Source organism: Balaenoptera musculus, chromosome 7 (genome assembly GCF_009873245.2).
Source record: "Balaenoptera musculus isolate JJ_BM4_2016_0621 chromosome 7, mBalMus1.pri.v3, whole genome shotgun sequence".
Classification (NCBI taxonomy): Eukaryota; Metazoa; Chordata; class Mammalia; order Artiodactyla; family Balaenopteridae; genus Balaenoptera; species Balaenoptera musculus.
In genome coordinates, this window is record NC_045791.1 from 81,044,823 (window position 1) to 81,116,911 (window position 72,089).

General features: G+C 39.1%; 2 protein-coding genes across 2 annotated transcripts; one reads left to right on the plus strand and one right to left on the minus strand.

Annotated features, from left to right (window-relative positions):
* Positions 1 to 1,441: 1,441 nt before the first annotated feature.
* Positions 1,442 to 28,428, plus strand: CD28 (CD28 molecule). Its single transcript, XM_036858322.1, has 4 exons — positions 1,442 to 1,652; positions 21,892 to 22,245; positions 22,497 to 22,621; positions 28,071 to 28,428. The coding sequence occupies exons 1-4, from the start codon at positions 1,502 to 1,504 to the stop codon at positions 28,197 to 28,199; spliced, it is 759 nt and encodes a 252-aa protein (XP_036714217.1). The 5' UTR covers positions 1,442 to 1,501; the 3' UTR covers positions 28,200 to 28,428.
* Positions 28,429 to 40,368: 11,940 nt separating this feature from the next.
* On the minus strand, positions 40,369 to 42,092 carry LOC118898568 (tetraspanin-3-like). Its single transcript, XM_036859086.1, has one exon. The coding sequence runs from the start codon at positions 41,954 to 41,956 to the stop codon at positions 41,195 to 41,197; it is 762 nt and encodes a 253-aa protein (XP_036714981.1). The 5' UTR covers positions 41,957 to 42,092; the 3' UTR covers positions 40,369 to 41,194.
* Between the last annotated feature and the right edge of the window lie 29,997 nt (positions 42,093 to 72,089).

Here is a 72,089-nt window from a genome sequence, read left to right on the forward strand (position 1 = left end):
AACATTGAAATATGGACAAAGAGGGTCTATTAGGAGGGGAAATACTTTTGATCCGTCATTTATCAGACAAAGAGGGAGGGACATGAAGCCTTCTTTCACTTCAGCTAAATCATGATAGATGTTCAATGTAGCATTTGAAAACAGCAAAAATTTGGTGACAACACCAGGGGATTGTTAGACAACTTATGAGGTGATTATAGGATGAAATATTATGCATCAATTTCAAATGATGTTTATAAAGAATACTTACAGGTCATGGAAAAATATTCAAGGTATAACAGATAATAGTATAGATCAGTTGAAAATGATACATAAAACCTCATATTAAATATGTAAAAATCTTAATAGGAAAACACATGGAAGGTAATGGACCAGAAGGTTAACAGTGTTTATATCAGAGCAATAAGATCATGGGTAAGTTTTGTTTTATTGATTATTTTTGACATTTAAAAAAGTAAAATGTATCTTTTTTCTAAATTTTCTATATGTAATATGTCCTACTTTTATAGTCAGAATAAAAATCAATACAAATTGTGTTTTTAAAAAAAAATTACATACACAAACGCCAAACTAGGATAATCATATAAAGCTTAGGTTTTTCAGGAAAGCAGAAAAAAGTTACTGGAAAGTTTTTGAGAAAGTCATCGAGTACAAGATCCTGACCCAGGTGCCAGAAGAGGAGAGTGGAGCTGGCCACACCAGGGGGATGACCCTAAATGCGGAAGTCTTGGCCAGAGGGCAAGGTCACCAGCCTTGGGGAGGCTGATACGGAGCCTCCTTTCACGCCTGTCACTTAGCCTTGAATGCTTCCTTGAGGGACGTGGATACCATGAGGTACCGATGGGCTTTTGCTTACCTTACTGTCCTCCTAAGGACATGTGATACTTTTGACTCTCCCTTTGCTTAGGGGACCTCCTCCAGATAGTCAGTAGGCGGGGTGCTTGCAAATGTGTTTCTCAAAGTTCCTAGAAGTGAGATGGGAAAGGCTTGGCATAAACTAAGCAGTGTGTGTGCTAAATGCTCCATGGGGCCGCTTACATCCAACACAAACATTCAATTCCTAATGTTCATAACTCCTTTCAACACTGATAAATATTTCTCAAATCCTCAATATAATTCTTATTGGTGCCTTTTGGACACAGTCTATCCCCATCCTGTGAAAATCTCTCCCCTTTTAGAACACCTTGTTTTTCTACCCTTACATTCCTGCTGGATTTCAAGCACCCGTTTCTCACAGCCCTGACACCCGTCCACTGAGAATGATTTCCATGAGCCCATCATAGAGTGACTGACATTGTCTCTCAGTGACAAGAAAAGACTTGCCTTGAAAAGAAGAGGAAAAGTCAAAAGTCATCAAAACAATGCCATATCCTGTGTGAAATGTTGCAGTCACAAAAGTTTGAGGTTTGAGTCCCTTGATCATGTGCCCCGAGGGAAGTAAGTGGTTTGAGTGCCTTAATCATGTGCCCTGAGAGAAGTAAGTCGGTGGTGGTGGCTGCGGATGACGAGTCAGGTTGCTCAGGTGCGTCTCCAGCTCACCTCACACTTGGGCTTCTCAGGGAGGAGGGGGCGGGAGCCCTGGCCCACCGTTAGCACGATGATCCTCAGGCTGGTCCTGGCTCTCAACTTCTTCCCCTCAATTCAAGTAGCAGGTAAACAATTTTGATTTCTTTCCTCCCCCAACGTTTTCTTTTGCGGTCTTTGGTTCATTTTCAAATTTCAAAGAACTCATGAAATTTGGACATTTGAAGTGTAGTTTTTGCTATGAATGGCAACCTGTTATTTAGAAACTCACTGATTCTCAGACTACAGCCAGCAAAATATTTTAACGAACTGCCTTGGGAATGAAATCAGATTTATTTAGCTATCAGTTGATAGTGTCCCAAGAATTGTTAGCTTTTGTCTATACATATATATTTTGAAATGTAAGAAAATTGCTGTAAGCAGGTTGGTTCTGAAAGCTCTGGACTTGGACTGCCTGGATTCACAGCGCAGATCCATTTCTTGCTAGCTGAGCTTAGGCTAGTGTTTAAACTCTCTAAGCCTCAGTTTCCTTGCCTGTAAAATGGGGATGATAATAACCTCATCTCAAGGTCATTGTGAGGATAAAAAGGAAACAATCCATGTGAAATGTTTAGCACAGTCAGTGCTTGGCTAGCAAGATAAATGTTGGTTGTAATTACCATGTCTACCTGAACTGAATGAGTGCCAGAATGAATTCTGGAGTTGTCACAGAAGCCGGTACAATACAGATGCTAATAAATTAGTTTTTTTTTTTTTTTTTAACAGTTGGCTGAAATCTGTTTTCTTAGGTTGAAATTCTTTTACGTTTCCAGTGGTGATGGGGTGAGACTAAAAAACTTGACACTATCACAGTTAACCGCATTTCAGATGAAGAGATGGGGGTAGGAATGTTAATTTGGCTAAGGATATACATATAGGAGTTATTGGAACCAGGGTCTGAACTACTTTAGTCTGACTCTAGAGCCTGTGCTACTCCACCTAACATGATGTGCTTTATAATTTCTTAGCTCCAGATATGTCCAAGGTTAAATCATCTTTGGAAAATTACAATTTCAAAAGGAAAGAGTTTGTTGCTTATGTGGGCTGGAGTCAGATGTTTGTTCAACTTGTTCTCAGAGTTAGAAAAGTGTCCCACTTGGCTCAAAAATTGGACTGATATGGGTTAATCGGCATATTGAAATAAGGATAGTTATTTTTGCCTTGAAGATACGTTGAAAAGCCAGTATCTTCCATTTTCTTTCTCACTTATTTTGGTAGTGTGGGGACTGCATGATTTTTTGTTGTTCTTAAATATCATGTACATGACCTCCAAAGAATATAATTACCCAACCAGCACAAGTACGCTAGTTACATATATACCCATCCATTTTGTTGTCTGAGGTGCCAGTAAGCACGTTTACAAATTGAGTATATTTATAAAAGGTGTTGATATAATAAAAGACATGAACAGGTGATGAGATAGGTTATGCTCCAATAGCTGGTACCCAGCATTGAGAATTACCAAGTAGAGTTTAAAAGAATCTTCAACATCGATTTAAAAAAACTTTGTTTTTAAGGGATCTCTAAAACTTATTTTTAGAGAGTATTTAAAATTTCTTAATTTATTAGGCAGTAAAGAATGGGCAGAAAAGAGAGAGAAGCCTCACTCTGACAGAAAATTTTAAAATTGGTAATTGTACACAAAATATTTTTCTTTGTGGAGAGCCATTCATCATCATTTCATTCACACTCCTTTGAAGATATTTTTTGTAAGACTCAAAGCTTTATAGTCTTCCTTTAGAACGTTTATTAAAAGGGGATAGCTAGAAAAGCAGTGAAGAGTTCATACACATGGAAACTGTTTTTGACTCTGAGGTACTTCTACTTTTCAAATGCCAACTCACCCCCATAAAAACTTTTAAGATTTGACGCTGAGTGTCCATCTAATGAAGTAGGAAAGAGGTAGAGAAGGCACTTTCAAAATGTCTCTTCCAGTAAGAAAACTTATGAGAAAAAATAATTACAACGTACAAAAATGTCTAATGATCCATTCTAATCAGTGGTGCAAAATCTTCCATGTGTTTTTTGTTTCTGTCTTTACCCTACATGAAGAAGTTACAGTTAAGGAAATTTGCTGGTCAAAGTGTACTTGTCCTCCCTAAGATTGTGAGAGACTACTTCAATGTCTGTGTTGAGATATGTGTGTGTCTGTCTGTGTGTGTGTGTGTGTGTGTGTGTGTATGAAGAAGAGTTTTCCCCCGACTAATTTAATAATTCCAACTCATTGCCTCACAGCATAGCTTAAAATACTTATTCTATGAAGTATTTTAAACCTAACCTGATGCTCCATGATTAATAACACTATAGAAAGATCTTTATGGCTAAATTAAAGAAGTATGACTTAGGAAGCATGAGAAAACCTTAACTTACACAGTTTCTTTACTAACATGATGTGTTTTCTACCAGATAATTGTGCAATTGAGATCCACAATAGAGGATTTTGTTGGATTTTGGAAAATGAATCCAGCTTAGAACTTCAGGCCTTTGAAAGGGAATCAATTCGTGGTTGATGATAGAAGTGTGCCTATAATATATAGCATTGTTCATAGGTTTTTCAGCCAATATTGGTTATTTTTCAGCAAGCTAATCATCCATGATGAAGGCAAAAATCAGGACAACACAATTTTTTGTTTTTCACGAGAGCATTTCTTTTCATTTCTTCCCAAACCCTAGCAAAGAAACTGTCAAAAGCGGCCAATTCGAACACGACTGGTTTCTCCAGTGCTGCTGCATTCCCCCCCAGCACTTCTTTTTCTGAGAGAGGCACAGAAGGCAGGAAAATGATTGGTATTTAATAAAAAACCGTCAGCAAAGCAAGGTAATTAAAGACCTTATTTTTAGTTCAGCAAATGACCCCTCTGAGGTAGTTGTACACAAAAAGAACCATTTACCTCTCTCAGGAAAGTGCTGCTCCAAGGCGGGGCTTGGGGAAGTAAGGTAGAAAGATGGACATAGAAAATGCAATGTAACCAGCAGCTTGCTGTCTCTACATGACACCCCACACACAGTAGCCAGTTCTTCTGACTGTTAAAAAATTGACTGGGTGTTTTGTCAGTTCCAGTAAACTTGATGGACATTTCAAAAGTGTAGCCATTGCTTAAGAATTGGTTTTACTCTACTTTCACACCCTAAGATACTTTTTTTTTTAAAAGGCAACCATCCAGAAAGAACTTTTACAGCAAGGAATGTAAAATTAATACCAATATATCAATACCAGGAAATAGAATGAGTCATTTTCACAGATAGATTAGAAAAAGAAATGAATCTGTGATCATTACTCTGAATCTCTCACGTTCAAACCTTTACTATGGGGGGTGGGGGAGGATCTCGCTGCCTTTCCTTTAAACATAAACCATCCTCCTTTTTAATACCCTTACTCTATTTTCATGAGTATCAAAATGCCATGTGACTACCATTCACCTTTTATCATGGGTGGCTATCTTCCTCCAAGTATTTCCTGCATGCAGTGTGTTGACATTTACAAAATGAAAATTATTAGGCCACCAACATCCCAGAAGAAAATTCCGTTTGTGGTTTATCATCTCTAAAACAATAGCTCTTTATTAACGCATATAGGCATTGATAAGGATACACGGTTCATTGCAGACTTTCTTGTCTGAAAATCAGAGGGCAGGCCCTCCTTCAGAGCACAGTTATTTATCCTTTTTCCTTTTCATCTTGGTTAAAGTTTTGTTTGCCTTTTTCTTCAAGACATTTCTTATTTATAAAGCTTCACAGAGGCTGGGACTTTTCTTCTCAGTAGATAGTTTAGCTGAACTTCAGGAAAAAAATGATATCTGGGTGGCTTTGTGACAGACTGAAGGGGTATCTGGTTTTCTAAGACTTGTTGAGGAATCTATATCTCTTTTATGTTAATTTCTTTGACCCTTTTTGGTCAATGACATGATGTTGTCATCAAAAAATGTACCCAGAACTTTCGGTCTGAGAATGGTTGCATGAGAATTGGTCCCAGAAGCCGGAGGGAAGGTAACCCAAGCCCTACGGAAAGTAGGTGTCTGATTTCTTGCTTATTACTCTCATTTTAATGACTCTCAACACTAGAAGAGAGGTGTCCTGGATGGGTTCGAGGGCTACTCAGCCCTTTATTAGAGGATGTGAAAAAGAGAGTTTAGACTTCTTGGGCCTTAGGATTTCAATGCTGATTTAATAGGCATCTTAATTTAGTCTGTGTGTGACCATTCAGGTTATGTGAGTTTATATTTTCACTGTTGGAAGACAAACGCATGGTGGTGGTGAATTTCTTACTTAACTCTGAGCTGCAACTTTATCTCTGCATCACCATTACCGTCATCTTTTTCATTTGTCATCATCTTTATTATCTTGGGGACTCTGGTTGCCAAGGTAACCAGGTTAATGGTTCCTGATGGTGTCATAAGAGTCACCCACTCACAGTTCACTCTGACCTCTAATCTACTTGTGAGCCCCTTTCTGCAGTATCTGAGTCACCTCTCTGGCTCACAATCCACCACTTAACGTATTGATTATAACAGTAACTCCTGGTCATTACCCATTCTCTCACACAAGAATCTAAATTATTGACATGTCTTACATTTTTAACAATGACATGGATTCCCCTGTTAAGGACTTAGGTGGGTGTTTCTTTTTTTTAAACTTGAGAAGATAGAGGGCTGTGCCTTTCATTTCTTAGGGTTACTTGACATGTGATAAAGTGTCAGAACATCACTGTGGCTGTGTTTGCAGCTTCCATGTGACCTGAGGACTTGTGTTGAAATTCAACAGTACTAATAATAAGCGTACATAATTTAAGACCAGCTTCAGCAATGTTGAGTCCAGGAGCGTTCCATTTCCAATTAACAGACTCTATCCCATAGAAGGTGGATGAGAATGGGCACATAGGAGGAGAAGAATGTCTCCTCCCACCGTGAGGCTCCTGTGGGGACTAAAACAGGGTGTTAGTAAGTTACTGTTCTCTAAAGTTCCTGCTCCTTCTTATGCTTTGGGAAGACAGATCTTCTTTCATGTGCTCATTCCATAGGTATTTATTAACATCTTGTACGTGCTATTTTAGGTTCTGTGACTGATACAAAAACCCAGTTTGAGCTACAATGAAGTTAAAAATGAGAACTATGAAACCTTTCCAGAATTTTTTTTCTCTTTCAATTTAGGACCACTGTGAATGATTTCCTATCCATGCTAATTTATTTTATGGAAAACAATGATAAGCCAAAGCATCCACAGAACTGTTGAATTCAACCACAGACATTTTTTAGAGATGGGAGGGAACTTAGACATCTCTCAATTTATAGAAGAGGAAGTTGTGTTGATGGTTCCTCGAAGATGCTAATAGAAAGATGACATTGCAATGTTTCCTGGCATTTTGGGATGCTTTTAGTCTGGACCCATTTTACTTATCCGATATATCTCCTTTTATACCCTAATACAAGATCCTTAACCTCAATACTGAGGGTTTCTTCAATGTCTCACACACCTGCACTCCATGTTTATGACCTTTCTGATGCTGTTTCCCTTTTGGAATTCCCTCTCCCTTTCCACACATCCAAATCCTACTTGACTTTCACTTTATGTCTTTAGTGCAAGATCCATCTCCCTGAGGAAGCTTTCCCTGGGTATTCAGCCTTTATTACGGTTTTATAAGAGGAGCCCCAATGGGAGTGTAACACAATCTAACAAATATTTATTAAACCTCTGTTATATTTTAGTCTCTATTGGGATCTGAAGGAATATAAAAAGAGGAAAAGAAATATAAAGACTTCATTAGCACACAAGAACTGCTTGTGTAATTAATCAAGTTCTCTGTGCTTTTACGGACTTCAGATCTAGTTGAGAAGACTATATGTGACAGGATATAACAGCTGGAAACAGATAAATGAAACTTGGCAGTTTCCTACCTCATCATGCTATTTGATGCCTTAATGGCTTTGCATATATTATTCTTGTAATCTGTTATGTCCCCTAGTCCTCTCATCTGAAGAAGTCTTCTCTGAGACCCTACATGGCAAAGTGAGGGACTTCTTTCCTCATCAGGGTTCCTAAAATTATTATTGTGTGTTGATACATCTGTTTTTTCCCCCTAGACTGTGAGCTCCTTGCAGGCAGGATCATGTCATATCCATCCTTATAACCTCGGTACTATGTACAGTGCAAGAATCATTGTAGGTGTTGGACAAATATTTGTTGAAGGAAATGAATGAATTAGTACTAAAATGAGGCAGCATAAAATAAATAGTAAGCTTTTACGGAAAGCTGGGAATTAAGCTGGACTTTAAAGCTAGATAGGATGTGAATGCATAATGTTATTAATAATAATTGCCAGCTAATATTTATTTTGCTCTTATAATGTGCCAGACACTGTTCTATGTGGCTTTCCCTGTATTAAATCATTTATTCTTTCCTTAAATCCTTTGAGGTAGTTACTATGATTATCTTGTCTATAAGATGGGAAAACTGAGGCATGAAGCAGATAGAACAACTTGCCTGTGGTCACACAGTAAGTGAGCCAATCCATACATGCTTGCTCCAGGGTTCATCTTCTTACCAAAGCCATGTTGCCACAGGAAGGAGAAGAAATGCAAATGAAGAAATTAAACCAGGAATATCATTGCATGTTCTTGGAACAGTTGACCAGTCTGAATGTATAGAGGCTTGGAGAGGCAGGGTAGAGTCAGGTCCAACAAAGGATTGAAAACTGATAATAGAAATTCAAACTTCATTTTCAAGATATTGGGAAACAGCTGAAAGTTCGTGGAAGCAGGATGGTCTAGAGTGTATGGAGACTAGGGACCAGGAGATCATGTTAGAACACTTTGTCACTTTGTCAGGAAGAGGGTCATAGGATTTGGGTGGCAAAGGTGGGAATAGAAAGGAGTGACTATTCTGAGAGATGTTTTGAAAGTAGAAACGTCAGGACTTAGTGCCTGGTTTGTGAAAGAGAGGGAGGGATAAAGAATGATGCCAAGATTTTTGGCTTAAGAGGAATGGTGGTGTCTCTGCCTGAAATCAAGATGTTGTATAACTGAGTTCTGGAGGAAACTAGTGTTTAACTTTAGACACACTGAGTCTGAAGTAAGGACTTGAGGTATCAGAAAGATGTCTGGTACAAAGCTGAAGACATGGGAACTGGGTAAGAATAAAATATTTAGGCATCCTCAACTTTGGAATAAAATTGAAGCCATGGATATGAATAGCTAATAGAAAGGAGCGGGTATAACTGTAGAAAAGCAGAGTGTTGAACGGAGTCTGGAAAATAGGCCTGGTTTGGAGTCAGCTGAAGAGCAGGATGAGCTAGTGAAGGAGACAGAGAACGTGTTTGGGGAGGGAAAAGGGGAATGAGGCTCGTGGAATGTCACTAGAGCCAGAAGCGGAAAGAGTTTCCAAAGAGACAGTGGTCAATGGCATTGACTGCATAAGGGAAGGAGAAGTGAGTAATGACTTGGAAAGGCCATTGGTTTCGGCTAAAAGGAGGCCATTTGGGGCTTCGGAGTTTAGGCAAGTGATGGGGAAGGAAGATAACACTTCAAAGGTTTAAGAAAAGGTGGAGGGGGACAAAATTGAGAGAGTGAAAAGGAGAGGAAATTGCCAGATAAAGTGAAGACAATCAGGAACTTATAACACTTATAATGTTTACCACGGTATTTTGTACATAGTAGGTGTGTAATGAATGTTTGCAACTGAGTGACTTAATTATATTCGACAGGTGGAAGGAGCCTAGTGTTGGTTTTGAGTGTGTTGCATGGGTGGAGGAGAGAGAGGGCTATTAGGAAAGACAAGAGGAAGAGGGAGAGAAAAACAAGAGGACGGAGGCAGTTTTCTTGAGGAGATGGGGATGGAGATTTGGAGAATGGGAGTATTAGCGAGAGGAGGACAAATGTCTAAGAAGAACAGGAGGAAGGGAAGAGATTTATAGGGGTAGAGATGTGTTAGGATGAAGCCAGCGTAAATGAGTGGTTCCATACTGGCAAATATATATATATATATGTTTGATTCTCTCAAGACAGGTCATAGTGTTAAACCTGTCTCAACAAGGGCCACTGGGATAGTATATACCTCGACTTTGAAGAGTTAACCTGTTTGTATTGTAAATTTGCTTGAGTCTTCAAAACTGCACACTGTGGCTGGGCTTGGCCTCAGCTCATGGCTGTGATAACAGGGTCACAAGGTTCAGACCAAGCCTGCCCAGCATCACAGGCAGGGCTCCAGTTTCCAGTCAGGGATGTTAATCTTAGCGACTCTCTGTGCTTTTCAGAGAAAAGACATGGTGGCTTGCCCTTGACTTTAGGGAGGCCACGTCTGTTATTCTTTTTCCAAACTCAAAATCCAAAACCCCTGATTTATCAAGGTAAGGGGATGTAATGAAGAGTTTTAGTTTGTTACACTCTGACTTAACTTTTCTAGGCCTTCATTTCCTCATCTGGTATACGAGGGGGTTGGACGAAAAGGCATCTCAGGTCTATTTCTGGCTCAAAAATGCTTCGTAAGTGGGATAAAAGCTCTAGCTTTTATCAGCTCTAGCAAGGCAACTCAACTACCCCACCCCTTTGTGGATGCTCTTATGATATGATAGAGAAAATATGAGAACTGCACCCAGCCATCTTGGAAATTGTTTGGAGAGATTGTGAACCAGGATCTTAGACGCTAATGTGCTTAGAAATGACTGCAGAGTTTTGGGGGACAATATTGCCTTTGTTCTCCCCTATCTTCTGACATAATGTTAAAGTTTAACACAGTAATTATTTTCAAACTTCCAGGCCATGACTCTTATGTAGAAGAATCTGAATGTGCTAAGGTGGCCCTAAGCAGACTTTGCAAAGGTATAAGATTTAGGGAGAACGAAACAGACAGGAAAAATGTACTGTCGTCTTCTTTACAGAGTTGTTTTGAATGAGGGTTTAGAATGATGGTGGCTCAGGAGGAAAATATGGTTCCCAAATTTGGTTACCAGATTAAAATATGTATTTAGGATATAATATATTAATACATGAGGTCTCTAGATACCTGTGGGTATCTGTTAACTGGATTACTGTCATAATATTTATGTAGAAAGCTATAAAGCCCTGATTACCTGCTATCTGAACTATAGGTAACCTTTTAAGGTAATAAAATTTGATTTTTGGAATGGTCTGGTGGCTTTTCGTATAGGTAGCTCTTTCATGTAAATTAAGGTGCTCTGTCATGTTGTCCTCTCAGATGGTTCTTCCAGCATTAGGAGCTGAGAGGACAACACAAACCCTTGAGTGGTAGGGCCTGGGTCACATCACACCCAAGTTTATGTTGCCTTGTGTTTAGGAAGTTTTGGTCCTAGAGTGCTCATACCCTGCATAGCTGGGTAGTGTCTCTGAGTGGTAGGGATGGGTTGTAGTACAGGTAGTGGTTTTTTAGCAGGTTTAATAATAACTGTCACCCTAATACAGATGACATCGCAATGTACATGTCTATCTCTGACTTTCTTGAGCTCTAGTCCGACTCATCAAACTCCTGGACCTTTCCTCCAGGATGCCTTACCTACCCCTCAGACCCAACATATCTAAAACCCAACAGCTTTTTTTCCAAACAGATTTCCTCTCTTCACGTAGCTAATTTTGTTAATAGTCCCTTAGCCAGTCCATGAACTCCACGTCATTTTCATTCCTGTTCACCATCACCAAGCATAACCCAGCACCAACACCTTGTCCATCCTTTCTATCCCAGCTGCTACCTCTGCAGCTCAGGCCCTAGGAGCTCACACTGATGTTACTGGCTCAGCCTCCTGACCGGTCTCTGCCTCAGCCCTGCCCTCGCTCCAAGCAAATGCACGTGCCCCTCTGTGTTCATCTTGCCAAAGTGGTACTTACCATCCCAGTCTCAGCTCAGGTGTTTTCAATGTCTCCCATTGCCTTTCTAGTAAAATCCATGTGCTTTTTTCTTGGCATTATAAAGGTTCTCCATGTTTGGTATCAGCCATCTTCACTTACGTCCCCCCTATGTAAATGGAATGCTCACCTTGTTCCCAATAAGCCCTTACACTAAAGGGCATTTCCTTTACCTTAGCCTGTCTAAATTTACTCGAAAGTTCACGGCCCAGTTAAAGGTCAGTCTGTACAGAAGAAGACTCATCTTGTCTGGAAACAAGGGCTCTTCCGTGTGACTGTCAGTGACCCTCTACAGGGTTCACACACCAAACCTGGTTTTGGAGTGTAGCTAACTGTGAACCTGCTTTAGGACTTCTCCTAGAAGGAAGAGGCTGCAGCTTCTTTTACATCTTCCCATCTCCCAAGAACCTAGTACTATAGGCCCCATTATTTATTTGCTGAGTGAATGCTTGACTTTGTCAAGGCAGAAGTCAGCATACCAGAACAATTTTCTGACACATTGAAATTTCTTTTCAGAAAGAATTCATTGATTGTATTGATAATTTTTCTCTCTCAAAGTTAGTGTCTTAGGTCTAGGTGCTTGGATGGGACTTTTTGCTACTATCTGACCTCTGAGTTATTTTCTGACAGTTGCTTGGAGCACAACAATTTTTTAAAAGGCCAAGGATGATGGTCCTCTACATGACAGTGTTTGCCTGTCTGGAAACACAGATCAAGGCTAAAGGTGGTGCTTAGACTGGTGCTGGCCAATAGCAACTTCTATTTCTATTATCATCTGTAATCGTATGTACTTGTTTGAACTAAGGTCTCTTTAGATTTTGTTTGAAAGTCACACTTGCTCTTGGTAAGAGTTAATGTGCTTGATATAACTTTCAGGTTGTGCATATGCAATCTTGGGCAGGGCTGGTTGCTTGGCCTGACTGTTTTTCCCTACAGAAGTCATTGCTTCTGACTGTCTTTCCCTACAGAAGTCATTGCTTCTGACTGTTTTTCCCTACAGAAGTCATTGCTTCTGGTGGCCTCCTCAACACAATTCTCTTTTCCTTCTGATTCTGGAACCTCTTCCTCCCCTTGCCCCTTTAGATCTGAGCATGGTTATAACTCTGCTGCTATGAGCTACAGGTTCTAGTACTATCCCCTGTGGTTCCAAACCACTGCCAAGAGTCTTATTATAAATAAACCCACCTCCTATTGCCCAGTTTTGAGAGTGCCATTTGTTTTCTGCTAAGATCCTGAATGAGACCATGTATACGTATATGGACCATGCTTTTTCAAAGACTTTTTTTTTTTTTTTTGGAGAGGCTTTCCTTAAATCTCTATTCCTTGTGAAAATGAGGAGAGTTTCAAGATGACAGTCAACAGGAAACTAGATGAAATGACCACAAAGTTATTTTGAAAACATAATCTGAATAATTTTTTTTCTTTTTTCCCATTTTGACATGGATTTCAGAGAGTCTGGAGCCATTCAAAGTTTGATAGCTTTGTTTTTCTCTTTGTTTTCACTGAGGAGGATGGTGAAAGATGCTGTAGTCTGAGTGTCTTGTGTTCCTCTTTCTCGCATCTCTATGAATCCAAGCCACAAGCTAGAGTTACCAGAGCCCAGATGGTTGAGCATGCCTCTCCTCCCAGAAAGCACAGTTCGCCTTACAAGTTCCTGAGCAAACACTGCCTTGGCCTATGGTCAGCCTGTCCCTTATGGAGTCTGCAAAAGGAGGAAGTGCTCAGATGGCCATGTGTTGAAATGTATCCTGGGCCTGAACAGGAAACGTGCTCAGAGGAAAGTTACGGTAACTTCACCAGTTCTGTGGTCAGGAGGGAGGTGTTCTGTGCCAGGGAAACCAGTGTCACCTTCACAATGTGTTCACAAACATCACAGGGCAAGATGGTTGAAAAGAGAAAGCTTCATTTTCTTTGGTTCCCGCCTAACATGCTAAATTCTGTTCAGTCAGAATTTTAAAAAGGAAGCAACGTGATTAGGATCTTTACAACCTGATGGTTAAACTGCAGAAGAAACTCTGATCATGGTGTGCAGAGATGGAACCCAATAAAGTTCTTAAGAGGTCAATGGACATTGACAAGGTCAAGAGGTCAAAGGGCAACGACATTGCTAAAGAAACGTGTACTCTATCTTTTTTAGGGCTTCCACTCTCTGGTTCACCAGCCTCTGTGTGACATTTGATTTCTCTATGGTGCTATGATAAGGAAAAGGAAAGATGGAATATCGTAAATTAATCATGACAAATAAATGTATTTCACAAAGGCCCTGAAGTTAAGGGTTTGCCCAATGAGGTTTAGACTGAAAGTGATTTTTATGCATTGACTAATGTTTGTGTTCAAACTCTTTTGGACACATGGGCAAGCTGAAATGGAATTGCTGCAATGGTGTAATTATTGCGTGTGGATCTGAAATAATTTATAAGAGGCATTTCATGGGACCATATCGTCTGTAGGCTTTATCTGGAATCCATCTATGACCTTCAGGAAGTCTCTGCAGTTGTAAAAAAATCTTTTGTGTAGAGACAAAGCAAGTTTGGTAACAGACTTTTTCTAAATATGAAAAAGTCAAGATTGACATGAAATCAAGTCAAACTTGCTGAATGTACAAAATTGGTTTTCTATTCATTCATGATTTAAAATATTACTCCTAGAATCATAAATAAATAATATCTTAGTTCTTCCACAATTTCTGTGACCTTGTTTAGAAAGCCATTTACTTCTTTGGTTTTCAGTTGCCTCTTGTGTAAAATAAGGGATTGGCTGAAATCATCTCCAACTTCCCTTCCAGCTGAGCACTTTTTGCGGGATGGTATTCCAGCAAAACGGGGTAGAAAATGAAATTTATCTTGGTCCTGTCCTCTTCCCACTCCATTTACTCCCCTGCTCAATGTTATTCTCCTCCCTAAGTCTCACTTCTGTGCCATCCAACTATCAAGTCCAACTTTGAGAAGGTCTAGAAACAATCACCAAAATTGATTGAAAATTTGATGCAACCTGGCAGAGGGAAAAGAACACTAGATTAGAAGTGATGAGGCTTGAGCCAAGTCCTAAGGGTCATGTACTTGTCCTGTAACCTTGAGCAAGAAGTAGACCTTTTTGACCTCAGTTTCCTCATCTATAAAATGGGCATAAAGATGACTGTCCTGCTTATTTATTTCACAGGTTAATGTGGAGTTTATATGAGATAAAATAGGAGAAAGCACTTTGTAGCCCTATGAATATAGACCATAGTTACTAATTTGTCAATGTATTTCCCACATTGCATTTTAGGCTTCACCGTATTTTGAAATCAAAACATTAACTGAGCTGGTGGGGAGTGTCCTTTTAGGGTCAGGGTTCCTTCTCTGGTGTTTGGAGCCACACCTTAGAGATGGTTATCCACTCCACCTGTGCAGAGAGTTGTTTATTATTATAGTAATTGACCTATTTACCATAGGCAAAAAGGGAAAGTTTTGTTTTGTTTTTGGTAACCAAGCTCCCTTCCCCCCTTTCTCATGGAAGCACAAGCAACTTTCAATTTTCCAGAAGTCAACTATATCACAAAATTCACAGATTATCTGTGGGAAATCTTTCAGCTCTCACTGCCTTGCTCATAAGTAGCAGATAAGTACCTTCTCACCTCCAATCTTACTCTTCATGTTGCCTGTTGTCAAGGAGTTGTGAGGGAAAGAGGTTTGAGGTTACTGCTTCCTGTCTCCACACCTTTAGCTAGTTTAGCTGCTAGGAAAGGCTTTGAAAAGCAAAGCACTAAATTCATCATCAAAACAACTTGCCAGTTCAATTAGAGACATGTCAGTCAAGCCAATCTTTTGACACCAGAAGCGAATACAACTGATAGATTGACAATGTCTGTCTTTTAACCTAGTAGGTTTGACCCCGGCAGACCATGCCTAACTACTCACAAGAGGGAAAACCGAATATTTACAGGGAAAGGGGTAGGTCTGCTAAGAAAAAATTAACATGAGAAGGATGCTTCCCACTCCTAGCACTAACTGGAAAGCAAAAAGGAATCAAACAGAAGTTAGTATGGGGAAGCTAAATATTTCTCTTATTTCTTCTTCTGAGTCTAGATATGTCCTTAAATTTTACAGTGTGTCCTTAAATCATCTGAAGTACTGTAGATTCCCTGAAACTCAGAGAACCAAAATACATATCAAAGCCAAATGTCATTTGGTGTTCTGGTTATTTGTTGCTTTGACTGATGCATGTTATTACTTTACTCTCACAGAGTAAGAGGTGTGCATTTCCACACATGCTCCATTTTTAAGAAAAAATAAGAGCAATCAGGATTACTGTGTCTATGGGAAGTCATAATGATCACAAATATTCAATATCACTTAGAGCAATTGATTATCTTTTCCTACCACCCAAAGTGAATTTCCTTCCTTTAGTGTCTCTCCAAAGCAGATGTAGATTTTGAAGTCCTATGAGGTGGCTTCTCACTTAGGTTTCTCTGAATGATTGACATGAATCAAGGTGGAAGCAAGTACTATAAGGAGATACATGTTAAAAAACAAGACGTTCTATCAGTCAAACTTGAATTCAAGTTGCACCCTCAGCTAGGAGGCTGTTGTCACACACTAGCACATATTAAGAGAACTATTGATACTTCAAGCATAGTACCTAATTTTAAAATGATCTGTGCTGACATAGAAGAGGGAGGAAAGTAAACCTTGACAGATAAATTGGACATCTCTTTTCCCTCAAATGACCATGTAACCAATATTTTTCAAGCTCTTTCCCAACAAAATATTAGTACATAGGGTCACACAAGAAGTGACTTTTCCTTCCCTTGCTCAACTGTTGGATAGGCCATCAACCAGGGGAATATTGAATAAGTAACAGCCAGCCTAAATCCTAGGACCTCAGATTGTCCTTCCCTAAGAAGTTTCTCACTTTGTAGCGCTGAGGGAGAATGGGCTCAGGAGAAATGTGATCAGTTTTAACAATGCTGAGGTTTGAATTTGGAGGCCCCATCATGAACAGAAGGGAAATCTATCTTCCAGTTATCTCATTATATCATGCTCTGTGAAGGAAAGCAGAGGAAGACCACTGCTTCTCCTTCTTCTGAAAAAGAGCAAACACTGACTAAGCTCCAGGGAGTCAACTATGTGCCCAGGAACCTTTGAGGTAATTTCCTTTTTCTTTGCAATAATCCCCTAGGCTGGGAGAATGTCTTCTTCACAGCCCAGATGTCCAAAGTTCACCTCAGTTTCTGAGCTGTCTGCTCCGGTCATGGAATGAATGAAGAAAAGACATAGGCAAAAGGAAAACAGTGTTACTTACTGGTTGGTCGGTGTGGCCTGAGGACAGCATTTTTAACTCCCTCACTCATCACATCTAAACCCATGCTGAGTTCTGCCAACTTCAGCCTGGAAATATTTCTTGAGTTCATCCACCTCTTTCTAACCATAGTTCAGACCCTTATCACCTCTTGCCTAGACTACTACAATTGCATCCTAACTGGTCTCCACGTTTTCACTCTTGTTCTCTTCAAATTCACCTTCCACCTTCGTGCTAAAGGGATCTATATAAAATGAAAAGTTGTACGTATGACTCTTCTGTTTGAAATCCTTCAAAAGGTCCTCATTACCTGCAGGAGAGAGTCCAACCTATGAACTATGCTTACCTTGCCAGTCTTGTCTTTTACAACTCAGGTGCAGCAAATTCAGGTAGGTGCAATTCCCAACACCTGCCATACTCTTTCTCCCCTCCTCATCTGCTCTGCCTAGACTATTCTTTTTTTACTCTTTGTCTTTGTCTTCCCCACAGTCCCCTACCTCACGCCTACCCCAACACACATTCTCCTACCTCCCCCGCGTCCCCGAACACAAAGACTCATCTTAGCTAGGATAACTTTTACTTCATAAAAACCTGTTGAATCAATGTGTGCATAAGCCTTATAAGACTCAGGTCAGCAGTCACCTCCTCCAGAAATCCTTAGTTGGTTCCCCAGTTGCCCTCACAAACACTCGCACATCACTCTGCCACTCTTTTTAAAGTTGCTGTCTGTTTTTGTATCTTTCTTCCCGCACCAGTTTGTGAGCTGCCCAAGGATAGACACTGAGCCCTGCTTACCTTTGGGAAATCAATTTCTCTCTCCCAGTGCCTCTTGGGAAGGTGTCTCACCCTGAGTTATGCAAGAGGCACTAAGCAAACTACTGGAGTGTAGATGCTTGAGCTTCTCTGGCCCCCCCCACCTCTCCAGCTTGCTGTGGGTGCTGGGAGAAGGAGGCCAAACTGAGCAACCGTCCAGGATTTCTCTTCAGCCTTACTCAGTTTCCTTGCCCATGCTTCCCCTCCCCGCTTTTTAAAAATCCCTGCAAAGGAGTCCTATTCTCATCTTTTTTCTCACATCAGCTCTCAAAGGAAGATCAGGAAGAATTTGAATGCCCATTAGAACAGAATTCAAGTAATTAATAACAGAAACACACTTCCTGGAGTCCTCAATAGGCAGAAACACAGATACCTAAGCTGAAAAGGAGCAGAGATGTTGGCATTTCTTGCTGGGGTTGGCTCTTCCAATCAGAACCGGCCCGGTGATTCTTGCTAAGTAAGCAAAGAAAAAGGCCAAGCAAGATACAACAAAACAGAAAATGAGTTGGATTTTCCTATCAAGACAGGCTGAACTTTTTGAGTCTTTACGTGTTTACTTTTCAGTGCTTTTAGAGAGTATTTGTTATAATGAATAATAAATGAAGCTAAAGTTGTTGTTGAGACAGATTTTGAATGAGGACTTAATGAGATGCTAGGCAGAGCTAGCTGCTGATAAGAATGGTACAGTCTGATCACCATCTTTCACTTATTATTTAATGAGATGCTATTGTTTGCACAGTATCATGCAAAGAAACATAACCTCTTGTCCTTGCTCAAAAGGGACTTGGAAACTAGGGGTGTAGAGGAAATACACACAAATCAAAAGTTAAACAAATGGAAGCCTATGAAACAAGAGGTGTTCAAAATGTAGAACAGAGAGTAATCATTTTGAGACCTGAGAAGGGAGAGACATTGTAGGCCATGGAGTCGGTGAACAAAGTACAGAGAGATGAGTACCCACAGTGTCCCTAAATGATCTGGCTAACTGGGAGGGTTTTGGTTCAAGGAAATGAGATTGGAAATGCTAGTGGAAGCCTATGAATTGAGGACTAAAAATGAGTGTCAACTGTTAAGCCACTGCTTCACAAACTTGACTGCAAATTAGAATCTCCTGAGAAACTTTAAAAATATTGACATCTGGGTCCTACACCCAAAGATTCTGATTTAATTGGCCTGGGAATCAAGGGTTTTTAAAGTTCCCAGATGACTCTAATATGCTGTCAGCTTGAGAACTCTGTTAGGCTATAGTGGTTTTCAACCCTGACTGAATATCAGAATCAACCGGGGGAATTGTTAAACCAATGCCAAACGTGACATATAAAATAGGAGAAAATATTTGCAAATCACATATCTTGATAAGGAACTTGTATCAAAAATATGTAAAGAACTCTGATAACTCAAGACTAACAAGACAACCCAGGTAAGTGGGCAAATGATCTAAATAGACATTTCTCTAAAAAGGATATACAAATGGCTAATAAGTACACGAAAAAAATGCTCAAATCATTAGTCATTAGGGAAATGCAAATCAAACCACAATGAGCTACCACTTCATAACTCTAGGATGGCTATAGTAAAAAAGGTGGACAACAGCAAGTGTTGGCAAGGATGTGGAGAAACTGGAACCCTTATACACTGCTGGTGGGGATGTAAAATGGTGCAGTTGTTTTAGGAAGCAGTTTGGCAGTTCCTTAACAAGTTAAGTACAAAGTTACCATAATGACCCAGCAATGCCACTCCAGGTGTACACCCAAGAGAATTGAGAACATTCATCCACACAAAAACTTGTACATGAATGTTCATAGCAGCATTGTTCACAATAGCCAACAAGTGGAAGCAACTAATGAATGAAGAAACAAAATGTGGTATATCTGTACAATGGGATATTATTTGGCCATGAAAAGGAATGAAGTTCTGATACATTTACAACATAGATGAACCTTGACATCATTCTGCTAAGTGAAAGAAGCTAGATACAAAAGGCAACAAAAAACTAAAAATAGAACTACCATACGACCCAGCCATCCCACTACTGGGCATACACCCTGAGAAAACCATAATTCTAAGAGTCATGTACCACAATGTTCATTGCAGCTCTATTTACAATAGCCAGGACATGGAAGCAACCTAAGTGTCCACCGACAGATGAATGGATAAAGAAGATGTGGCACATATATACAATAGAATATTACTCAGCCATAAAAAGAAACGAAATTGAGTTATTTTTAGTGAGGTGGGTGGACCTAGAGTCTGTCATAGAGAGTGAAGTAAGTCAGAAAGAGAAAAATACCGTATGCTAACGCATATATATGGAATCTAAAAAAAAAAAAAATGGTCATGAAGAACCTAGGGGCAGGACGGGAATAAAGACTCAGACCTACTAGAGAAAGGACCTGAGGACACGGGGAGGGGGAAGGGTAAGCTGGGACAAAGTGAGAGAGTGGCATGGACATATATACACTACCAAATGTAAAATAGCTAGCTAGTGGGAAGCAGCCGCATAGCACAGGGAGATCAGCTCGGTGCTTTGTGACCACCTAGAGGGTTGGGATAGGGAGGGTGGGAGGGAGGGAGATGCAAGAGGGAGGAGATATGGGGATATATGTATATGTATAGCTGATTCACTTTGTTATAAAGCAGAAACTAGCACACCATTGTAGAGCAATTATACTCCAAAAAAGATGTTAAAAAAAAAAAAAGGCAACATATTGATGATCCCATTTATATGAAATGTCCAGAATAGGCAAATCCATAGAGGTAGAAAATAGATTAGTGATTGTCAGGGGCTGGAAAAAGGAAAGAATGGGGAGGGGGCTGCTAATGGGTATGGGATTTCTTTTGGGGGGTAATGAAATATTCTGGAATCGGAGAGTGGTGATCCATTCACAGCTTTGTGAATATAATAAAAAGCCACTGAACTTTTAAAGTTTACTTTAAAAGGGTGAACTTTAAAAAAAGGGTGAGCTTTATGGTACATGAATTATATCTTAATCAGTTGTTATAAAAGAATGAAAAGAATCGATCCCTCTCTCCACCAGCATAGACCAGTTAAATCAGAATTTTTGGGAATGGGACCCAGGCACAGGTTCTTGATGTACAGCTAGCATTGAGAACTATGTAAGAGATGAAAAGCTATTAGAGATTTAGTTCTATGCAGCTCCGTTTTCTCCAAAGCAAAAACAAAATACTTGAGTACATGGATTCAAATCCAGGTTAGATTGTAAATTTCATTTTAATAGATTATTTGACCCTTTAGTATGGGTTTGGGGGGTATTGCTTCAAATAACCCTTTTAAAAAAATGTGAACAGGCAGACAATTGTTAGTATACCTAAAAACAGTAGCAAAAATGTTTTTTTGTTTGTATTGAATTTTGAATAAAAGACACAAAGCGATTTATTGTTTTAAAGAAATTTTGTAGAGTGTTGGTTGCAAAGTCGATTCTCAGTGCTTAAGTGGCCCATTGCTCAGGTGGTTGTAGTTTGTTTGGGTTTTAGCCCTTGCTTTGCTCACCATCTGCTCAGTGATATAAGACGGATCATCCAATGTTTCTAGACCTCATACAGTCACTACAAGAAAAGGGAATATATTGTCATGTGCTAGGGAATGGGGTATAGTGGGAAAAAAACAAGATAGAATAGGTATGTTCTCTTCCATCATGCAGATTTCAGGTTCTTTGCTTTAGAAGTGAAGAGATTGAACGAGGTGGTCTCCAGATTCTTTGATCGTTTACTAGGAGAGCATAAATGTAGAAGAGGGACTAGAGAAAGAACTCTCGTGGGCCTCTTGGGCCTCTTCCATCTTCTGTGATTTAAAGAAACAAATACGCAAACTTCCTGACAAGGCTGTTTTCAGAATTTGCTATGGAGGATAAATTAAATTCTTTGGGTTACATTTTTCTTACCTCTTTATCCTACTCTTGGAACAGCCAATAAAAAAAAGTCAAAATGTTTCAAAACATTTAAATTCCTCCACAAAATGCTGAATCGCAACTTAAAATACAAATCTATTTGTTTATGTCAGGTGTTAAAAGCCATTTCCAAGTAAAACACTCAATTAGAAAATTAATTGAGCATGATTAACATGTTAGGAACCTCAGCACAGATTCAAAAATGCCAAATGCATAGCTGTGATGTTCAGTGCCAACGGAAGGCCACGTTCTGCCTTCCAAGTGAAAACATGCTCCACTGTTCCATTCAAAGGAGGATGAAAATAATATCAAAATGTAAACTCGCAGAATAATTATCTTCCAAAGAGCTCCTGCGTCTTCATCTGCCAAGAGAAATCCTTTGCTGGATATCTGTTTATTTTGTTAATTAACATATCTTGACTTCAGAAAAAAAAGTCCTTATATTCTTGTTCTAAGCAAATGATTTTTTCCCCATCCAGAAAACAAGATTTTGGTGAATCAGTCGCCCATGCTTGTGGTAAACAACAATGAGGTCAACCTCAGCTGCAAGTATACCTACAACCTCTTCTCGAAGGAGTTCCGGGCATCCCTTTATAAGGGAGTAGATAGTGCTGTGGAGGTCTGTGCTGTGAATGGAAATCACTCCAAGTCACTTCAGTCTACAAATAAGGAATTCAACTGCACTGTGAACTTGGGCAACGAAACAGTGACATTCTACCTCCAGGATTTGTACGTTAACCAAACGGATATTTATTTCTGCAAAATCGAGGTTCTGTATCCTCCTCCTTACATAGACAATGAGAAGAGTAATGGGACCATTATCCATGTGAAAGGTAACGCACGGCTCGACCAATGTCCACTCTCAAGTAATGGTTTTCAACCGCAGTCTTGAAAACTAGGTCATGATCAGTGGTGGGGTTGGCTAACTCCCAAAGAGGACAGACCAATGAGGAAGTCTACACCTCTTAAGCCAGTGATATTTTGCATATTTTGATTCCTCTCACATTCTCCTCTAGGAAGAAGGAAGGAAATGTACTCAAGTGCCATTCCCATATCATTTAATCTAATCTATTCTATTTTTCAGAGAAACATCTTTGTCCAGCTCCCCAGTCTCCTGAGTCCTCTAAGCCATTTTGGGCACTTGTGGTGGTAAATGGAGTCCTAGCTTTCTATAGCTTGCTAGCAACAGTGGCTCTTTCTAACTGCTGGGTAAGAGAAGCAGCCTTGTTTTCATGTAACTTTTCTACTGCATATGCAATTGGACATATTCAAGAATTTTGCCTATGTGGCTTATTTTCTGTTGAACATGTGATTATTTTCTTTTTCCCTGCTAGGTTTCAGTAGGTTCTCTTTTAGCCTATCCAACTTTATCTGAGATAAAAATCTGATGTGAGTTTATGCTCCAGAAGGCACTGATTAAGTGGCCAGGCAGAGTAAGAAGCTAAACAGGTAAATAAGTGTGGGAGATAAATTAGGGTAGAAAATTACCTTTCTTCTCCCCACTTTGCAATGTCATTATGACATATAAAATAGCTCTAATATATACATATGTATAAAAATCTAAGCGACTTGGGAATCTAAGAAACTGAAGCCAATGAATAACTTTGGTTCAGGGTCAAAAATCATGAGAAATTTGTCTACTGAAATTATGCATTCAAACCTAGCAAGGAAACTAGGTCTGTTTATCTGAGTCATATTTTTATCTCCTCTGAAGCAGTTGAATTTTGTGAGGCCAAGTATGGTGCTGTCATTATGAAACTATAATGGGAGTTAGACTTTTCTGAGCTCTTACCACTGAATTGGAGTTTACGAACTTTTGCAAATGTTCACGCGATAAACTTGGTGTGTTTTTCTCTACCTTCTTCAACGTTGAAGTTTTGGCCTAGATTTGAATGCGTATTGATAACCATATCTACTGTGAGGCAGGGACCTCCTGATTTTCTTTCCTTTCTCTTACTCAGAAACTTCCAGCTCTTATGTACACAGTGTGACACTGATTCCATATTGTCTTTGAATTTTTTTCTAGAAGTTAGATTCATGTATGAATCATTTCTTCAACAGGATATGTATGCTTCTCAAGGATATAGGACTATTTCTCTTGACATTCACCATCCATCTGGTATTAAGTACATTTACCTTAGTGCTTAAAGAATGCTTATGAACTGATGAATTGATAACCCCCATAGAGGCCAAACTAAGGACTTAAATGAGTATGCCTGAAGTATCATACTTATCTTTAAGGCATATTCCATACATCTAACTAATTCATACATGGGTCAGTGATTTCTGGAAGCCATGCCATGTTGAAGCCATCCTATTTACTACAGCCTGGGTGCTGGGCAGGGTCGGGGTGGTGGAGGAGTAGGGCAGCCCTGGGTTCACAGTCATGCCAAGGATAGATTCAGCCTGGGATCCTTTTAAACTCTTGTCGGCCTATTGCCAAAGTTTGCCTCTCCCTTGTTCCCCAAATGCTTCTCTCGTTTTGGGAGACTAGGGGGCAGATAGATGCTTGTCAGGCTGTCTGTTGCCTAATCTGTACCTCCAACTAAATCTGTAACCACCAAAGTGGCTGCTTGTTCCTGGAAATCCTTTATATCAGATCATGAGAATTTGCCTATCTTGCCTTCTTCAAGTTGCCCAACCCTGATGGGGGCTTTTTATGTAGTGAAATATTGCCTAAGTTCTTCCTTTGATGTCAGTTGAGTCTGGATCTTGGTGTCTTCATCCTAGTTATCTTTCATCTTTGAACCTCTGTGGAGTTTGCCAGTAACATTAGAATTTAGAATCTCAGTTCTTGTTTTTATCTTGATCCCCTTGAAATATCAACTTCTTAATCTAAAAGCCAGGTGCAGTGCCTTTTGGGGTACCTTTCCAGGACAGGTGCTCCCCTGTAGTATGCTGACCTAGGTCAATGTACTTTACTAGCTTTGTGAGAAGTAGTTTTGGAAAACTGTTTTAACTTTCAGTGGCCAGAAGGGTACTGCTCACCATTTAAAACTTATTGTCAATATACACTAGAATATCAGTTACTATAAGCAGGGACTAATTTGCTAAGTGACTCGAATTACCCAAGGGACAAAAGTATCATCTATTTTTAATGAGTTTAAAAAGTTTACTTTTAAATTGGAAACATCCTAAATGCAATATGTTTTTCTGTGGCAGCACTACTAATTCCTAGTGAGGTTCATCTTGCTTTGTCTTGAGAAAACTTATTTTGGTCTTATTCTGTCTCATGAGCTCCCTGAAAATTGGGAAGTCCCAGTGCTTGGCATACCTTATCTTCTTCTGTGGCCTCTTGTGGTTAATTAGGTTACGCAATAAGAAGTACTCTTTATTTGTATCTCAAACATAGGTCTTTGTACTCTCTGACCAAAAGGGTGTGAAATAAATATATATGTATATTTCATAGAATAACAGAGCATTTTTACCCAGGGCTCATCTTTTCCGGATACTGTTTAAGCAACCGGCACCTTGTTGAGATAGGCAGCCAGGTCATCAGGGATCCCTAGAGTTTAGCCATTTCCAGGGTACTTTTCTGGGATCCTATTTTTGGCTGGTCTGCATTGTGCCTTGGTGTAAGCTGCTGTTTTCCGGAACTTCCTGAGGGTCTGTGATGTACTGCCGTAGGCAGTTCTAGGCTGAGTGGGTTTCTGGGAACAGCTGCAGATTCTATCTCAGTTCTTGACCTGCTGCTGACATTTGAATAAATAAAGAGCTCCCCTCTGCCAGGCAGCCATAGACCAGCACCTGTTACTCTCACTCAATCCTCCATGCACTCCGTTGAGCTGGTAAACCCATTCTCCTTCTTAGTCTAAAGGAGCCTTTAAAAAACACAGTTTTCTCCACTATAAATCACACTGTGGGGAATGTGAATAGTGTGTGTACAGGTAGTATCTGCCTTTAAATCCAGTGGGTTCTTGAAGACCATGTCTTTTAAATGAATTGCCCTGTGTATGCCTGTGTCTTTCTGCTGCTTCCGAGAAACAAGTTGGTAAGGATGGGAGTAGAAGGAAGAGGAAGGGAGGAGTGGTCCTGAAATCACACATCTTTAGCAGACAGTGAATGTTGAAGGGCTAAATGACTTAGTAACACAGACATGTAAGGTGAGTACTCTGCACACGTATACGCATATGCTAGATGAACATGGACACTGTGGGTTCTGTATACTGTTCCCAGCATGTCTCATTTCCATCCCACTGTTGTGTTTACAGTTAGGGTGAAAATGACTAAATCTGCTATCTGATAACAGCATGAGGGTAAGCATGGGAGCGGATTGCAACAGATCATTCATAATTTTGGTGCAATCCAGAGAACCTCAGAGCCAAGACATCTTCATTATGGGGGGCCCCTCTAACGAGCTATAGTTTAATTTGAGTGTCCAGAAGCAAAGTCTGTCTCTTGGGAGCCTGGCAAGGGAAGTCATCAGAGTTAGAGTAGGTACTCTAATGCCCCCCGGGATATCAGCAGTAGCCTTCCACATTTATCTGGGGGCAGACAATTCCTTGCCTTACTCCTGCCCTGCCATAACCCTGTGCCCAAGAGAACTCTAGTCCTTTATTTATAGAAAGGATGTAGAACCAAGATGTTTGAAGGGCAACTTCCCTCACCCCCTTGGTTTCCACAGCTACCTCTCCCTGAATGCATCCCCCAATTATGTCTGTTTAATGCCGTCCTCTTCTTACCTTCAGCTAGATAACCCCATCCATCATCTCAAATCCCAAATGACCAAAGCTGAATTGATAGTCTCTTTCAAATCCACTTTTCCTGTCATCTTGCCTTATACTTATGGATGGACCATCAACCTCCTGATCACCCAGGCTCAAATCATCAGTCATCTTTTAGTATGAGCAAGAAGGAGGACTCAGGCAGTCTGACAATATTCATTCTACCTTGGTGATATATCTTGTATCCATTGTTTCATTTTCATTCCTTTCTTTTTCATGATCAGACTCTTCAGATCAGGATTTCTCGGTCTTGGCACTACTGACATTTGAGCTGGATAATACCTTGTTGTCAGGGGCTGCCCTGTGCATTGTAGGGTGTTTAGCAGCATCTCTGGCCTCTGCCCACTAGATGCCAGTAGCATTCATCCCAGTGTGACAACCCAAAGTGTCTTCAGATGTTGTAATATGTCCTCTGGGACAGAGGATAAGGGAGTTGGAGGTGTCAAGGATGAGGCTTGGGAGGCCTGGTATGGGCAACTGTGTATATGGTAGTGTCACTCACTGGGATGAGAAACACTGGAAAAGACCAGATTTTAGGGGAAGATCTTGAGTTTCTTTTTGGACATGTTGAGTTTAAAGTACCTTTGAGGTCTAGTCCAGAGATATAAATTTGGGTGAATAGGCGGCAATTGAAACTGTGAATGTGGATGAGGTTGCCTAGGGAGAGAGGACGGCATGAGTAGAGGAGAAGGCTTTGGACCAAACTGTGAGGAACTCTAACGCTGAACGGCTAGTTAGAGAAGAATGAGCTTGCAGAGGAGGCAAGGAGGGAGTGGCCACAGAGCGGCAGGATGAGAACTGGGATGGCAGCACCTCGCAGAAGGCAAAACAGAAGCATTTCAGAAGGGAACGGATAATCTAGAATGCTGCTGAGAGCTCAAAAGATGAGGTCTGAAAACATGTTAGTTTTATTTAGTGATATGGAGGTCCATTTTTTACCAACCTTTAACACTTACTCCTGCCTCTTTGATAAGGAAGGTGGGAAGGGCTCAGGTAGGAGTGCATGGAAATAAGGCCGGTCTTTGGTTTATTTATTCTGGTGTTCATGACATTCATGTCCAACGTATCAATATTTACTTATGCATCAGACCAGGCCTATGTGCCAAGAAATAGACTATTTTTTTCATTCTAGAGAATTCTGAATCCAGAAATCTGGATGGCTTTCTACTTTTAGAATTTTTATGCGAGTTTTATCAAATATGTAAATTTTACCATCACACTGATTGAGAAAATATGTTCCTAACCCTCAGTCAAAACTTTGCTAAGATTCGTGGTGAGTATAACTCTTATTCTAGGGTTAGTATCACCCCTCATTCCTGGTAGAAATTCATCCAGAGAGAGCTGTGTCTGAGGGATGGAGATGAATGATGCTATTGTCTTTATGGAAATACACATACGTATAAAGGAATAGGACTGTATCTAGTTGTCTAGAACTGTAACATCCAATTAATTTGGACTCCACTGCTATGAAATTGTGACTATTCCAGACTCTGGAGGGCTGAAGGTCCTCTTTGGTTAATCATGAAAAAAAATGGCTTCTTGAGCAAATGACTAATACAAGAAGATTGCAATGGGGATGCTTAACCTTTTCAAAGGAGGAAGGGCCTTCAAGAATATTCACATATCAGCAGCAGATATGTTAATTAGACATGCTTTTGGAATTCAGTTCAAATGGCTGCATTGAGAGTAACAAGGGTGCATTTCTCTAAAATACTTTCTTTGATTCAGATTTTTCAGGTTAATTTGGAAGAGTCCAAAGTAGTTGGGTTTGATTGGTCATTATGCAAGTCCAAGGTGCTCAATGAATTCTGGTTTGTTCAGCTTCCTTTGACTGTCTGTGTTCTGAAGAGTTGCCCCCAAATCTTAGCACTCCTCCCAGATATCTCCCTCTGTGTCCCTGGCCCCCTTCACAGTGACATTTCTCTTTTCTGCAGATGAAGAGTAAGAGAAACAGGATGCTTCAGAGTGACTACATGAACATGACACCTCGCAGGCCGGGGCCCACCCGAAAGCACTACCAGCCCTACGTGCCAGCACGGGACTTTGCAGCCTACCGTTCCTGACACGGACGCCTATCCAGATGCAAGCCGGCTGGCCCCTCTTCACCTGCTCAACACCATTGCTCTGGATAGGAAAGGACTGCCTCGTCTTCAGCCAGCCACCTTGGCCTCCTGTTAGGCCACCAATGCCAATTTTTCTTGAACAACTATACCGAATAACATCATTTTGAGACTCTGAAATGAAGTTAAAGAATATTACTGTGGCAGACTCTTGTAGTGCCATGGCCCAAATTCAAACTCACCATGTATTTATTGACTTGACTGAGCGGTTAGGGTAGAAAACTGAAAGTGAGCGGATTCTGTTAGCCCTGACATCGGCTTCCAGTTCCACTCCTTTCTAACTCACCTGCATATTGCGGCCAAGTGAAGTGTGATATCGAAAGACTTTTTAGATGGAGAAGAAAAGGTTAGGAAATCATTCCCTTTGATTAAATGGGGGTTTAGGGTGGAGATAAGTTGGAATGGGGGAGGGAGTGGTGAGACATAAACATTTAAAAAACCCTTAAAACACTGTCTCTCACTCATGAAATGAGTCACTTAGTTCCTATTTAATGCTGTTTTATTTTAGTTTGTAAAGATGTAGACATTCTTTTTGATGAATTCTGGTCCTATTTAGTCATTTTGACCAATGGAATCCCTTCAAAGCAATGGGAGGTAAACCAACTTGCTTTCCTTACTCCTTGTGATGGGAATTCAAGGTAGTCTTCACAATATGGTTTCAAAAGAATAAAGTAGTCCTCCCACACCAAGGAAGAATGTGTCAGGAAATAAGGTCACTTGATGTCAAAATTATTTGAATACTATGAAGGGTTATTTGTTTAGCAGCTCATTTCAGTCGAATCATACAGGGGACTTTTCTGTTCCATGTATTTTAGGTTTGCTCAGTTGGTTTCTTTATTGTCTGCATGGAGATCTACAGCGGGATGCTGAGAGTGCATCTACTGGAGAAGTGATGATACTGTGAAAAAGGGATGTTAGTATCCATTAGAGTATGAGGGATGGGTCTCGAGAAACTTCTGAAGGGAACGACACAATTCTTGCCACGTGCCGCAGGGGTGGCCGGCATCTGGTAGGAGTTTTCTAGAAGACAGAAGGCAGAAGGAGAAATGGCGAGAGCTTCTTTCTGGGACTTTCTGTGCTTTAGGGCTCAGAGCTCCAGAACTCTGTGGTTCAGTTGCCTGTTTACCCTGGAGGTCCATCGACATGGAAAAGTGTTTGATGCTTTTGAGATAGCATCAAAGTTCTCAAGATACCAGGCAAGGCCAGACCCTGGAAACACCATGAATATTTTTCTGGCTCCAGTTTGGGTCAACTGGAGTATGTCTGGGGACCTTGAAGAATGGTTTTACTGCTGCCCTTATAATTTGTTCAGTGCTTTGATTCATTCAGACGTTGGAGAAGTCTAGGTTTTAGAGGCAGATAGGCGTGGCTCAAGTACTATTGCTAGTTGGCCTCAGGCAAGTCACTGCCTTTCTAAGACTCTGATTCTTCAACTATAAAATGAAGATAATGATCACAAAGGTCTGTTCCTATACTATCATTTCCATGAGGGCATGTCTCAAGTTTGTCTTTTTTTTTTCTGCTTGTCCCTGGCACATAGTACCATGACTGACATATGTTAGCTATTATTATTATTGTCATATAGATAAACTATGTATAAAAATTAAACTGGGCAATGACCTGAGAAGGAAGAGACTATTATAACACAAATTTAAATTCACTACCCAGGGACGAGGTGCTACAAAATTTGAAATCCTCTAAACTCCCTCCCATTTCCTGTTTCAAAATATTTTAGCTTGTAATAAAATGTACAGCATTCTGCCTCTCACTTTTATGTATACAAAGAGGTCTTCTCTAATTTTTTTTTTTTTTGTAACATGCGGAGGGGTAGAAATCTTATAATTCCATTCAGGGGATATTGAACTTTGGTTGATTTTTAAATGGGCTTCCATTCCATGAATTAAATTATTTCAAAGAAGGTCAAACTTAGCAGTACTTGGGTGATGAAAACTGTTGAATTTATACCGACACATGTGCCAAATTGCCAGCCTCTTGGCACACAGAGTTCCTTAATCCAAGTTATCAGATTGAATTTGAAAAGGACAAAGCTGGAGAATTTTTAGAAAGGGCAATGACAAAAAATAAATTAAAAAATGGAAAGATTTGCTCTTTGGTAATAAATGGTTTTATTTTCTGATGGGAAAAATAGGTTTACTGAAGATGAATCATACTTTAGATTTTTCTTACTCACTCTGAACAGAACCAAAGTAGAAATGTTAACAGGGAAGTCCGTTTTCACTATTACTGTGAACCAAGAAATGGTTAAAGAACAGTGGTTGGAGCAATGCTTTTACAGTTTCAGATATGGCAATTATGAAGAAAACAATGCCATTTGCTGCTATTATTGTAAGAGTCTTATAATTAATAGTGGTTCTATAATTTTTGATTGTGAGCTCACTTATTTGGGGATGAGCATACCAATTTAAAGAGACCAAGTATACATTATGTTCTGTGTTCAGTGATAAAATTACTGAACTACCATGTGCCTGTTTTTAAATTTGTGCTTTAATACTGTTTTTCAGAGCAGGTATGCTTCACTTTTGGTGATGAATCTGGAGAAAACTTGTTATTTAAAAAAGGTATGGGATAAACCCTTTTTATAAATCTCTAGTTTAGCCTTGAAAAAAAAATCCAGACTTTTAAATATTAGTTTCATTTCAAAGCAAAGTACACTTCTGGTTTGTTTGCTTGGCTTTAGTCGCAACTTCTCATCAGACCAATGGATTATATCTCTGAGATGTCAGGCTGGGCTTACCTGTGCATTCTGTGTGATGTAAATGTTCTCTCAGAGAGATCAAACTTCAGCCTTGACTCCATCAATCCCTCAGGTTAACTAACTGAGCCACTAGTTCTCATGGCTAATTTAATGGGGATGTTGGTGGTTAAATGGATATCAGATCCCTCATCCTGGCCTTTTGTACTGCTGCACAGGAGCAACAGCAGGCCTGGGGATTGATCCCGAATTGTTAAATTTAACTACATGCTGGAGGTTGGAGATGGTGGCAATGATGAACCTAGAACCAAAATCATCACTGCTATAGACCTGTTACTACCCAGGTTTTGGTATCTGCAAGGGCACTTGAGGCTCAGTAAATCTCTTTCTTATAAGTATATACATACTTTCTGATATATTCCTCCTCAAATATCACAGGCATGTTCCAACCTCAGGGCCTTTACACATACTGTTTCCACTGTCTGGAATGCTCTTCCCCAGATATCTACCTGGCTTGCTCCTTCATTTCCTTCATGTCCCTGCTCAAGTGTCACCTTCTACCCTAGTAAAATCTCCCCAAGCCCCACCTACTTTCCTTGCTTGTTTGTTTTTCCATAACATTTCACCATTTCTTATACCTGACTTTTAAACTTATTTATTTGTTCACTGTCTAATTCCCCAAACTAGAATGTAAGCTCTAGGAGGGATTGAACTTTGTTTTGTTTATTGCCATATCTCCAGTGCCCAGAACAGTGCCTGGCATGTGACAAATATTTATCGACTGGATGAGTGAATTTCACATGCCTTTATGAATTAATGGTCAGTCTAAATGTACTAATCAGACTCTGAGAAGGAGAGAGTCAGTTCTGTTTTCCACTTTCCTATTAATAAGCTCAAAAATCCATTTTATTAGTGAGACAGGATGTAAAACATACACACAGCCAAGCCTGGTGAAAGAAAACCTGGTAGCTATAAGTTCATTTACATTTTAGAAATGTTTGTGCAGGGACGAAAACCAATACTGTTAGAGTCATCTTAAAAAGTCACACTAAATAAGCCACAGTTGAAATTAAGTTGATTTCCCATTGAAGTCCCTAACTTCCCTCTTAATGGAGTATTGACTATGTTTTAAACATGCCTTTAATCTAAGACTTCTGAAAATGTTGCCTTTGTTGTTCAAATCCCATCCGACTACTAAACTGCTGCTCTTTCTTTTTATTTTTTCTCCCCTGGCCCCCAACAAATTCTATAAATGCTTTGCCTGGCTGTGATTCATAAAGAGCTCAAGGATGGGAATGCTGGGGACAGACAATTTCAGATTCTTCACCTGTCATGCTCTTGTCATAACTGAACACGCTAATGGCTTGCAATAGTTTAAAAATAAAAGAACAACGACAAACAAAATTGTGGCATTTGGAGCAAGTTGAAAATTCAAATCAGGCATATCAATCATCACACTCACACACACACATACACACACACACACACTGCTATCCTCTTGTGGGTAGGGAAAGGCCCTTGAACAAGAGACACAAGAGCTGGTCTGATACTTCACGTAATAACTCCTATTACTTCATTGCAAATTGTGCTTTGAGTGTGGCCTGAAGTCACATAGGTGTGTTATGAGTTCATCTCCAAACGGACTATTTTCTTCGTTGAAATGGAGCTCATTGAACTTAATAAAGATAACCAAAACCTGTTACTCCAAGAAAGACTTAGCTCATGAGTATGATTGGACAAACCAAATCAACTGGAGAAGGATAAGTTGGTAAAAACTCCGGCATTAAACGTATCGGCTCAATAAGCACTCCTTTATTGGGCTAATATAAATAGTGTAACCTAGTTCTGTGAGAAGGTTCTAGCACCTTGAAACTCAAATGCAAAATGAAATAAAATGCAAACTTCGCGACTTCACCTAACAGACCTCCCACCACGTTCTAACTTCATAACTAGGTGAAGAGTGTAATTTGCTGCAGCCCTGAATTCACTTTTTTAAATCCAGTCTGATAAAAGAGATTGATTCCTTTTAAAGCAGTACACTTTCTCCTCTCTCCCCTTGTCTGGAACAGAGATAATGGATGAGTGAGAAAAATCAAAGAAAATTCTGGATCCATCATAATGGGGGTCCTGACCACCACCCTAAGCAGCAGCAAATGGGATGGTCTGGGAGTCACACCAGAAACTTGTTTGTTACCTTATCTGTATCTCTTTAGCTGAGGCACTAACTCTTGGCTTTTCAATAGTGGTGCTCAGAAGAAGTCTGGTTCTTCTGGAATGAATCTGAGTGGGTGGACCTCCCAACTTTCTCTAATTTGGCATCCCAAAGGAATGAGCGCTTTCCGCTTGAAGATTCCCAGGCTCTCAGCACTTAGAGACCCAGGCCACTGTCCAGGGAAGAATGGAGCACACTTCCTCAGTGTGCCTTTTGTTCTTTTCAGGGTATGGACACTGGGTTCCACGCTTGAAAAACACTAAGGATTAAATATGGATGACCCAAGAATATTTCATCTGTTCTGAGCTGACCTCATTATTGAGGCCACTCTAAAGGCCAGAATGTGTACTTCCCAAGCCCATTTCCTTATCTTATTTGCCTGTGTAAACTCAGTGAAAAGTTTTGGAATACTGGGAATTCTAGGGGACAAAAAGTCACAGAAAGGTGAATTTATCTTCGAGTAGGGGTGGATCGGATTCTACTTACACTTCAACTGGCATAGCTATCTCAATGACAGATTGAAACACTCCTCTGGCTCCAAAGAACAAATTGTGAGAGCTGGGTGGAAATGTCAGTTGAGACAGAAGAGCAACAAACAGCTTTGTTTTCCTATAGTTGTGGTTTTGCTTGGTGATGATGACACACGACGATGAAAATGTGCAGCATGAACTCCAGTTGTTATCTGAGTGAGCATCTCTGCCAACACTGAAGGATATGTGTGGGTGTCACCTGCAAGCACACACAGAGAGAGAGAGAGAGAGAGGCCCTGGTTCGGAAAAAAGAGCCAGTTAATCAAAGATCAACAGTGACAAGTGGTGCTGTTTATTTCGTGAGGTTCAGATTTGATTTCCTTCCCCTCATTAATCTCCAAGTCTGAAGTTAGTCTCTGGACTCAATAGACGAGTGTCTGGTGACTGAGGAAGGGAGTGGGACAAGGTGGGCTTGAACGGGCATCATGGCCATCACCATAGTTACGTAGTCATTTCTTAGTCTCCTGGGCACGCACTTAGCATTTGATATGTTAGCTTCCAAAACGTGCATTTCTACTACCTTTTAAGAATCGTGACATATTATACAAGGGTAGACAAATCGTTGTACTTGGGGTCCCTTTTGCACTCCTAACCCTATGCAACTCTTGCTTCACTTGTTTTATGTTTCTTCCTACTCCCTTCCTTTTCATTCACTGAATAACTATTTAATGAGCACCTGACCAGCTCTAAGAAGTGGCCTAGGATGGAGATGTGGCAGCAAGCAACACGGTGTTATTATCTCCACACTCACCAAGTGCAGAGTGTACACGTTGTATGTCCCTTCTTTTTTTTAATACCCTAATCCTCAGGGTAATCACTTAGTCTTAATTATGGGTTCAGACTGGAATGTGGCTATTTGATAGCCCTTGTCTTATTGGTTTGCCTGAAATTTATTTTTTGAGATGTTCTTATCTACCATGTCTAACATGTTTAATGTCTTAGCTTAGGATTGACAACTTTTTTCTGGAAAGGGCCAGATAGTAAATATTTTAGGCTTTGTGACCGTACGGTTTCTTGCAGCTACTCAATTCTGCCATTGGAGTGCAAAGCCAGCCACAGACAATATGGAAACAAATGAACATGTCTGTGTTCCCATCAACCTTTATTTGTGAATATTTGAATTTCATGTAACTTTTACACATTACACAATATTAGTATTCTTTTGACTTTTTTCCCCAACCATTCACAATGTAAAAACCCATTCTTAGCTCATGGGCTGCTCAAAGGCAGACGGTGGGCTGGATTTGGGCTGCAGGCTGCAGTTTGCTGCAGTTTGCCGGCTTGGGCTTGGACCCAAGCCACAGTTTTAGCTAGAAGCTTGTCTTTGAGTTCCAGCCACCATTTACACTGGTAGGGCTGGAAGGAATCAGTTTGGCTGTGTGACTATGTGTGAACTTGGGAGTTGTGTACCTGGCTGCCATTTTATGGGTGACCAAGAGTGACCCCTCTGAAATCCAAACTAAGGCTCAGCATTTCCCAGGGTAATTGGTGAAATCACTTTTACTCAGATAAGAAAGGCACTGACCCTACCCTTACCATTCCTTCACCTCCATTCCCCACTCCTGTCTACAGCTGCTGGTTACACCCAAGGAACAAATAGTCCTTGGAAGGAGCCCAGCCTATGTGGGCACCCTGAGCCACACACCCATTCACACCATCAGGGCAATTTAAAAATAGGGCCAAATGTAGCATTTAGCCTGATCTGTCCAGCCAAGATGAGGAAATTGCCTCTAAAAGGTCAGATGATTAAGATTATTGTGCCAACAGTTGAGGATACCAGTAATGAAAAAAGATTTTGGTAGAGTGGATTTATTCTGACTTTGTACATGGCATTCAAGTTCTGGGTCTGGGTGAACAACCTCAGGAATTCCAAATTTTTCTCCTCCAGCGTGCATGGCCACTGTGTACATTTATGTGTTGTGTGCCCTGAGCAAGGGCCCCTAGCCAAGGGGACGAGGGGGCTGAAATCCAGTCAGGATCCCCTTCTTAAGCTACTCTCCTGGAAAAGCTATGCCCACCTGGAGAGGGTGCCTTTCTCCAATGCCCACACCTATGAGCTATTGAGGTGCTGACAGAATGCCTACCTTTCTGCCACTTGATTACTGAGCTCTTTATGGAATAAGTTAGATACTCATTTTCAAAACAGGAATTATCCAGGATGAATAATAGTTAAAATAAAATAAAACAAAAACATAGAATTGTTCTTAATACCATCACAATTTCTCTCTGGGTTCCCTTCTTTAGTCTTCTCTTTCCTGCATTTCTGCACACTTTAATTCAGTTAGTTGGTTTTTCCTGACATGCATCTGGTGGGGTTGTCTTTTAGGAGTAATGTGAGAAGAAACTTCCTGGTTCAGATCTCCAAGGAAAACAAATAAGTTTTTGTGTCCTGGAGAATACCAGGTTTGGGGTTAGTTCTTAGGATGTCCCTGGAATTTTTGAGTTAATGGCAGAGTCTTCTCTTATTTCGTAGTTATCAGTACATGGAGGGGCTAGACTAAATAACCTCAAGTCTAATTCCTATAATAGTTTTCAAATTTGTTATTATAACTCTTCCAGGATAATCGTCCCAAAATAAATGCCATTGTTTTGGGTTTTCTCCCATCATCACATTCCCAAATTTTACAGACATAAGTATTTTATGTTTGATATTTGTCAATCAGGATTGTTGGAATAAATCTACCATTTCCTATAACACTGTTTTTTTGTTTGTTTTCTTTTTCCTTTTTTTTGGCTGCACAGCACAGCTTGTGGGATCTTAGCGGGGCTCTGGCAGCGAGAGGGCCAAGTCCTAACCACTGGGCCATCAGGGAATTCCCCTGTAACTCTTAAATTCAATACTTTATCCAAATTGTTTCCATTACTTTCTCTTAAGAAAATTTTATTTGTAAGTTTAGGCTAGAAATCTTGCAAATGTTGTGGAACTTGGGTGAATTTAATTTGAAAGTCACCTTCACATTATGGCATGAGAAACTATTACATCATTTTTAAAGTTTGGTGTTTTCCAAATAATAAATTTAGTGATGACATAAACTTTGCTTTATTGAGTCTTCCATAAGTGAACTATATCTTGAATATGATAGGTACTCAGAACATCTTAACTGAATGAATAAGTGGATGGATGAATGAATATCTTTCTTTAGATAAATATCTGCAAGCTGTTTTGGTCTAACTAAGTACTATAAAAAGACTTGGGAAAAGTGAGGGCTACTGATAAAGATTTACCATTTCCTAAATTGTTGAAACGGATTGTATGAATACACATTTTAAGACACTGTTCAGACATTCAGAAGCAAAAGCTGTTTACCCTTCCTTGGCAACAAACAGAACTCTAATTGTGTTCACTTATCTACCCGCCATGTGTTTCTAAGGAGTCCCAGGGAGCAGATAATGATTGGTTTAAACCAGAAGAGCAGTCCTAGCTTTCTCATCAGTGATTGTTTTAAGTGTGGACATGTTACAAAATTCTGACCAATAGCCCTGAGAGTTTGTTCTGAGGGGCCTCTGGAGAAGTTTCTCAGTACTCTTAGAAAGAGATCTATGAACATGAACAGTTTCTTTTCTGCTCCAGAGTGTTGTGTTTGCAGGTGGCATCTGGACAGCCGTCTTTGGACCATGAGGGGAGTTAGCCTGAGATGAACATGCTGGTGTAGGCAGAGCAGAAAGAGGGAAGGAACCTGGGTCTTGAAGAAATTGTTGGGCTGCAGATTGAACTAACACTAAAACTGTTCTTCCTTCAACTTCCTGTCATATGAGACAATGCATAGCTTTATTATTTAAGCCATTCTGAGTTGGATGTTCTATTGCATGAAGCTTAAAGCATTCTAACTGGTAACTCCTTCTTCACATTTATTGATGTGTATAAATACTCATGAATTATGTTACTTGAGGATACAAAGAACTTGCCTCAATATCTTGTCCTATTGACATGTTCAAATTAGTCGCTGATAACTTGGACTAAATAAGTGCTATAACTACACTTGGAACAGTATCCATAGTTACTGATACATTGAATCTGGGCCACTGGCTTCTTTGAACACATTGCCTCTTAAGGGTGCTATAGACCATAGAACAGCAGAAAATTCAAGGCCCACGCAAGAGATCATAAAGACTTTACCTTCTTTTCCCTCTGTTACATGAATTAATGAGAAGGAACACCTCCTGGAAGGAGCCTGGGAAACTTATAGTCATATTTTGAATTAAAATATATATGTGAAAAATGGGAACAATGGCTTACTTCCCTGCAGTATAGGATACCACACACCAGTAAAGTCTTTCAATATTCTTCTAGCTGAGTGGTCTCTTTTACCCCTGTGTTCCCAAATGCCACCCTAAACTGCAGGGGCCAATAGGAAAGATAGGTCTTAGTAGGTATAAAATAATGAATATTTGAAAAAATATTAAATTTTAAAATTCAAAATATACTTATAATAAAAAATGTAAATTTAAAAAATCACATTGTTAATTTAGATCAGCGGCTTAAGTTTTTTCTTTAAGTAGCAGAATCCTTCCTCATTTTTCTCCTAATGAAATCTTATCAGAAGGTCAAAGTAGGTATACTGGGCCTGGACCCTTATCCTTTCAATCTCTCTTAGCTTCTGGTAGTGGTTCCCCAGGCAACACTGATCTTCTTTGGGGTTCCTGTTCAATGAGACAACTTGTCTATATTTGTTGTCATTCTCAGTCTCAATTGAGATTGTGCCTTGATCTCAAATGGCCAGAAAATAGTCTCTAGAGAAATTAGTTTCAGGATTATTTATAGGTGAATCTTCTCCTTCACATCTATGCAAACAGAGTTGGCTTTTGTAATAATTTCTTTATTCTTAATTAAAATGCCACTTTTTTTTTTTTTGCATTTTTCCACATGTAGTTTCCCTTCATCTAGAAAAATAATTTACTCTAAAATGAAAATACTTCAAATTTCTTTTAAAAATAAAACATCCACATTTAGGTCTCTTTATTTTTATAATGAATAATAAACAATAGTTCATACCAAATAACTAATTAGAACAAGTATAGAAATAATTTCTTTTTCTAACAAAGACCACAATTTGTTCTTTATTTGAGGATTTTCTACTGTTTCACATAATTATTCTAATGTATCATCTATTTTAGACTTAGTTAAGTCTAATTGCTTTAGTGTAATAGTATTTAGTGGGCATTCTTATCATGTGTTCAAAGCAGTTATAAGGTCAGATTTGCTATGTGTTTCATCAAGATTTCTGTCTTTTACCAGATCCGTAAAATATTGTGTGTAATCTTCGAGTTCTTCCAAAGAATGTCATTACTTGCAGCACATTCGAACTCACAACTCACAGTGCCAAGTATAAACAGTGAGACATATGTGACTTCTCTATTTTTGGCCAAAATTCTGGCTTGTATACATTTTTCTTTTCAACCACGTTAATGTCATTTTCATAGGCTTTCCTTTGACAGTTAAAAAAAAACAAAATAAAACGAAAATTGTTTAACTTTTTCAAGATTTAAACAAACAGTATTAAAATTTTAATAAATATTATAGACTTTGCAATTCTACCATCTAAAGTCTATTTAGCTGCCCACATAAACGTGATGGACACTAAGATGTGCAATCCAGATTCCCTGCAGAACTGAGGCCTCATTTCTGCAGCTGCTGCAGTGTTTGCTTCTGATGGCTCTCTCTCCGGGAATTGCTCTCTGCTGAAGGGACCTGCCTCACCCTAGGTTATGCCTTCTCCCTGGGAGCTGCCTTTGTTCAATGGTAGGTCAGTTTTGAGGTGCTACCACTGGGATAATTCTGAAGGGCCAACCATCCCTGATCCGAAGCTTCCAGTAGTATTGACAGAGGCTCTGCATCAACAACCGCATCAAAGTTCAATTTCTCCCTGTTGCCCAATCCTGCTTCCCTCACTGACCCTCCCCACTGAGTGTTTTTTCCCTGTAAAACTCTAATAAATTTCAGTCTCAGAGTTTGGTCCCAGGAAACCTAACCTATGATAGTAAAAAATCAGCATCAATTTTCATGCGTGATGTCTAGGTTTACAGATATACATATTTTGGATCATTTAAATTGCTTAATATTGCAAAATGTTCCAAAATATCATGTGGAACTATTGCAAACACTGTGCTAATTTGTGAGCACCTCTGGAGCCACAAATCGGAACCCAAAGAGAAGCAAGAAAAAGGATGTTTGGCAGTAGTGGGAAGTGATATCTTCTCATAAAAGAATCTATTGCATTCATGCTATCTGAGAGGAAGAATTTAAAAGGCTAATTTTTCTTTTCCTTTGATGGAAAGTTCCTGGCACTCAATCCTCCCCAAACTTGGAAGCAGTGTTTGTGTCTGAGATTGGCAGAGATGCAGCCTACAACCTTCATGGCATTTGGAGGTGGTCACCCAGTATTTTGAGGTCATAGGATAAGAGATGTGGAAGAGCATTTTTGGGAGCCTGATATGCAGGATTCTAATGATAGAAGGCTTTTTCCTGTGGGGATCTCAGAGTGAGAAGAAAACACAGAACCCTGGAGAACACCAACAGCTAAGAAAGGAACTGAGGGAGGTAAGCCTGAAAAGACCTAGAAGGAACAGCCAGAGAGGAAGAGAGTAGAATTGTTAGGTTGAACCATGTAAAACTGCTGATATTTGGCCTTTTTAGAAAACTTAATAGATGAGTTTTTTTTTTTTTTTTTGAGGGGGTGATGCAGAGTTTATTGAATTAGATTTTTCTATTTACAACTGAGATCACATCTACATACTATTTTGCTAGTCTACATGGATACATTATTTCTAACGAGTTTAGACTTACGATGAATGGGCTCAATCATACAAAAAAACACACGCACACACTCACACTAATTGTTTTAAAACAGTAGTGCATACATTACACTCCTCCTATAAGGCCAACTTTGATTAAAAACCGCTAGTTTCAAAGATCAGTCTGATTTTGAAGATGAACCAAGATACACGCTGTATGATTCTAAAATCTATTTTAGCCATTTTGTACAGTTGCTATCTTACTGAACTATAGTATATATTTTTTAAAAGGACACTGATGAGGGGCACCATCTGGTATTAACTTTAACCAGACAGCTGACTGTCTCCCCATCCCCCCAAAAACCTTTGGCCAAGAGTTCTCCATTGTGAAGACTGAAAGGACCCGGTGATACTTCAGCAGCAGTCCCATTACTGCTTGGAGGTAACAGAAGCAGGCTCATGTCCGCCTTTAATTCTACCACACTACGCAACTCGCAAATGGTTCTGAGATTAGAACATTTACCACCGTACTGAAACACTTACGGACATGGAGAGTCAGCTAGAACAGGGGAAAAGAAACTCACAGGTGGGTAGGTAAGAAGGTGGACACGTGAAGAGCCAAACTGCTCTGTCCGACACCTGTGTACGTGTGCTTTAACTAAATGAACTCAGGAGGCCAATAGCAGTGGACCTGCTCAATTCACCTTCCAAATCAGAACAAGACTAAAAAAGCTCAGGTTTGAGTTTTCTACTATGCATAGGTTCCACCTGTGATGAGCAGCTCGTAAGCAGGATCTCTACTCCTTCTGCACAATACGATGCAGGCACACAGCATGCCCAGCAGCTGAATAGCTGCAAATGCCAGTGCTGCCCAGATAACATGCATCATGATTTCTTGTAGCTTCTTCACAACTAGAGCCTCACACCCCTCGGCATAGAGGTCAGAGGGGTGGGCCAGACTGCCATTACAGCTGCTGGCGGTCTCTCTGCAACAGCTAAGAGGGACACTCTGGTTTTTGGTTTCTTTGAACCAGTCTGTATTTTCCCAGTCTGAATAGTTGTGAATTCCACAACAATGCAGCTGTCTCTGTACATAATCAATAGTCCGGCTAGCAGCATCAGGGTTGGTTCCATTGTAGGTCTTACATACTTTCTGAATGCTGCGATCAACCTCATTTTCCACCTTTGCTCTGTAAACATATCCCAAAACCACTACAACAACTTCTGTGACAAAAACCAAGAGTAGGATGATGACAAACGTGGCAAGTCCACAGCGGCTTTCCCGGATTGTGGCACAGCAGCCAATTAGCCCAATAATGAAGAGCAGGGATCCTCCAGCTATGATCACCACAGCAGGGATGAGAGTGTACACATCTTCAAAGAAGTGGTCATAGTCGTCATAAGTGATGAAGACATAGGCTCCCACATAGCATAAAATGCCAGCTGCTCCCCAGAAGATGAGGTTGAGAAACACCAGCACGGTCTTGGAGGAGGTGATGCCGCACTGGCCCATGGTGCCGGCGGTCGGCTGGGGCCCTGCTCGGCGAGCGGAACGCGCTCACCGAGCGAGGCGTCAATGGGCACGGCGCCTCCCCTCTGGGAACTGCACGGCCTGCGAAGCGTTCACCGCAGCCCCCGGCGCCGTCGCCCACCCCTCAATAGATGAGTTTTTAAAGAGCAGTTTTAAGTTCACTGCAAGATTGAGTGAAAGTACAACTTATACAGTTCCCTTATACTCTCTCCGCGCCCTCATCACACCCCAGACAGCCTCCCGCACATCAAATCTCCCACCCAAGTGGTACATTTATTACAATCAATGAACCACCATCAGCACATCATTACCAACCAAATCCATAGTTCATATTAGGCTTCACTCTTGGTGGTGTACGTTCCACAGATTTTGACAAATGTATAGTGATGTGCATTCATCATTATAATATCATATGGATAGTTTCACTTCCCTAAAAATTCCCTGTTGTTCCACCTACTCATCCTTTCTTCCTCCAAATCTTGACTATTTGACCGTTTTTGATTTACACAAACTGTTACTTCATATAGTTTAATGTAAAGAAGAGAAAGGAGAAGAAAATTCTAAGTTCGAGAGTGTGGTCAACAGTGTCCGTTAGGTAAGTGAGATGAGGGATGAAATCAGCTCTATGGATTTAGCAACTAAGACCTTGGCAAGAGTAGTTGCAGTGAGCTGGTGGGACTAGAAGTGAGGTCCTAGCAGGGAAAATTGTGATCAGACAGTGAAGAATAGGAGGTCAAGAGAGTTGAACTTATGGCAAGAAGTTTCCTTGTGAAGAGAAACTTCTTGGCACCTGAGCTCCGTTATTGGTCTGGGAGCTCCTTGATGGCATCTCCAAAGTCCGGCACACGATGTAGTAACTGGGCCATGGCAGGCTCACAGATATTTGTTGATTGGAGAGCAAGAGAAAAACAATAAGATAAAGGAAAGTTTTGTTTTTGTTAGAAGGCAAAGATTTAAGCTGTCTAAGGAAAGAGGGCATCTAGTAGCAATGGAGAAATGAAAGCTGAAGGAATAAGAAAATAATAGATGGTAAAGATCCTTGAGCAATGAGGTGGGGTGGTAGTGTTGGGGAAGGTGAGAGAGTAGAGGGTTGGAAGGAGGAGCAATGAATCTTGGTCTGGAGAGGAATGTTGGTCTCCTTCTCATCCATACACATATGTGCAGAGTGCACTGAGCACCCATTATTTTTAGAGTGTGGGGTAAGGCCATTGCATTCAGCTGCTCCCGACTTTTTTGCTGCGCTATGCGCTGAATGGAAAGGAATGGACTATGGGGGATTTGTTTCCTGCAAAGCAAGCTCTTCTATTCTTCTCTTGGTGCAAAATGCACAGGGTGACTTGATATTAGAGGGGCAAAGACAAATCATCAGAGCTTGCACTATATTCCTTTTATGTGTGGGCAGAGCAGTTGAGCCTTGCCTACATGGGATCAATTGGTTCTGTGAAGTTTGTTGCCTACACCTACAAATAGTGCCCAAATGTATGAGTGCTCTCTCTGTACCCCTGCTCCCATTCTGTTATCTACATATCTGTTGGTATGTAACAAACCATCCCAAACTTAATGGCACACAACAACAACAATATATTATTACTATCTCTTACAGTTTGATGGTTGACTGGGCTCAATTTGGTAATCCTCACTTGGGTCTCTGGAGCCTCTTGAAAGCCTCTTCAGAGTCTGGCAGCCAATGTTGGCTTCCAGTTAGGGTTTCAGAGGATGCTGTTAGCTGGAGGCTGTTGGCCTACATAGAGCTTATCCATCTGGTCTGGGATTCCTAATAGTATGGCAGCTGGGGTCCAAGGGCAAAGATCCCTTGAGAGATCCAGACAGAAGCAGTTTGCCTTAGAAATTAGTGAAGTGAGTCACTAAGACCAACCCATATTCAAAGGAAGGAGAATTAGACTCTATCTCAAGATGGAAGGAGGGGCAAAGAATTTTTAAATAACCATATCCCAAATCAACAACAATGCAATGAAACAAAGCAAAGTGGATAGGTTATAGAATTTAGAATCAGGAGACTTAACCTGGTGACTAATTTGCTATGCAAGATCACTTAACACTCTCCATAGCCTTAGAAGCTTGGAGGTAGAGATGTCAAAAGACAATATAAAAGTCAACGTTTGCTGGAAACCCTTCATGAATATTCAGCATCTCATATAACGTCTAAATTCCTTTCAAATGGCATGTATATATTTATAGCTTTCACATACTGGCATTCGAGAAGCAAACATTTGAAGCTTCAATCATAATATTATGGTCCATGTTTAGAGAATGCTTATAAATATCAAGTCCATAACATGTGCATTGTATACATGGTTTTATCCAATCTTCACAACTCTTCTATGCACTTGGCTTTATTATTATTTTGTTTATTTTGTAGGCAATGAAACTCAGACTTAGAGAATTTAAGTGACTTGTCAAGGATTCAAACTCAGGGAATTTATTTCCAGAGCCACATTTTTAATCATTTTGCTTTACATAGTCTCTTTCTTTCAACTTGTTGAGAACCATCAGGGCCCAGGTCTTATGGTAATTTGCAATTGTTCTTAGACGTGAATATGAAATTTTTGCCCATGAGGTTCATCTGTGGAGGCAGTCACTTACCCAGAGAATGAGCTCTGCTAAGAGCATGCCAGGGCAGATATCCTCTTCTTGTGAGGGTATCTTTGTTCCTTTACTGAGAAGGAGCCTGAAAATGAAGATAACTGGTAGAGCTGATGTTGAAAATAAAGAGGTCAGGACTCTTTTAGTTGCAAATGACAGAAACATGACTTCACCTAGTGCAAGTAGAAAAAAAAGGGGGATTTAGCAGCTCATGTATGTAGGGTAGGGAGAAGACAATGGAACCAGGACCCCCATGTTCCTAGGACTTTATTCAACCTCTTGCTTCTGCTTCTTTCTAGATGTAATCTCCATTCTCTCATTCTCTTTCCTCCTCAAGATTTTCAGCCTGAAAAATTTCAGGGAATTGTTCTGACTTGCTTAGCTTGGATCAAGTGTCAATAGGAAGGGGGTCTTTGCTGGAGGAAGGGAATCAGAGGACAGGTATGGTTTCTGGAGATATCATTGTCAGCTGAGCTGCCACCCTATTTGTGTCTAACACAGGTCTAAGAAATTCTAGTTCTTCAAAAGAAAATAAAAATTTTGGAATGTCACATTAGCTTATTTACTAGCAAAGTTTCATGAATCCTCCTCCATCTTTTTTTTTTTTGCTGTGTAAGATGTATTGTAGACTTGCTCATATTACATATGTGAGCCACCAACAAATTCAAGTGTTCTTAATTTTTGATGGGTCATGGACCCTTTTAGGAATCTTTTAAAAGTTATGAATTTTTTTTCCCAGAAAAAAAGCACATACACACAAAAGGTTGTCTCTTGTTTTATGGTGTTTATTGTAGTTCTTGGACCTGTGGAGAAGTACTCCTAAAGAAGACAGTGCAAAAGCTGCATTTTAAGAAGGAAAATTGGGGCTTCCCTGGTGGCGCAGTGGTTGAGAATCTGCCTGCCAATGCAGGGAACACGGGTTCGAGCCCTGGTCTGGGAAGATCCCACATGCCGCGGAGCGACTGGGCCCGTGAGCCACAGTTACTGAGCCTGCGCGTCTGGAGCCTGTGCTCCGCAACAAGAGAGGCCGCGAGAGTGAGAGGCCCGCGCACTGCGATGAAGAGTGGCCCCCGCTTGCCACAACTAGAGAAAGCCCTCGCACAGAAACGAAGACCCAACACAGCCATAAAAAAAAAAAAAAAAAAATATATATATATATATATATATATATATATATATATATAACCCAGATCCTCCAAAAAAAAAAAAAAAAAAAAAAGAAGGAAAATTGTATGTCATGGTGTTTGTGACTTTGGGCATCTTTACAATTCTCAAGGGATCTATTGTTGTTTGTCCTAGGAATGTGTATTCTTGAACTCATCCTCACGATGAATCAATTCGTAGGAGGATATACAAGTCTGAAGTCATTTCTGTCCAAAGAAAAATTCAGTTAATTGCTTGTATATTTCCAGAAATCATGTGTCTGACATACTGTAAACAAGATACTTGAATATTATATTTGACCATGAATTTGTTTTCAGCCTTCAAAACCTTCTGGGTAGAAAAGCATTAGATGAGTTTCATTTTTTTTGTGGCCCAGAGATGTAGAATGAGGACCAATGAGTTGAAATCCTAGAGGAACCAATTTAAATTCAACAACATGATTGAAGCCTCTGTCCCTTTCATTCCAAAATGGCAGAAGATATATGTTTAAGGCAAGAATGAGGTGCTTTTGTGACCACCTAGAGGGGTGGGATGGGGAGGGTGGGAGGGAGGGAGATGCAAGAGGGAAGAGAAATGGGAACATATTGTATATGTATAACTGATTCACTTTGTTATAAAGCAGAAGCTAACACACTATTGTAAGGCAATTATACTTCAATAAAGATGTTTAAAAAAAAAAAAAAAAAAAAAAAAAAAAGAATGAGGTGCTTTGCTTGGGCTCAGGAAGGGTGATCTCTTTAAAATGTGGGACCAGGATGCTGGTCCTCAAATTCCTCATCCTAATCCAAAGTGTTAGGGGAAGACGCCTGATCTATTAATGGGCACATGGCTCCCAAAGAGTATCCACCTATTTGACATCAGAGCTTTGGTTAACAACATCTTATAAGAGGGACAAATAGCCAGTATCTCCTAAACACCACTTCCAAACTTCCTAAGATGGCAGTATGGGGAAATAATGATTCCTTGCTTTAATTCACACTGCCTTTTCTCCTCCCATCTATCCACAAAGGAAAGGCTGGAGAGTGAACCTTCTTTGAACTTTGAACTTTGAACTAGTGAAGCTTCTAGGGGGCTTGAGGGGTCGGTATGCATACATGTGTAGGAGAGCTAATGAGCACATGTTGACCTGATTGAGCCTGAATTTTTTTCTCTTCCGATCGATCTGAATCCACAGCCTCCTTTGTTAGTCTTTAACATAGCCCTTGCTGCCATCCACCCAGTCTCTTCCTCCTTGGGAAGTTGGCAATCCCAACAATAGGGAAACACTTTGTAACTCTTGGAGGACTTTCCAAAGATGGAATGGGCTGACTAGGAAAGCAAAGAGTTTCTCATCCCTGAAGGGGAGTTAAGACCGCTGGATGATCATTTGTCAAGTATGTAGAAATTAAATAAGTAAGTAAATAAATAAATAAGATCATAGCTACCATTTGTTTGGAGCTAGACACAACATTAAGCATCTTAAGTACATAACCTCATAATTTCATGATAACCTTGCACATTATTTTCTTCATTTTTCATTTGAGGTTCATTTGGGGTTGAGACTCAGGGAAGTTAAGTAACTTGTCTAAGGCCATGTGACTAGGAAGTGGCAAAGCCAACCCGTTTTGTGTGGCTTCAAAGCCTACTCTCTTTTCACTAGTACACATGTCAATTTCATCATGGGTTAGGTGCTTTAAACCATCTTGACCTTAAAACCCCTTCTCATTCAGAGATTCTACAAGTCTGTGAACTTTTGTGTCACAGCATGGTAACAAAAGGAGGTGAAACAACATTGTAGGTTTCCTTCCCACTTGTTTTTCTTTTCTTCATTTTTTGGGGGGCGTAGGGAGGTCCAGAAATTGACATGATTAACACATCTTCATAAGTCTTTTAACAAACAAGTGAGTACAGTGGTTTTCACACTCAAATCAAACCCAAGGTTGTTTTCTGACTCCAGACAGGCTTTGGCAGATGTAGTCATTTGTAAATGAGGTGGAGCTTGTGTCTGGCTGCCTTAACCGGAGTGGAGAAAATGAGCCATGAGGGTCTGTGGGAGTGTGGAGGTCACAGTGGGGGAGGTATAGGTGAAGTTTAGAAAGACAACTGCCACAATCAGAGATACACTACACCTGGGTGGCCTCTGCGTGTTTGGGAAGGATCATAAGTACTAAATATGCTACAAAAGGAAAAAAAGAGGGGCAGGGGAGCTGAGTTTGGCCCAAGAACTTATGATCTGACTCATAGACGTGAAAACATTTGAGAGAAAGGGAAGGTGTGTGCTTCAGACATCTAGGAGTGCACACACAGAGGCCAGCAAGTTTGTGACTTTGACAGTGTGCTGGAACTTTCTCATGCCCCAAATAAGGAAGTGAGTGTCACTTAGGCTATGCTAAGGCCTAAAATGTGCCAAGTGAAAAAACGTACTTTGCACTCTGTTTTTATATTAGTGTAAAACCAGTGCCTGTTGAGCTCCATGTCTTAGAGTACAAGCCCCTAAAATTACCATGGAACTTGAAAATATGTAGCTGAGATGGTAGGTCTTAAAAATCTAAAGTAAAGAGACCTGTGATTAAGATTTCATATCATAGTATTGTTTCATAAGAAGGAATAATTAAATATAAATTATGATGATTGATTAATTACCTTTATGAAATCTTGCTTTGTAGGTCAGAGAGGGGTAAGTATTGCTACAGTGCAATTCATGTTTTTGATGTTTTGGTTTCCTGTTAATATTTTGTTCCCTTGAGTTCCTGTAACTATGTTATATAGAGTGGGCTTAGCCATGTGGTTTTTGCTCCAATAAAACATTGTTTTGGAAAATCTTTCTCTGCCTGTTAACAGAAATCCAACAAAACAGAAATTAGAGAAAGTGTTCTAAGAATTAGGTAACAGAAAATAGGAGTGCAGAAATTGAAGAGAGTGGGCAAAAGATAAAATTGTACTTGCTGGAGGTTGCAGTTTGCAAAAGGAAATTGTGGGGTGCAAATATTTGGGGTAAACACTACAGATGATATTCCTTTTGGAGTGTCACCAACTACATTACATATTAAAAGTTCTGAGAAGTCCTGTAATTTAAAAAACCCTGATTTACCTTTTAAACAAATATTTCCCAACTAATTTTGATCCTTTTACTTAAAAAAAACACATGATATCTATTAATAACTCATGGAACTAGTGTTCTGTACCACATTTTGGGATGTTGGTCTAGGACCCTCCTTGGTTATACCCTTGGCCTCTATACAAGGTTGCTAATACCAGTCTTATCCTGTTTGAAGCTGAGAATTAATATAGTAATAATAATAATAACAAAATCACATAGCACTTTTCAATTTATGAAATGTTATCACATATACTTACTCTGTTGCTCTTCATGGGAACACGCTGAGGTAGACATTATTGTTTCAATTTTATAGATGAGGAATAGAGAGTTTAAGTAGTTGTCATGGTAACACACATAGAAGAGAAAAGAGCTGAACCCTAGTCTTCTGCATTTAAATGACAAGCCCATATTGATCATGCTATTGAAAATGTTTTTTGTGAATCTATTTACTTGATTAAACATGTGTAACGGGCTGGGTTGGGGATTGATGAAAGAGAGGAGAGAGAAGTGTGTAATTGCATATATATCAGTGAACTTCCTAGTCTCTCTCTGGATGATCAACACTCCCTGCTAGAGATTTCTTGTTCTCCTCAGGTCAGTATCCAGCTACAGGGAATTGCCCTGAAGAAGACCAAAGTAGTTTAAGGAGAGGAGAGTAGCCTGGGTTACTCTGGCAGGGCAGACCAAAGGGTGCAGGATCTATCCATCTTCAGTATCTCCAATGGACATTAGACAAAATAGTTTATTTTGTTTATTAACATGGATTCCATAATGACTCCATGCTTAGTATGGTTTGAATTAGTCTTAATTTTTAAAATCTAAACAGTTTAATCACTGGGAAGAAAGGACACAGAAAGCACTGCTGCTGTATTGCAGAACATCTTATCCCTGTAATTGGAGCATGGCTAAAACAAGGACAATAATATTTGTTAGTTCCCAGAAGGATTTCTGAATAGTCAGAGCCAAACGTTTTTAACAAGGATTCTTTTTTTTTTGAATTTTATTTTTTTATACGCAGGTTTTATTAGTTATCTATTTAATACATGTTAGTGTATACATGTCAATCCCAATCTCCCAATTCATCCCACCACCACCCCCATCCCGCCACTTTCCCCCCTTGGTGTCCGTACGTTTGTTCTCTACATCCGTGTCTCTGTTTCTGCCTTGCAAACCAGTTCATCTGTACCATTTTTCTAGATTCCACAATACTGTTCTCAAGAATCAAAGGTTTGATCTTTAATACATATGCGTGTGCCTCTGTGTGAGTGCATGTGTATGTCTTTATACAGCTGTGTGAGGCACAATATACTTAGACTACAAGATCTTGATGAGTCGAGAAACATAATTTTTAGGTCAAGCTATTGAATTTAAGGGGGGGAGGAATTTTCATAGTATGAATCAAAAAACAACCATAAGAAGGAAAAGACTTATGAATAATGGAGGAGAGAGATTCAGGTCACACTAAGCCCAGAAACCACACTTTTTTCCTGCCTCAGGTAAGGAGATCTCTAAAAATATCATCTTTATAGGTACAAAACCCATTTTTTTTGGTGGAGGTCTTCTGGAGGAGATAATTTGAAGATAATATCCTAGAACGTATTTCCCTACAGGAGCTTTGCTGAATTTTCCTGAATTTTCGGCATTTACATAGAATATATGTAATAATATTCAGCAGTATTATGAGCTACACCAATAGAGACATAGTTAATGAGGCAAGTGGTTGAATTAGAAAGTGTGGGTTAGGGAAATTCTAGCAGATAAGGAAACTGGGGATGTGTTGTAATTGGTCTGTGCCTGTTAGATTTGATACAAGAATGGGGTATGAATCAACGTATCACATTGACATTAATGTGACCAGAGGATCAAGACAGAAGACTCTAGTAGGGACTAGAATCCTGAGAGTTTCATTAATACTGTATCTTCGAAGACTTCATTCGGCTGAGAGTGAAAGACAGCCCTGCTTTAGTAACAAATTGCCCACATCATAAGAAGTCTCCTAGGCTGCCCAGGGATGGTACAGGAGCTCAGCCACATGATCAAAACCAGGGTGCTTCTATCCTCCTGTGCCACCACCTTCAGCATGTGGCTCTTGTCCTCAAGTCTGCATGCTATATGCTTCATTTCTTGAATCATGTCTATACAACATTCTGAAAGAAGGTTGAAGGGTCAAAAGCCTTCATGAGCTTGTCTTCTTTTTTGTGTGTGTTATTGTTATTACAAAATATATCACACATACAAAAGAGAACAAATATTGTACAAACGGTGTGTGTGTCTGTGTGTGTGTATACACACATACATGTGGTTCAAAATAAAGCAATATAATGAAAACCTGTGTATACCTGTCCTAGAATAAGAACTAGAACATGACCAGTATCCTGGAAGCTTCCTGTATCCTTTTTCTCTTCCACCTCCGTCTCTCCTTGCCAGAGCAAAATATTGGCTTGTGTTTTGTTATTTTATTGCTTTGTTTTAATTTTATCATGTATGTATGCCTCTTCAAGCAATATATTTTTTAGTTTTGCATGTTTTTGACCTTTATGTAAGGAGTCTATTGTATGTTTCATACTGCAACTTGCTTTTTGCTCACTATTAGGAGATATTTATCCATTTTGATACTATTCATTTTCACTGAATTACAATTTTTCTGTTTGACTATATCTCAGTCCAGTCTCCCATTTAAATTGTTTTCTGAGTTCCCCCCCCCCCTATTTTAAGGAAGGAGGCTATTATCTCTTTGTGTGTACATGAAAAATTTTCTTTAAAGAATATATATACCTAGGAGTGGAATTGCTGTGTTACTGGTTATACTAATTTTCTCCAGATAATGGCAAAATGTTTCCAATTATTGTATCAATTTTCTTTCCCATCATCAATGTTTAAGATTTCTGTTTCTCCACATCATGGCCAACACCATTGTCATTTAATTTTTGCTAGTCTGATGGGTATAAAATAGTATCTTAATGTGTTTTACTTGTATTTCTCAGATTACAAATGAGTACATTTCCTTCAATTTTGGGGGCTATTTGTGGTTTTTCTTCTGTGAAATAGCTGTACAAGTCTTTTCTCCATTTAAAAAAAATTTTTGGAGGGCTGTTTTATAATTTACCTAAACAAATTCTTTATATTTTCTGAATTCCAGTTCTCTGCTATTTATATGTGTTACAAATATATTCTCCCATCTTGTGGCTTACCTTTACCTGATTTTTATGGTGTCGCCTAATAAATTTGGCTGAGATAAAATTGATAGCTTCCATTTATAAGTCTTTCCCCTCAGTTTTATGTGTTTTTTGTCTCATCTAAAAATTTTTTCTCTCCCCTGAGATCATAAACATATTTTCTTCTAAAAGTTCTTAAGTTTTGCTTTTCACATTTAAGTTCACAATTTATTTGAAATTGACTTTTGAAGATAGCATGAGGTTGGGATATAATTTTATTTTTTTCTGTATAGATCCCATTTGTCCCACTGTTACACTGATATTCAATGCACCCTTTTCATCAAGCTTCCATATGGGTATGCATCTATTTATGGGCTCTCCACTTTCCTCCAATTGTCTAGTTATCTATTTTGATAAGCTAAAACTACCTTCCACTAATTACAATCACTTTATAATCTTGCTTTCTGACTTTCTTCTTCAGGGGTACCTTAGCTACTTGGTCTTCTATATTAATTTTAGTTTGTCAAGTTGCATCAGAAACCCTGCTGGGAATCGGATTGGAGTTTCATTGAATTTCAAGGTCAATTTGGGGAGAATTAACATATTTGTAATATTAAGTTTCCCCATCTAAATACATAGTGTATCACTCCACGTATTTAGCCTTCTAAAGATATACCATTTTAAAAAAAAAAAAAAAAAAAAAAAAATTGGATCTAGGAATCAATCTGGAAAATATATAACGACTTAAAGAAGAAAATAGCAGATACATTTTCTAATGTTTTATTACTGGTATACAGTAATGTAATTAACTTTTACACATTGATCTTATATCCAACAACCTTGCCCAGCCCTCTTTTTAATCCTTATAATTTTCTGGCTATTATTTTGTGTTATATATGTTATACAGTCACATATGAATAACGATGGTTTCCTTTCCAGCGCTAATGCCTTTTATTTCTTTTTCCTGCTTTTCATTGTAACTAAGAGCTTCAATACAATGCTGAATAGAAGTGGTGAGAGCAGTTATTCCTATATTTGTTTTTATTTAAAAGAGAATGATTTCATCACCATTAAGTTTGAGATTTGCTCTAGTTTTGCTTTGTTTTGATGCTCTTTACTGGTTAAGTATGTTCACTTCTTTTTTTTTTATTCTTTAAATTATACATATGTATTTTATTTACACTTTGTATTTGATATATTTCATGATAAATAATTTTTTTTCCATCTTAACCATTTTTTAAGTGTACAGTTCAGCTCAGCGGTGTCAAATACGTTCACATCGTTGGGCAAAAATCACCTCTGTCCATCCGCATAACTGTTTTCATCTTGTGAAACTGAAGCTCTATATCCATTAAACAATAACTCCCCGTTATTCCTTGCCCCCAGCCCCTGGTAACCACCAGTCTACTTTCTGTCTTTATGATTTTGACTACTCTAAGTACCTCATATAAGTGGGATCATACAGTATGTATCTTTTTCTGACGGGCTAATTTCATTTAGTATAATGTCCCCAAAGTTCATTCATGTTGTAAACATACTGCAGAATCTCCTTCCTTTTTAAGACTGAACAATACTCCATTGCATGTATATCCACATTTTGCTTATCCGTTCATCCACTGATGGACACTTGAGTTGCTTCCACGGTTTAGTTATTATGAATAATGCTGCTATGAACATGGGTGTACAAATATCTCTTTGAGATCCTACTTTCAATCCTTTGGGGTATATGCTCAGAAGTGGAATTGCTGGATCATATAGTAATTCTATCTTTAATTACTTGAGGAAACACCATACTGTTTTCCATAGTGACTGTACCAATTTAAGTATGTTCACTTCTAATCTTATTTGCTAATGATTCTTTTAAAATCACAAATGGACATTGAACTAAAACAGGTATTTTTTCCTACATCATTTAAAGCTAATAATAAAGCTTTTCTAGTCGTATCAATTAATGTGGTTATCATGCCCATGAAATGTGTCACGTCTATCCTGCTTCAAGGAGCATGATTGGCTATGGCCTCAGCTGCCCTCTTACTGGATTCAGCAATGTTCACTCAGACCAAGGCCTAAACTTCCAATGAGTTGCTCCCAGCAAATGACTAAACAGGGTAAGAATACTAATACAGGTTTGTGGAAACAAAACGTGGGACTCCCTAATGAATCACTGTGGCTTGAGGATTCCACATCAGTGTGTTTATTATGTTGATGTTTGTTATCAGGTATATATGAAGTTTGTTTATTTTATGCACAGAATAGCATAAAATTTTATGCACAAAATAGCATAAAATTGAGACGTTGACAGACGTCTCAATCTCCTAAAAGAAACAATTGATATGTTGTTTTTTGAAACACAGTTTACTAGTGACCCAATCCTTCAGGATGAAGAGGACACAATAAGAAGAACCATAACTCTGGAGTAATTGAATAGCAATGTAAAAATAATTACAGTGAAAGTTAAGCCAACATTTGGGGGAAAAGTGACTACACTCATTTTAGAGCTCATAAAATAGTCAATGAAGACAATATTGGGCTTAGTCTGTTTTACAGAAACTGATTTCAAATGCTTTGGAGGTTTTTCTCATGGTCAGAGACTGCAAGTGGGGAGAGAATTCAAAGTGGATGGCAATCCTGTAAGAGGAAATGTTGACAAAGTGATATAAAGTGATTATAGTAAGGAAAACATAGAAACAACTAACAGAACCAATAAAGTTGCAGGAGGGTTTGCTGGTGAGCTCAGAGTTTAAAAGTCCACATCCAAAAGATGGGAGGTGAGAAAGAAGCCAAATGTCACTGGGTCATAGTTCTAGTCATCTTTTTCTTGCTGGTACCTTGATAAATTCAAGGTCTTACCAGCTTCCCATCATCTCTGGTGCTTTACCATCCCTGTTTGTTTCCTTAACTTTGCCCACAACCCTATAAATAGTCCTTCTATTAAAGTCTCTTCTCTGGGAGTGAGGAGGGGATTCTGTGTCCTGCCAGGACCCTGACTAATACACTAAGTGAGGATATAGTGAGACATTTCCTTTTTGCTTTTAGGACATTTACATTCTCAGACACATGCAGATTGTGACCCATGGAACTGAAATCATTTGCATCAGCACTCTAAGAATTATTGTTAATAATTCTTAAAAATTGTGGCAGATAGGAGGCATGACAGGAAACTAGATATGAACATTTGTGGTCCTTGAAGTCTCCAAAAAAGGACAGAAAATTCACATTCATAGCATCCCAGAAAAATGACAGAATGAACTATTAAGCAGATATTTTATGACTACTTAAAAAGAAAAGTAGTCATCACTAAGAAGCCAGCATAGGTTCATTAAGAGAAAGGAGTGAACTCTATACATTTTACATAGGATCTTCGGTCTAAAGAGATAAGAGTGGCACAAAGTGTATGTGGATTTCAAGTGAAATTTGAAAGCATCTTGGGATATTCTAGTGAAAAAATGGATACCGGCTGAGAAATGTATGGGTGAATCAAGTGATAGCTGAACACTTGCCTACAAAGAATACTAATTAATGATTAATTTCAACTTGAAAATAAGTCTCCTGGGGCATTCTCCATGCCTTTGTCTCAGCTTTTTCTTGTTTAAAAAATTATTTTTGGACACTGATTTGAATGAGCATATAAAATGCATGCTTATCATTCACAAATCTGAGAAATTGTTGGGGAAGCAGCTAATGTTCTGGCTTATAAAATCATGATTTGAAATTACCTCAACCCATTGGAATTTTGGACTTAAAACTAAAAGACAAAATGCAATAGAGATAGGCGTAAGGACTAGAAAGAAAGAAAAAAATTGTCATTACTCACAGAAGACATGGTTGCATATGTAGAAAGTCCAGAAGAATCTACAAGCTATATTAATATGTGAATTTAGCAAGGTCTTTGTATACAAGGCATATATACAAAAATCAATAGTATTTTTACATACTGGCAATGAACAGAATAAAGTAAAAAAAAGATACCATTTACAAAAGCATCAAAAAACATTAAATATCTAGGAATAAATTTAACAAAAGATGTGCAAGACTTTTACCCTAAACACTGCAAAACACTACTGAGAGAGATTTAAAAATGTTTAAACAAGTGAAGAAAGAAACCAAGCTAATGCGTTGGAAGACTCAGCATTGTTAAGAAGTCAGTTCTACATGAGTTAATCTATGAATTCAACAAAGTTCCAGTTAAAACACTGCAGATTAATTTGTGGAGATTAACCAGATAATTCAAAAATACGTACGGGAACACAAAGAACCAAGAATAGCCAAGGCATTTCAGAAGTAGAAGAAAATAGTTGGAGGATGTACACTACCAGATACATCAATACTGAGTTAAACAGTGTGGTATTTGCAAAAGAGAGGCAACTGACCAAAGGAACAGAACATGAAGTCTAGAAACAGAATCTGCATACATATATTACCTGATTTACAACAAAAGAGTAACTCAATGCAAGGAGGGCAGGATGGTCTTTCCAATAAATGGCATTGAGTCAGTTGGATATCCAAACGGAAAAAACTGTATATTGATCCTTCCCTCATACCATACCCCCAAATTTAATTCTAGATGAGTTGCCAATCTATTAGAAAGATAAAACAAGTTTTTAAAAGGAAAGGTAGAACAACTCCATGATCTTGCAGTAGGCAAGGATTTCCTAATACGGCATAAAAAGTGCTAACTATAAGGGAAAAATTGATAAATTGGACTACATAAAGTTAAGGAATTCTGTTTTTATCAAAAATACCATTAAGAAAATGACAAGGCAGCATATTTACATAATGAAGTATTCCCTAGCAATAAGAATGAACCAATAATAGCCATGCATGACAATATGGATGAATCTCACAAACGTAATATTTGCCCAAAAGAGTACATATTGTATGATTCCATTTACATAAAACAGAAAAACAGATAAAAATTAATCTTTGCTGTTAGAAATCAGGGCAGTATCTACTCTTGGGCAGATAGTGTCTAGAAGGGGCATGAAGGGGCTTTTGAGGTGCTGGTAATGTTCTCTTTTTTGATCTAGGTGTTACTTATGCATGTACATTCAATGTGTGAAAATTCATTAATTCACGTAAGATATGACACTTTTCTGTAGGAATATAATCAATAAATAATTTAAAATTGATGGCAGTAAATACAGTTTTGAATTTCACACATTGTACATTCAATGTGTGAAAATTCATTAATTCATGTATGATATGACACTTTCCTATAGGAATATAATCAATAAATAATTTAAAATTGATGGCAGTAAATACAAAGTTTTGAATTAAAGTATAAATAAATGAATTACACAGGTACCAGGTTGGGGAGTCAAGTTAATTAATGTCAGATGCCACAACAAACTCTGAAATTTTAGTGTTTTAGTATAATAACCATTTATTTCTCATTTATGCCAAGTCCTATGCAGGTTGTAAAGGTTACCTTCATCTGGTGTATGTCTTCCAAGTTCACTGCAGCAGGGAAGAGAGTGATGGAGGAGACATACTGTCTCCTAACTGCCTCAGCCCAGACACATGCCATTTCTGCTCTTAGAAATGTAAACCTGGCCCCAACCAAACTGCCAGGGAGGCTGGGAAGTGTAGAGGAGCAAATGGGATATTTGGTGAACACTATCTGTGCCACCCCTGGCTTAACAGTAGTTGGTTTGAAAAAATATATCATTTTTGTTGTCAGCTAAAAGTTTAACTTGTGTCACCTGTGTACGTGTAATGTGTTGCTAAGCATAAAGCAACTTTGGAAAGCATTGATAAAAATGTGGTACCCAGGGAAACAAGGAGGTAGTTTTCTTTCATCAGGGCCAGGTCACATTTGAAAAGTTGTATTCAGTTTTGGTTACATTTGAAAAAATTGTATTCAGATGATGCAAAAATTGTATCATCTTTTAAGAGAGCCACTGACAAGCTGTTATATATCCAGAGACTGGTAACTACAAAGATGTATTAGCCTTGGTATGGTAGGATATGTTGCAGTAATGAATAAATCCTTGTCTTAAAGGCTTAATACAATAAAGGTTTGTTTCCCACTGGTGTGACAGTCTGGCAGGTGTTTAACAGGTAGACTTCTATGTAATGATTCAGGGATTCAAGCTTCTGTCTCTGGCATCTGCGTATCCTTGAAATCCTCCACTGGATCCTCTGCATTAAACAGGCCAATGAGTGAAAGAGAGAAAGGAGGCTCTCACAGGACATTGGACCTGATGTAGAAGTGGCACGTGTACATTTTGCCCTTGTTTTCTTGGCCAGAACCCAGTGCCATGACACCAACCTACATCTAGGGAGGTTGGGAAATGGGATGTTCCTGTGTGCCCAATAAGAGGAAACAGGATTGGTAAGCATCTAGCCAGCTCTGCCACAGGTGGTGACAGATTCAAAGGCATATGGAAAACAGTTGAAGGGATTAGAAATAGTAATACTGGAAAAATGATAGCTGTCCCCAAATATGTGAAAAGAGGTACATGATAGCTTCCTCAAATATTGAAAATGCTGTTATGTGAAAGAAGGAATATACACATTCAAGGTAGCTTCTGAAGGCAGAACTTGGAACAAAGAGTGATGTTATTATGAAACACATTTTAATCTGTTTAGTATAAGAAAGAGCTTGCTCTCAATAGACCTGGTCATTCCAGAACAGATACTTTGTGAGTACTGAGAAATAATAATTTATTAAGTGCTTACTATGTGCTAAATTCTTATTTTTAAGATATAATTGACATATAACATGATGTAAGTTTAATGTGTGCAATGTGTTGATTTGATACACTTATACATTGCAAAATGATTATCACCATAGCGTTATCTAACACCTCCATCATGTCATATAATCACCATTTCTTTTTTCCGGTGAGAACATTTAAGATCTGTTCTCTTAGCAACTTTCAAGTATATAATACAGTATTATTAACTATAATCACCCTGCCGTACATTAGACACCCAGAACTTATTTATCTTATAACTAGAAGTTTGTACTCTTTGACCAGCATCTCCCTGTACTAAATTCTTTATCATTTTAATCATAACAACCACTCTTGAGGTAGTATTATTATAAATATCCTTACTTTTCAAATGGGGAAACCAAATCTCAGAGAGGTTAAGTAACTTGCCCAAATGGCACACAGATGGTAAGGGGCAGAGTCAGGATTTGAATCCTGGTCTTTCTGAACCTAAAGCCCGTGCACTTAAATCCTATGCCATACTGTCCTTAGGGACCTAACACTTAGAAATGGATAGACATGGAAGGCGTTTCATGATAGGAATGTGTAAAAAGCTTCTGGGAACATTGAGAAGCTCTGTTGAGTAACTAGTGCTTTTGTGTTGGAGGGTGCTGAGGAAACTGAGGAATCATACAGGGAAGTAGAGTTAAAAGCTACTGCTGGTCCAACCCAAACTTTGCCGTTAAGTATGTGGTTGCCATAAGTGGTAAACAGTATTAGGAGATTTGGGGAATAAAAATGACCCATGGCGCCAATTCCCACGTGTGAGGATTTAGCCAGTACCAAAGCAAATCTTGATCGAGCCACTGTAAGGAGTGTTGCTGGGTTTTCATTGGATGCTCAACATCTCCCCCTGCAGGGCTTGGAGATGCGAATTATCTATCACGTGCTGGCTCTAGTGATTAATTTAGTTCATAGCCAAATAGGAGCAGGCTCTGGCAGCCTTAGTAATTTTGTCAGGTAGCCATGGAGACACTTTGTTGCTTCAGAAATTCATAGCCTACAAAGAAGGAATAGATTCTGAAAGCATTGGAAATGCATCATAACTTCCTGTCTCTGGCTTGTATTTGTAAAAGTAGATGTGTAAAACCAACACAACTGGACCCAGTACCCAATCCAATTAAGAGACTCAACTGCACAGAATACAGTACTACTAATCCCGCATATTATAACAAGCAAGTTTTTAATCTTGATTCAAGTGGCCATTCAGGAATTGCTTCATGCTGAGAATTAAACACTGCAAGAAAAATGTACACTGTCGAGTTTAGAAAAATTTATACCCTGTGTCAGTGGTTCAGAGGTGACTACAGACCACAAGAGTACAATATGTCATTTAAATGTAAAACAAAACAGAGTTCATCTACAAGGAGGATAAAAAGTAAATATATTTAGACAACAGAGTTGAACAGATTGCCACACCTGGGCAAGAAAATTGCTGTAAGATTTCCAGTTGCTAAAGCTACAGGAGAAACACAGAGTTATATATTTTTCATTTTCTGACAACAGGAAGCAAATAAATCCATCAGCAGAGATTTTTCCCCCCTGAAACTAAATGAAATCACGAATGAATGGCATGGGGTCCTTGTATAAAACACAAAGATTTATGGAGTGAACAGAATCTTAACTTCAGCAGTATAGAGGATATTGAAACAAAGCCTCAGATGGCTCTTCTTTTAAAAAATAAATTTATTTATTTTATTTATTAGTTTGGCTGCCTTGGGTCTTCATTGCTGCACGCGGGCTTTATCTAGTTGTGCTGAGCGGGGGCTACTCTTCGTAGCGGTGCGCAGGCTTCTCATTGCGGTGGCTTCTCTTGTTGTGGAGCATGGGCTCTAGGCGCACAGGCTTCAGTAGTTGTGGCACGCAGGCTTCAGTAGTTGTGGCTTGCGGGCTCTAGAGCGCAGGCTCAGTAGTTGAGGTGCACGGGCTTAGTTGCTCCGCGGCATGTAGGATCTTCCCAGACCAGGGCTCAAACCCGTGTCCCCCGCATTGGCAGGTGGTCTCTCAACCACTGTGCCACCGGGGAAGCCCCTCAGATGGCTCTTCAATCAGCCATCCGTAAAGACAGAGGGCATAACTTTAAGAAGTAACAATGAAGTCATTTTTTGCAACAGGCTTTGTTGCTACAGAGCAAAAATTCTTTTCCCGGGGTCTAAGTTAATAGAAGGTTAGAACTGTGAAGCTCTGTATCAGGGATTCTCAAGCTTCACTGAATCACCTTGGGAGCTTGATAAAAAGGTGGATTCTTAGGCCCTTTTCCTAGAGCTGCAGATTCAGTTGGTCTGGGCAGGACCCAGAAATCTGCTTTTTTTAAATTTTATTTATTTATTTATTTATTTATTTATGGCTGTGTTGGGTCTTCGTTTCTGTGCGAGGGCTTTCTCTAGTTGCGGCAAGTGGGGGCCACTCTTCATCGCAGTGCGCGGGTCTCTCACTATCACGGCCTCTCTTGTTGCGGAGCACAGGCTCCAGATGCGCAGGCTCAGTAATTGTGGCTCACGGGCCCAGCTGCTCCGTGGCATGTGGGATCTTCCCAGACCAGGGATGGAACCCGTGTCCCCTGCATTGGCAGGCAGGTTCTCAACCACTGCGCCACCAGGGAAGCCCGGAAATCTGCATTTTTAACCCTCACTCCACCAAGTTTTTGCAATGGAGGTTGTCTGTGGATGTGATTTTGAGAAACACAGATGGGATGACATAAGTGGATTTGGGGCAGGTACTGGATCAAGATCTGTTTACAATGAGTGGAAAATTAACTGGATGCATTTCACAGCCTCTGTGGAGTTGAAGCTCATCTGCAAGGAGAAAGTTTCAAAGTCTAATGTGGGCCAGGCACTGTGCAAGATGCACTGCATATGCTGACCCATTTAGGAACTAAGGAGCCTCAGGCAGTATTTCTTTTCACAACACATTAGATTAGATGTTTCCTTAAAGTATCTGCCATGAATTGCTCAGACCACAGGGTCTACCTCATCATTCCAGGTACAGAATTATGTGAGCTTGGTGTTAACGTCCAGAGTACTAGGAATGTTAAGTGTATCCTCAAATGGTTGCATTTTTTCTGTTGTTTGGTTATGAACAACAGACATTTATAGGCTGCATCCCCGTGGAAAGAATTCATGCTTTGAAGTTCTTTCTCCATCTGAGAAATCTCGACATGCCAGTGGTCATCATGACCTGGAGGGACACATGGGTGATGGTACCGAGCAGGGAAGCCGGGGACAAGATCAGAGAGTTCCTTCGACTTCTCCCATGGCTGCCAACACAGGTTGGGTCCAGGTTTTGAAAGTAGAAACAAAACAAGCAAAACCCCACCTGGCTCTTTGGGTCAAAGGGTAGTTAATCTGGGGGGACTTGGTGTTGGTACACATAATTACGTGCAGGTCAGAGAGCATTCATGGGAGAGGGAAAGACCCTTGACTCCTTTGGAGAGTCTAATCCACATCCAAACAACAACGGTGGTACAACACGACACATTTGAAGGTCCACATAAGAGATTTCCAAGTCATAAATCTTTAAAAAAAATTTTTTTTCAGTATACCAGAGCACAGGACATTGATATTGGGGCAAAGTTACAGAAAATAGGGAAAAGTCCAGTCCTCTGGATTCAGACCATATACCAAGTCGAAAAGTTAAAAAATCTTATCAGGCATTTGTTTTGTTTTATTCTTCACAACAGAAAACAATTAATTGGCCACTTCCACCTCTCCTCTATTAGCTGGCTGATTAAACAGCTGTTTTAGCTCAACACTCTGATTTTCATTATTTACCGCTTAACATCTGGCCCTGTTAATATTATCAATTCTAAGTGCTAAGAATGTGTTTAAATCAACTAAAATATTTCTGTTATGGTCCATTTAGGGATTTTTCTCTGCTTGTCTTTTAACCTCCTAAAAGCGGGCAGCCAACCTATTAGTTCATCTACTTTGGCAAACTAAAACGATGAATGGTTTTAAAAGCTTGGAAAATGTAAAACTTCAGACAAATCACAACCATATCCAGGTTATAATGCTGTTTATGTAATTTCTATGGGATGTATAACTTCATCCTGTGGAAGGATTTCCTTCACTCTGAATCCCCCAAGGTCTCTGACTGATTTTCCTCTTCCTTCGGCACTGTTTGTGTTTAAAAAATAATGCCCAAGAGAAAGATAACCATCTTGCTGATGTTTTACGGACACACGTGCGTTCTCATACAATTTCTATTCCCTCTTCCTTGTAAGTGATCAGATGAAGAACGGAGTTTAAGCACATCATCAGAATTGCACAGTAAGTGGTCAGGAGCCTTGCAAATGGCACTAAAAGAAGCTGAATTGCCAGAGGAGGGAAGCGCAGCCGGAAGCTAGATATTGCATCATCTGGCCTTCCTCTGCTGAACAAAGAACATTATTTTGTAAAGCATTTACAGATGCTCTTATTTCAAGTGAAATAATGCATTTGTTTCAATGGAGGTTATCAATCTGCAACTTTGAAATTGTCCTTAGTGTGGAAATCCCCGTAACAATTCATGGTACCCTGGTATATATTTGAGGGAAAAGAGTTGAATCTTAAAGATAAACTAGCAATTTGTATAACCTCCGGAGGCTGACTTTTCTGAGACATTTCCATTTTCTATTACAACACAGAAGTTCTGTCTTTATGACAAAGGGAAGACCTAGAAAAAGTGTCTCTGTAGCCGTGACACTAGTTGTGCTGTGTGATTTAAAATCTGTATTAAACACTATAGTGTGAGTATTGGAACTGATATTCTTAGGAATTGTGAACTTTTGCAGGAAGCCAAGGATCAAGATGGGTTTCTAAAATTAAGGCCATTGTTGTCGTTTATTAGGTTATTAGCTTATTAGTTTGACGGTTCCTTCAAAAATCCTACTTTATGCAGAGCAACAGTGACTGATGACAAAAATCTAAATATTCTCATTTTGAATCTAAAGATTAGTGGTAAATACATTGTTGGTTTGTTTTATGACCATGGATCAATTGCTTAAGAAATAGTCCTTCGATTGAATAAAGGAAAAGAGATAGGTTCTCCAGGAGCCAGTTCAAATATTGAATGTGCCCCTATTACCCTTTGCTATCATGTAGGAAAGAAGCCTGTGGAAAGGAGAGGCATGCAAATTGTTTAAGCAGGCCAAGGAACTGAAACAGTGAAACACCAGAAGGTTATCTCGACTGGAGTCACCCATATCTTTCTGCTTCAGAATCTTGGGGGAATTTCTCTGTGTATCTCTTGGCCTTTACTCGACAGACCCAAGTAAACAGGAATACCAGGAAGAGTTTGTTCAGATAGTTTAGTTTCAGTTTCCCAGTTTCTCAGAACTGGTGGCCAATGATATTCCCTCCACATGATGATTCCTCCTCCCAACCCCCTCATTTCTCTTTGGCTTCATGTCTTATCCAGAGTAAGTGCTGGATAAAATATGTGTTGCATTGGAGTCAGGTTAAATCAATCAGTTAACAAGAATTTATTCATTACCTGCTCAGAAAATGGCCTGTGCTAGGTCCTGTGTTGGGATCACACGGAAGTGCCAGCCACAATCCTCTTCAATAGGAACTTAGAGTTTTCCATTCTAGATCATGAGGGTCCTTCTGTTCTAGCCAAGTCTGTTCACTTGCTGTCCACACACAGGACTTAGATTCCTTCCTCTGGAAAATTGCTTGTGCTTTTGCCACCTGGAATGCCTTCCCCCACATCATTCTGGCAACTCGCATCCTCCAAGAATAGCTCAAAATTCAGTTCTTTCAAAAAGCCTTTACAGATGAGACTTATCCCACTTTGATTTTTCTGTATCATCTCGGCAACTATGATAGTTCCCACTTTGTACATTTCTTTATAAGTTCTTTGAATATGGGGACCATAATCTATTCATTTTGGGCTCCCAAATGCCAAAAAAAGCCCATTAAGTCCATAAAAATGATAACTACATATCTTTATTTATTTTCAGTAAAAGGACTGATCTAAAAACCTAACCTGTCATTATTGGAAATAGAAGTACGAATCTCTTTTAAGAATATCATGTACCCTTATCTCTTTATCACCTTTCCCACAGAAAAGTATCTTTTGCATGAGGAGATAATAACAAGAAGCCTCTAAGAATCTGGTAATACTTTGAAACAAATTTGTTTAAAAATGTCTTTGAACATAATTTATATGAATTTATATGAATATAATTATCAACAGCAACTTTTATCAATGCTACCTAAAGAGAAATGTGACAATACCTGTATCTAGGGATTTATGAACCCAATGGCATAATTCCCCAAGCTCTTTAGGAGTTTTCTGCTCTCTGATTGGGAAGCACTGGTTTGAAATATATATTGTTTGACTGAATTTAGTGGAGTTGTACGGCATAGTTTTAGATTAACTCATAACAGGACAAGTGCCAGACCTTGTAATCTTTTAACTTTAAATTTAGGCTCTGAATTTTGTTTCCTTATTTCCTTTTTCATTTTCTTTCTCCATCCTTCTCTCCTCCTTCCTTTCCTCCTTTTCTTCTTTCCTCTTATTTGCTAAACTGGATGTCTTTACCCTTTGAATGATATATTAAGTCCAGTTCATTTTTGCTGATGCTAAAGGCAGACTTAAAACTCATAAATAATAATATCAATAATAATCATTTGCATAAGGTTTCCCATGTGTTAGGCAAAGGCTTTACACATATTACCTCATTTAGCTCTTATACCTCTAGGAGGTAACTATTGTTATAATAATCCCTTTTCTCCTTTAATATGTCAGTCTGAATCCAGAGTCTCTTATCTTCATTATCCAGGTTGCAGATTTAGCAGTTGTTAAAAAGCAAAAATCAATGCAACTCCTATTTCTGTTCCAACTGTCCCAACTGTCATGAGTGTGTGTTTACTTTGGGTCTTGATCTGCTTCTCTCTTCTGTCCCCAAAACACACTTGGAGCTCTTTCCACAAATGTAATTTCTTAAGTTTATTTAGGGAGTCATGTTCTGGGTTTTATTGTAGGGGCAAATGCTATGATTTCCAAACATATGTTCTGTAGGCATTGCTAAAGGTCATTCTGACAATTGTCCTGTGGCCCAGGTATAAGAGCAGCTGAGGTCAACCTACCTGGATTCCACCTACTGCTTCTTATGAGGGGACAATAATAATTTTTTATGATCATAGGGCAAGTCAGTGAATAATGTTTTAACTCCATCTTTTTAAAAAACATCTTTATTGGAGTATAATTGCTTTACAATGTTGTGTTAGTTTCTTCTGTATAACAAAGTGAATCAGCTATACATATACATATATCCCCATATCTCCTCCCTTTTGCGTCTCCCTCCCACCCCTCTAGGTGGGCACAAAGCACCGAGCTGATCTCCCTGTGCTATGCAGCTGCTTCCCACTAGCTATCTATTTTACATTTGTTAGGGTATATATGTCCATGCCACTCTCTCACTTCGTCCCAGCTTACCCTTCCGCCTCCCCGTGTCCTCAGTCCATTCTCTATGTCTGCGTCTTTATTCTTGTCCTGCCCCTAGCTTCTTCAGAACGGTTTTTTTTTTTTTTTAGATTCCATATATACGTGTTAGCATACGGTATTTGTTTTTCTCTTTCTGACTTACTTCACTCTGTATGACAGTCTCTAGGTCCATTCACCTCATTACAAATAACTCAATTTCGTTTCTTTTTATGGCTGAGTAATATTCCATTGTATATATGTGCCACATCTTCTTTACCCATTTATCTGTCGATGGACACTTAGGTTGCTTCCATGTCCTGGCTATTGTAAATAGAGCTGCAGTGAACATTGTGGTACATGACTCTTTTTGAATGATGGTTTTCTCAGGGTATATGCCCAGTAGTGGGATTGCTGGGTCGTATGGTAGTTCTATTTCTAGTTTTTTAAGGGACCTCCATACAGTTCTCCATAGTGGCTGTATCAATTTACATTCCCACCAACAGTGCAAGAGGGTTCCCTTTTCTCCACACCCTCTCCAGCATTTATTGTTTGTAGAATTTTTTGATGATGGCCATTCTGACCAGTGTGAGGTGATACCTCATTGTAGTTTTGATTTGCATTTCTCTAATGATTAGTGATGTTGAGCATCCTTTCATGATAACACCATCTTTAACATCTTTACTGTAACTACAATAACAAGTTTCTTTACACTGTATTTTAATATCTGACTATGGCACAATGATACCAAAGTTCAATCAGTAAAATAATTCAATAAGGGGCAAAACTCAGTTTGCAAATTTCTGAAGATTTGATTTAAACTAAGGATAAATGTTTAGTGTATCCAGTGCAGTGAAGAAGTCTTTCCAAATATTACTTCTTGAACAGCAGTGAGTTTTAGGTTACACCTTTGGATAAGTGAAAATATTTTATGCTGGTCATTGCCTTTAAGGCAGTGAGGAACTGGAGAAACTCACTGAGAATCTGTATTTAAGTAGACTGTCATCTCCCCTCTCCAATCGTGTGCAAGGGGAGAATACAGGTCTGCAGAGAGAGCTTCTGGATGTTCTCATTAAAAAAATTTGGGCTTGATTCCAGCACACAGAAGAATGGATGATTGTAGAATTAAAAGAAAAACGCAAACCCCAAATTTAGTAATTCAGCCTTCAGTAAAATTAAGCTGAAATCAGACATTGAAAATATTTAGTAACAGCACACTTGAAAGAATGAAGAACTGTTGATACATAGGCTTTGGAAATACAAAATACTGAGCTGGTTTTGAACATCTTGTTTTGAAAGACAAGAAAGTATATTAGAAAATATTTGCATACCAGTCACCATAAAATTTGGGTTAATTTAATCCTTATTATGTTTCTTAGCATTATGCTGAGTTTCTGTCTATTGCTCTTTAATTAAAAAAGCAAAAAAATTTCAAAAAATATTGAAATTTTAATAGTTTAATAGTTTCAAAGACTGCTGACATAATTCTGAGGGTTCAAATGCTTAAAACATTATATTTGTAGTATCTTTGATGAAAAAAAACTGTTAAAGTAGAAAACTCTTTTCCATAGGAAGTTTTATTTGTAAACTGTAAAGAGACTTCTGTTGCACTGATATTTACTCACCCCTTCTTTCATAGTAACAGAATTTTTAGCGGAGTATAGGAATACCTAGAATAGAGACAGTGAGGGATAGCCACGTGACTGAATTATGGCCGATACTATGTGAACAGAAGTAATTTGTAAACTTGTGAAACTATTTCAAAGGGACAGAATATGCCGTACTTCTCCCTTTCCTCTTTTGTGGGGTCTGGAATGTGGCTGGCATGGCAAATCATCTTGGAAAATGCAGACAAGGAAAGAACTTTAGTTATAAAGAGCAAAGATAGAAGGACCTGGGTTTCTAACCTCATAAAGGGCAGGGGCAGGTCATACCTGCCAAAGACCTCTTATCTCCAGATTTCTTTTATATGAGAAAGAAATAAACGACTGTGTTATTTAAGCCACTATTATTATTTGCGTACTGCTAATCCTAAATAATAACCAATTTTGTGCTAACTGATCTGCTGACTATGACCTCATTGGTTAAGTCTTAATTAACGCAATCAAAATAAACTCTCCAGATGGTCTTAATTAGAAACATCCGGAAATATAGTCCTACTGTAAAAAAGTTATTTTATAAGTTGAACAAGGAATTATAGAAACACGACACAGAATCTCAATTTTCTGAGACAATTGTAAAGACCCCAAAATTGTATGCCCCAAAATTGTATGACCCAGAGCTGTCCAATCCAACTTTCTGCAATGATGGAAATACTCTACATCTGTGTCGCCTGACACTGTAGCCACTAGCTATACGTGGCTACTGAGACTTGAAATATGGCTAGTACAACAGAGAAATTGAGATTTTTAATTTATATAATTTAATTTAGATTTAAATAACCATGCTGTTAGATTATGGCCAGAATGATTTTAGTTTTCAAAATATTTAAAGCTCAATAACATACCGACAGAATATCTCGCTTTGAGAATTTACACTTTCTAGAGAAACCTCCAACATAAATGGATTACAAAATATGTGCTTAGGTGTCTTAACTTGATTTGCTTTATAAGGTTGTTGGCCATAAGTCAGTTAAATATTGGAGAAGAATATTTGGTCATCTACCAAATATGATGTTTTTGATATAGTTGATATTGAGCTTTACTTTGGAAGAGTAATTAGAAGGCAGGTCAATGATGTATTGAAACTTTTCCTAGATAATGACGGTAAAACCAAGTAATTAACTAAAGGGGAAAGCTTACTTTTCTGTTCTCTCCGCTGGGAATGGTATGTAAGTACAGCTCAGCTAAAAATGGCAATATTCATTGTGGTTACAGCACAGATGGAATTAGACCAAGATTCCAGTTGCAGCTCAACTAACTCACTGTGTGATCTTGGGCAAGTTGCCTAATTATCAGCTTCAGTTCATGATCTATAAAATGAAGCTAGCGATAATACCTATTTATAGAGTTTTAGGTTCATATGAGATAATTTTCATTAAGCACTTGGTGCAGTGCCAGGATCAGAGTAAACACTCTGAAACTTACAGAAACACAGGCCACAATCTAGTTTTAGAACCAAAAGATAAAAAGGAAAAAGATGAACGAAAACAACAAAATTCCCCAAATGAGACAGACTTGGCCACCAGTGGGAATGCATTGATCTTGCAAATGCTTTGGGATACTTCTCTGTAGAGGCAGAAGTAGAATTTATAAAAGTTAGAAGATTATCAGATAATTAACATATGTCCAAATAGACAACACATGACTTAACAGGGGTCATGTAAGTGATAAGAAATATTATATCTACTTTTCCAGCAAGTTGAGTCAGAACCAGAGATTTCTATCATATGAGCCAGAAAGCTTAAAAGCAGTCTTATGAGGTTAACAAAGATAAAGGTTGGTCAAATTTACCCTGAGTATGTATGTATGTATTTATTTATTTATTTCCCTGGAAACCAGAAGAGATTAAAGGTCAAAACCATTGTATATGGAAAATCTGTTGCTCTCTAGACCATGTCTCTTACAGGCACATAATTAATTATAAAATCAAATACACTCTGTATGTAATAATAAAATTAACCAATTTTAAGAAAACTACCTCTTTTGGTTTACACTGTATATTGAGGTGGTGAGGTTGGGTAAGAAACTTCACATAAGAAATGAACAAATTGACTATTCTCACTTTCCAATACTTTGGGTGTTGAAATATTTGCTAGGCATTTCCTATTTTCTTAGCTTAGGTGTATAGGGGAAAAAAACAGAAGTGAGTTAGGAGTAAATTAATTATGGTCTTAATAAAACTGGGTGAATCTGAAGAAAATTGTGTGGGCCAAATAAAAAATTTACCAAATAACCTCTAATAACCTCTGTAAGATTTCTTCACCCAGTTTCAACCTGATATTTTATTATTTTAATATTTTGTATATTGTTGCACTAAAGGCCAAGGATATCCCAGAGGATGTTATTACAAAATTGTATGACTCTCATCTTAAGATAAAAATATAAGCAAAAAAATAAGTAATCTGAAATGTTGGGTTTTCTTATTTCTATGACCTAATCTGGCTGCATTTCAGGAGAGGAATGTCGGTTATTATAGGGGTTTTAGTTACTGGAAGATAAGAGTGTGTGTGGGGGGGTAGGGGTGGGTAGAGTAGGATTTAAAATGATGGTGATGAAAAACTGGTGTTGCTTAGAACTGGCAAAAGTCGTAACTACCAGTGTAGCATGCCATCCTGGATTTGGCAATGAAATTCATCTGGTTTGGGGCACAGTCATCTAATCAGTTCTTGAGCACAGAGGAGTTTTCTGGCTTTCTGTATTCCTCAGAGTTTTCGGTTGTAAGCATCAGAAATCAACCCCAGCTAACTTATATGAAAAAAGAATTGTTGGGCAATTCACAGAATTGGTGGGAGGACTAAAGAATTAGGCTTGGAAAATAAACAAGAGCCAAGAGAGGTTTGAATGAAGTAAACGTGGCCAGGGTTTCACCACCGTCAATGCCACCCTCACTAGACTCATGATGCTGGTGCTGTTGCCGTGTACAATTCTCAGCCTTCTCCAGATCTTTGTGTCACCACGGTTAGAGTCAAAGTCCCTGCTGAAAGCATCTGATTGGTAGAACCTACAACCTTTACCTTATCTTTCAGGGCTTTTAGCTTTCACTTCAAGATACAGATGGTGAGGAATTATCTCCCAGAGAAGGTTGTTCAGAAAAAAAGATGAATGTCCATACTTTCTGGACCAGGTACTCTGGAGCTGGATTTATTGGTTCCTCAGCTGAGCAGGATTGCTCTTCAAGGAGGTGGAGTTGGGCCAGGTGGGGTTGGGTAATGGGAGGGAGCTGCTCAAAGGAGGGGCACATACTATATCTGTGAATGATAATTTTAAATCTTTGCAGAACTTACATAATAAAAGTACATATTAAACATGGCACAGGGCATGATGGGAAGATGATGTCTCAACAAGTCCCACTTTCTCTTGCCTTTTATTGCTAATAACTCCAACCCAAAACCTCTTCTGGGCTAACTGGGAGCTAGGGTTGGAAGGCAGGTGGAATACAGAGGGCTGGGTTTCCCTTCCCCTTACCACCCTAAAGCCAGATGAAGCCCAGATACAGCCTGGGGAAAGATTTGAAAGCTGCAATTCCTGGGGAGAGCTTGGCCCATGGACATCGCTGAGCACCCAGGGAGAAGATTGACATTGGCTAGCATGAGTGTGCCTGTCTTTTTGGCCCTCGGGAAGCCAAACAAGAGGCTGGGTCTTCTCCACTTCTGAGGTTGAGAGAGCATGAGAAGCCCACAGAGAAAAGAGGTATCCTCCCAATCCTCAGCAAAGGACTGAAAACCTTTTCTTCAATGCAATGTGTCACATGACAAGAGACTGCTGTACTTCCACCAGTCTCAAGATTCCACCCTAAAGTACCTCCAAGAATAGACAAAGGAAAATAGCACTACACCCCAGGAGCCAGCAGTCATAGAGAAGAGTAAATAATCAGAACAGACCTTAACAAAATCTGAGGAATTTGCTTGAGGAAAGACTTTAAACAAATAATAAATAAAAATCCATAGAACTCAAGATAGGGGAAGATATTTAGGGGAGAAAACAGTGGTAAGGAAGGGATCTTGCAATATATATAGTTAAGTCAAAACGGATAACCATAGACTATTTGAATGTGTAAAAACTAAGAGGAAATTAATAGAGAAGGAGGTTGAGATTAATGAAATAATGAAATTTAAAAATGATACAAAGGCTAAATACGTCTGAAAACTGGTTCTTTGTAAAATTCAATAAAGTAGATAAGTTGTTTGAGGACTTCATTAAGGAAAAAACAGAGAGCAAAAATACATAAAATTAGGAATGAGAGAGGAAACGTAACCACAGAAAAGTAGAAGATTAAAAGATAAGGCCACATATAACTCAATATGCCACACATAACTCAATTGCAACAAA

Bases quoted from the DNA above. Each gene is read 5' to 3' on its own strand.
- CD28 (XM_036858322.1), top strand. From the start codon at position 1,502: ATGACGAGTCAGGTTGCTCAGGTGCGTCTCCAGCTCACCTCACACTTG. The intron at 1,653-21,891 runs GTAAACAATTTT...TTCCCCATCCAG, and splicing joins CCCCTCAATTCAAGTAGCAG to AAAACAAGATTTTGGTGAAT. The intron at 22,246-22,496 runs GTAACGCACGGC...TCTATTTTTCAG, and splicing joins GACCATTATCCATGTGAAAG to AGAAACATCTTTGTCCAGCT.
- LOC118898568 (XM_036859086.1), bottom strand. From the start codon at position 41,956: ATGGGCCAGTGCGGCATCACCTCCTCCAAGACCGTGCTGGTGTTTCTC.